We start from the raw sequence: 72,089 nt of genomic DNA on the forward strand, positions 1-72,089 counted from the left end.
TCAAACAACACTCTAGCCCAACAATTTGAAACAAGGAACGTACCCCCAACAAAGTTCGGATGCTCTGGTGCTGTCTGGTGAGTAAGAGCAAATGCTCGTCCCTGAGTCAAAGTCTACTGTTGCGGCTGCCTAGCCAGTGGTTGTCCCCTCCCTGATGGTGTAGATGTAGTAGGGGGTGCAGGGAGGGTCGGACGAGCTGGTGGTGCTGGTAAGTACTGATCCTGCTATCCTCCTCGCTCAAGCTGAGGACAATATGCCATCCGGTGGCCAACCCTATGACATCAAAAACACTCCACCCCCTGAACTGTACACTGTGCTCTCAAATGTCCAGGATGTCCACATCGATGATAAATCCTCTGCCCCTGATGTGTACCTCTGCCACCTCATGGCCTCTGATCTCTACCTTAACCTCCACTCTGTCCCTCCGTCTCTACCCATCGGTCCTCTATCTCTTCTGACCTCCTCTAGAAGAAGTACCTGCCACAGATGCTGTTCGGCCTCTATGCGTATCCCAGTACCTCCGAGACTCCCTGAAACTCATCTCATACTGTAAGGCCGTCTCCACCATATCAACATAAGTCTGCAACCTCAATCCCAATAAATGTGTAGCTATAGCAGGAAGCGATCCCTGTCTGAACTACTCTGCCTTGCTCGCCTCATCTGGTGCATACCTCCTACCAAATTTGTAGAGCTCCTCAAACTTCCTCTCATACTGACTCACAGTAATATCCGGAGTCTGTTGACATGTCAAGAACTCACGGGCTCTATCCATACGATAAGACTGCGGTACAAAATGCTGCATGAACAACTTATCAAAGGATAACCATGTCATAGTCTCTCTCCTCTGATCCAATGAATCCTACCACTCATAAGCTGCCTACCTCAGATAATATGAGGTCAGCAATGCTCGCCTCTCATCCGGAATCCCCAGAGTCTCAAACCGACGTGACATCTATCGAATCCACTCATGTGCACGTGCCACATCCGTATCACCTGTAAAAGTGGGTGGATCAGTCTTGCGCAGCTTATCCAACTCTGTCAACTACTGTCTAGGTCTCTGCACACCATGCTCATCTCCCCGTACCCCTGAAGTCTGTCCCTCACTGCGGACCTTTGGTGCTCGTGCAGTCTGAGTCTGCACTAGTCGAGTAACAACCCCTATCATCTCTGACATTCTCCTCATGGACTGTTCCTACGCTGCCAATAGTGGAGCAAGCTGCGCTGCTATTGCAGGCTGGGTAGGTGCCGGGATCTCCTCACCTATCTCATGCACGAGTGTCGGCTTATCTCCAAGCTCCTGGCTCTTTACCCATTTTTGGTTCGTAGACCATTTTTAGTGTCTAATTGCACTCATATCAATTGGTGGTGACTTTAAACATTTTTCATCCATTTTTACATAACCATCTCTTTTTTAAATAAGCCCAATACGAGTCCGTGTCGTGACCCCAGTTGCAACAAAAGCGAATCTAGAGAAGGTTGAGGCCATACTCTTAATGGAGCATCGAAAGTCCCCAAAGGAAGTACAAAGGCTGGTCGAAAAAGCACCAGTACTAGGGGGATTTCTTGCCAAGTCAGATGACAGGTGTAGACCTTTCTTTTGGGCCTTGAAAAAGGCAAAGGAGTTCCAGTGGACTAAAGAGTGTTAGAAGGCGTTTGAAGGCTTGAAAGAATACCTTGGACAACCTCCCTTGCTAACCTATCCAAAAGATGAAGAAATATTGTACTTATACCTTACTATGTCAGATCACGTAGTAAGTGCAGTCCTCATCTAGGAGGAAGATAAAATACAGAAGTCAGTATACTATGTCAGTAAGGTTATGATGGACGTTGAAATCCGCTATATTGAAGTGGAGAAATTTGCCCTAGCCTTAGTTATTACTATTCAAAAATTAAGACCCTACTTCCAAGCTCATACTATATTGGTTCTTATTGATCAATCATTGAGGAGCATACTTCAGATGCCGGATGCATCAGAAAGGTTGATAAAGTGGTCCATAGAGTTGATTGATTCGACATCCAATACAAACCAAGGTAAGCAATTAAGGCTTAAGCCTTAGTAGATTTTGTTGTTGAATGTCTTCGATCGACCCTAGTAACACGAACCGAAGAGGACTATCCCAAGCGGAACCTTTTCATTGATGGTTCTTCCAATCAGGAGGGAAGTGAGGTTGGAATACTCCTCTTCAGTCCGGGGGGCATATGTATAGAACACGCCTTGCATTTTCACTTCCAAGCGTCAAATAATGAAGTGGAATATGAAGCGATACTAGCTGGATTGAGACTGGTTGTAGAACTTGAAGTGAAAAATTTGCTAATCAATAGCGACTCTCTATTGGTAACCAAATCGATGAAGGGCGACTATGAGGCAAAAGGCCTAAACATGGTCAGGTACTTAGTTGTTGTAAAGAAATTGTTGGCTAAAATTCCCAAGGTAGAGATTAATCGCATACATAGGTAAGAAAATGCAAAGGCATATGTGCTTGCTCAATTAGCTTCAGCTTGTTCGGCCAAAAGGCCTACTTCAGTCAGATTTGAAATACTTCCTCAACCGAGTATTTCGGTTGAACTAGAGGTGGCTTAGGTGGATGCCGAACCAAGTTTGATGGACCCGATCAAAGAATTTCTACTGGAAAGAAAACTTCCTGAAGATAGGAATGAAGAGAAGAGTCTCCAAAAAAGGGCAACAAGATATACTTTGATCAATGGAGAATTATATAGAAGATCCTTCACACTCCCATACTTGCGATGTTTAACACCTCAAGAAGCTGATAACGCCAAAGGAAGTGCACAAAGAGATTTGTGGAAGTCACATAAGAGGAAAGACACTGAGCTATCAAGTACTATGTTATGTTGCGGATACTAGTGGCCTACGATAATGGCAGATGCCAAAAAACTTATGCAAAAATGTGATAAATGTCAAAGGCATTCCAATGAACCCTACATTCTTCCTAGTCAGTTGGTGCCCATTCAGAATCCTTGTCCATTTATTCAATGGGGTATGGACCTCCTTAGTCCATTACCTCCAATATCGGCTTACAGGACATATTTGATAGTAGTCGTGGATTACTTCCATTAGTGGATACAAGTGGAACCACTTGCAATTATCTCAGAAAACAAGGTAATAGACTTCATCTAGAGGACCATTGTCTGTATATATGTGATACCAAGAGCCCTAATTGTGGATATTGGAAGGCAATTCGTTAGAGGGAAGATAAGTAAGTTGTGTGAAGGCTTGGGGATTGACCTCAGAGTCACTTCTATCAACCACCCACAAGCAAATGGGCGGGCCGAAGTGACAAACCGAGTGATACTTGAAGGGTTGAAAACCAGGCTAGATATTGTCAAAGAAAGATGGGTAGAAGAACTATCGAGTGTGTTGTGGTCATACCGAACCACTGCTTGAACTTCCATGGGAGAAAAACCCTTCTCCATCGCATTTGGTTCAGAAGCTGTGATACCAGTAGAGATTGAAATTTCAACTACAAGAATCATTAATTTAAATTCCAACTACATAGAACGGCTTGGTATTACAACCGAAGAGTAAAGGAAATAAAGTTGTCACAAGGAGACATTGTTCTAATGAAGAAGGAAGTAGTAGGAAAACATCCTGAAAAACTTGGGGAGACCTAGGACGGATCTTACAAGGTTGTTGAGCATTCAAGGAAGGGACTTACCTGATTGAAGACCCAGAAAATCCTGGGAAGAAGATGCGTCCATGGAATGCTGATAATTTGCCTAGATATTTTGTCTAGTTGAACTATAATTTTTAAGAGTTGTTATTTCCTTTTTAGTTAGCTTAATTAAAGCAATAGTTCAGAGGTTGTCACACAAATCCTCCAAAGAATGATCAAAGATGTCCCACCTAGCCCGCTTCGGCCCAGGCCATTTCGGCCCAAATGACTTAGAGAATTTCTAAGTCTCAAAAAGGCCATTCAGCCCACTAGGCCGCTTCGGCCCAATTAGACCACTTCAGCCCAAATGGTTTAGAAAATTTCTAAGTGACACTTCAACCTTGAAGGACACTTCAGCCTTGAGACACGCTTCGGCTCTAAAGGACACATCTACCTAAAAAATTTCATGTATATGAAAGAAGAATCGAACCTCTGACAAAGATCCCACTTTGGTCAAACATCAATACTTAGAGATTAAAAATAGAAGATAAACAAGATATGAAAATATCATTACAAAATGGTGGAATTGTTTATACATAGTTCAAAAGAAAGAATAATTAAACTAAGCATCTTCAGTAAGAGGATTCAGTTCGGTCACTAGAAGCTCTGGTAAAGCGATTTCAATCGGAGCGGCTTCAAGAAGAACAGTCGAGGGAACCTCATTAGGAATAGCATGAAGGACTTCACCCTGATCGGTCGGACGAATTGGATACTTGCCTAGAGCTTCATCCAATGTAACAATGGTGAGGTCAAAAGTTGGAGGAGGTTCATCTTCATCCTCAGGGTATCCTTCGAACTCCTCTTTGGAGTCCTCTTTCTCCTCAGCCTCCTATATTTTTTCCTTTTCAGCTCGGGCAAGCTCAACATATATTTCTCCCTTTGACTCCTCCAGTCTGTCCTTCCCAATCAGGATTGAACAAAGCTTATTCAGGATGCTTAGATCAAGTCTGGCATCAAGAAGGTCCTTCCTGGACATCTTGAAGGCACCTTGGCCGTCGATGTAGCCTTCTTGATGTAGGGTCAACTTGAATTCCTCCAAAGCCTTGAAGGTTTCAACCCCAATGGCCTTGCCTTGTGCAAGAGCTTTAAACCTTTCAACCTCCGTAGCCTGAGAAAGCTGAGCGACCTCATCTTCCAGCCTTGACTTCTCTTTGTGATACTTCAGCTTTCTAGCATCCGTTGAAACAAGGGCTTCGGTATTCTCAAGAAGCTCAGCCCAAAGCACCTCCAATTAAGCTTTGGCTTTCGCCTTCGCTATGGCAATAGTATAAGCCCTTTCCAATGTCGCAATCGTATTATGGGCTAAGTTCGCAATACCACTAGGAAGCATGGCAATGACATAAATTACCTATATAAGAAGGGAACATATTATAAAAATTTTCAAAACAAAAATTCTTTGTCATGCACACTGACCGAAGTGATATGTTGACCGAAGCGGTCACACTAGACGGAGTGAACGTGCACATACCTTTATCACAACAACGTTAAGTTTGAAAACCTTGTCCGACAAGGATAGTGCTTTATACCGACTGAAGTCCGAAGGATTGGGAATCTTTGCCACTATTCGATTAGCTATGGTAGAGTTATTGGTCGAGTCATAACCAAAATCTCCTAGTTCGGTTGATGAATGGTGAGGTCTTCAACAACCATCCTTTGCGAAGGCTATGTCACCGAAAGTGGCACATTGGCATACTCTGAAGCTTGAGCCGAGCTTGAACTTAGTTGGGTCATGCGGACTGAACTTGTTACAATGGTAGGAGCGTTCAAAGCAGTCATCACAGCCATTGTTTTCCTTGAATTGTTCTTCTTGGTCCGCTTCGGGTTCTTCCTGTTCCCCTTCCCGATCCCATGCTTCTTACCTTGGGCAACACTAGCATTGAACATACTAACATAATCTTCCATGCTCGCTGATAGTAATTTTCGATCGCTTAAATAAGCAAACAAAAATCCTAAATTAAAATACTCGTAAGTGCACTAGACTGTAGTAGAATAGGTTATGTAAGAACGAGGTCGAACCAGAAGGATTGGATAAACAATACAATTAACTATTATGCTAAACCTAGCAAAGAAATAATGATTGGGAGATGATTGATTTTAGATAGCAAATAACGAAATTAAAGCAACGAATCAAAGAAAACACAAACTTGTTGATTTTGATTGTGAAAGCAAATTTATGAAAGCACTAGGACAATGAATCCACCTTAATCATCCTCTCTAGTTGTTGATTACCTCACCCTTAATCCACTCAATTGATGTTGTTGGCGAATCCACTAAGACGTAAATTACCTATGATATCTAGGCTAATTCGTTTATCTTAACATACAATTTGGTTATGATATCTAGCACAAATATGAACATGCAAGATGTCCTTAAGTTCAAGAATTCATTAACATGCCATGTAAACCCAAGGAATATGGTATCTACCCTAGGCGTTCCCAATTCCTAATCACAAGAAGCTGGTCCCAAACCCCGTTTGGTATCTACGTGAGCTTGCATCAAATTACTTAATTCAAAACTTAGTTGGTGGCCAATCATCCAAGCAATCAAACAAGTATATAGCAAAGTGATTAGAAATCCAACATCAAAAGAGCAATCAAAGATAAGAACAATAAACAAACTAGAGAATCATATTAAGATTTCATCGTGCCCTAGCAAAAGCGTTTAGTTACACATAGTCATGAATGAAAACCACAAGAAAAGTTGGAGAACACCCTAGAAAAATCGGCTGAATATCTGAGTGTCTGAACCCCCGAAAGTCCTATGAAGCCCCCCCTTTATAACCTCTTTCAAACCTTAAACTTCCTCTAAAACAAATACTAAAACTCCAAGGAAACCTCACGGCAATCCCTGGTTTCCAAAACAATAAACCCAACAAAAAGGAAAGAGGTTGACTTCTTCTTTGATTAGGAAACTGGACTGCTAGATGTCTCGGACGTTTTTCCCATGTTACGACCTTTAGAAAAATCTCCAAAAATATGTAAATTGAAGCTTGATGTCTTAGCTTTCCAGGGCTATCTCACACGTCTCTAGAAAAATTATGCGGAATCTTCTAGTCCCACTTCTTCACAGATAGCGCAGTTCTGCCGAGATCATATTTTAGCTCAACTTGTCTTCAAATTCTGGATCAATTGGCTTCACTGAAAATTCCCAAAATATTCTCCAACATTCTTCAAGGTGTTAGATTTATTCTCCAATTGACGGTTCTTCAAAATATTCAAAATAGACCGTTTTCCATCAAAAACCATTCAAGTGCTCGAGAAAACTGAAAATAAGGAAAACAAAGTAATAAATCCTTTTTAAAGCCAATCCTCTAACAAAAACCAAGTTTAGAGAGTACTAAAATGAGAGAATATATGAGTTTATCAAATACTCCCGAACCTAGTTTTTGCTAGTCCTCGAGTAAAGAAAATAAATCAAACAAATAAATAAAAAAAAACCTAACTCACTTTCGTAGGAATCACGGTTACATTCAACGTATGCAACAAGCCTTTAAACCCCTAGGTGTCCCTAGTGGACGAGTAATAGTCTCGTGAGGGATTACCAGAACGAACATTTATTTACACAAATCATCATAATGTCATCATCCAGGAGCAGCAACAAAAGAGAATTTAGAGTTGTATTCACACAAATTAGTTCAAGTATTCGAACTCCGCAATTCACATCTTCAGCCACTTCAACCAAGTTCTCATGCCATCTACTCCATTAGTATTTCATTATGTATTTTGTGCATGAATCACACATAAATGTTTGACTTTCAATTGATCATAACATAAATATTGTAGTATCACAAGAATCATTGGAACCATCAAGTGAAATATCAAGACATAAATTTTTTTTTCATTTTTTTTCATTTTTTTTCATTTTTTTCAGACTTTTTTTTCTCATTTTTTTCTCATTACTTGTGCAATGCTAAACCTCATTAAAATTTCTAATTGACCCATGTAACGAGCTTTTAACCAATGACTCCCAACCAGTTGGCTTAGGGCATTAGGTGTAAAGACACCCCTACGAGTTTAATGACTTGAGTCAAAAAAGCTACGAGGCTTCGCTGGTCATGCAATTATTCATCTTGATCTCTCTACCTTTTTACGCGAAACTCACTGCTTGCTAAGCAAGAGGCCCGGTTACTCAGTAGAGAAAACCAAAGACAAACACACCATTATTTTACATATACTTATTGATTTTCTTTTCTTTTCTTTTTTTTCTGTTTTTTTTTCTTTTTCTTTTTCTTTTTCATGCCAAGGTATCTAACTCAACAAATTCCAACTCCTCTTAAAACACCAGCAACATTCATGATTAATCTCAAATGGCATACTCCACAAACATGTGTAATGTGCAAGTGTAATTGTTAACTAAAAGGAGCAGATGAAACAAGACTCAGTTTAAAGAAACCTAGATAAGATTGCGTGTTCCCAACTTAAATTTATCTGTGTGATAACAAAACAAAATTACTTCATATGTACTTGCAAAAGAGATGACACATGACAATAAACTTTTTTTTTTCTTTTTTTGTGTTTTTTTTTTTTGAAAATTTTCTCATGCATAATGTATCCCACCCCCACACTTAAATTGTGCATTGTCCTCAATGCAATTGATCACAACAAAATCACAATCACACAATAAGAAGGGAAGGAAAAGATACAACCTTATATTGAGGGTCTTTGGACAAGCTTCCCATTCAAGTCATCTCCGTCAAAAATGTTTAGCTCGAGCTAAATTTGCAGCAGTCTCAACAAATCATCAGGTGAAAATTTCGTAACTCGAGCTAATTTTACCCTTGTCCAATAGATCCTACAAGAAATCAAAATCAAAATATCAAGATTTATATGTAAGCATCTAAGTAAAGAAATAAAAAAAATAGAATGAAAAGGAGAGCTTGGGTTGCCACCCAAGAAGCGCTTTATTTAACGTCTAGGCAAGACGTAGAGCAATGCATTCATTCAAGTGATGGACTTGGTAGCATCATAGCCAACTTCAAGATATGTTTTGAGGCGATGCACATAAACTTTAAACTCTTTGTCCTTCTCCAAGTTTTGACTATGAATAGCTCCATTGGGGTAGACTTGAGCAACTTGAAAAGGACCGTGTCTTCTTGAATGTAATTTCCATGGAAAGAGCTTGAGCGTAGAGTTGTTCAAAAGGACTTTTCGGCCCGGAGAGAACTTTTTCGGTCCAATTGGCATATCATGAGTGGGCAGCAATTTAAGTTTCACTTTAGGAGCTTCTTGTATGGAGGGCAAAACTCGTCTCTTAGGTGGCCCCAAAAGATAAGTAGCTTATCTCCATCTTAGTGGTTGAGTTGGGATAGAATTTAACATAGCTACCTTGTTTAAAACATCATTACCAGCAGCTTGTATTAACTCTGGATGCTCTAGGCTGGTTTTTAGCTCATCATTGTCGACTTGAGAAATAAAATTGGTGTGTGCAGGCTTCTCAATAATGTCCAGCCGATTACACTCCTCCATATCCGTCGGTCTGTTCATTGCCTTGAATACTCGAAACTTCGCCGACTCTCCTTCAACATTCATGGTTAACAAGCCCTTCTTCACATCAATAATAGTGCCAGCGGTTGCCAAGAATGGACGACCCATGATGATGGGAACTTCTCGGCATTCTTCCATATCAAGTATAATAAAATCCGCCAGAAGTATGAAACGGTCCACTTTAACCAACACGTCTTCAACAATTCCAAGTGGAAATTTGATGGACCGATCCGCGAGTTGTAAGCTTATTGACGTTCTAGTTGCTGAAAAATAGATAAAGGCATTAAGTTAACACTAGCACCCAAATCAATCAAAGCTTTATCAAATCGTAAATTGCCAATAACACAAGGGATTGTAAAACTCCCTAGATCTTTCAACTTTGGTAGCAATTTATTGAGTAGAACGGCACTGCACTCTTCGTTTAGCATCACCCTCTCATGCTCCGCAAACTTCCTTTTATTAGTGCAAACATCCTTGAGGAACTTGGCATATGATGGAATTTGTTTAATTGCATCCAATAGCGGAATGTTGATGTGAACTTTCTTGAACAATTCCATGATATCCAGCATGTTTCTGTCTTTCTTTTGCTTCTGAAACTGTTGAGGAAAAGATAGTGGAGGTATGTAAACTCTCTCCTTCAATGGGGCAACCGGTGGTGCATTAGGAGGAATTAATTGGTCACTTTCCTCTTGTGATGATGGAGGCACAACTGATGTATCTTTAACTCTCTCATCCCCCAAAATCACATCCTTATCTTCTCTGTCATATGACTTGCTGCTTCGTAGAGTTCTAATTGCCTTTGCAAGCTCCATACCTCTTGGATTAACTTTGGTTTGACTCCTCTCATTCACCACATTAGCTATCTGTCCCAATTGTGTACATAATTTCTGAATTGAAGCTTGCGTACCATGTATGAATTGGGCAAACATATCCTCAAGACAAGGCTTCTTCGGGTTGATTGGTTGCTCAAACTGTGGAACCATTGAGGACTGTCCTAGCTGATTTGTCCACGAAAAATTTGGGTGATCTCTCCAACCCAGATTATACATTTGGAGTAGGGATTGTTGATCGTACTATATTTTACATATTTTTAAACCTCACTTTACACTTGTTTTTGTCTCTTTTAATTGAACTAAACATGGATTCTACATAGGGATGACAAAAAAAACCGATCCGAGCACTATCCGTAGGGTATCCGATTCGTTTAAAATCCAAAAACTGATCCTATAGGTTTTGGAAACGGTTTTGGTTTTGGTTTTCAAACCCGTCATGGTTTAGGGTCGGGTTTGGTTTTTGATGCCGGGTTTAAGGTACCCGAACCGTTTAATAAAAAGATCCATTATAGTAAAAATATTATAAATCATCTATAAAGGTATACTACTAGAATACTAAATTATAACATGATAAAGCATATTAAAACATATATATTTATAGAAACATACTAATAAAACTATAAATTAGACTAATTTGAATTATAAAATCATAATTAATATAAATTAATTTATATTAACATAATCATCAAAGAAAAAACTAAAAATGTTAAAAGTTAAATGGTAAACGGGTACCCGATGGTAAACGGTTATGGAACGGTTCTGGGTTTGGAAATTTAAATGGTTTTTTAAATGGTTTTGGAACGGTTTTGGTATAGAATATCTTAAATGGAAACGGTTTTGGTATTTCCTAATTGGAAGGGTACCCGACCCATTGCCATCCCTAATTCTACATAACTTCTCATTATTTTGATTTTCAGAATATTTATGAGGAAAGTGACGAAAAATACTTGCTTTGGGATGAATCCAATACAAATAAGGAATGAAGAATACTTGCAGATCAAGAAAGAGAGAAGAAAGGAAATAAGTACAAGAACATAATAAAAAGTCAAGGCTTGCTAGTGTGCTACTCGTGTGAAATTGTCAAGGAAAGTGAATCTTGGAAGGTTTTGAAGAGTGAAAGAGGTGGGGCCAACTCTTGACAATAAGAAAAAAAGCAACGTAAAAGAAGGAAGGCAAAAGGAAGTTTTGGTGTGAAGGACTTTGAAGGAAATATTTTGGCAAGAAAAAAAGGAAACAAAGAGACCGAGTCATACAAAGAATTGGACTTGAATTTTGGCATTAATTGAAGGAAGCTTTTGGCACTATAAAAGGGAGTCCTCTAGCACAATAGAAAACACGAATTGGAGAGCCACATTCTCTAGCTTTTGTTCTTGTTCTTGTCTCTAGTTTTCTCTTTGTTCTTGTTCTTGATTCATGACGTTCTCATATTTAGTTTCCTTGTGTTCTTATAACATGAGTAGCTAAACTTCTTTGCTAGGGCTTGATGTAACCTAGTATGATTATTGCAAGTACTTCAATTAATTGAATGCATAATTTTGGTTCATGATTCTTGTCTTTAATTTCTATGCTTATAATCTATTGTTTGTTTGGTTGATTGGCCACCAATTGAATGCTCAATTAGATTCATCTAGTTAGGACTAAGGAACGAACCGAATTCACGTGTCTAAGTAGAATTGGAATTAAGGAAATCAATTGTCGACTGCCATGAACAAGGTTTAGGGGATTGATTGGTTGTTATAGTTCTTTAGATCGTAATGAGTTGTTAGCCTTGGGTTAAAAACTGCGAACCGAACAGGATTAATCCATTGTTAATAATATTTGTTGGCACCGCGAACGAACGAACCAACATATTTAAGAAAGAATCAACCCTTGAATCGGAACCATAATTGTGTGTTTGTTAATTGAGTGCTTGTGATAGGATTACTGTGTGAAATCATTGCCCTAGTGTTTTTCTCTTATTGGATACTAAATCTGAATTTTATTTCTTTTATTTTATTTACATCAATCATTCTTCCTTTTCCCCCAAATCTCGATCATTCATTAAGTTAGGTACATTAATTAGATTAACTAGTCTCTGTGGGATCGACCTCGTACTTGCATACACTGTACTATTCGTAGACTCTTGTACACTTGCGAGAAATATTACATCAAGTTTTTGGCACCGTTGCCGGGGATTAGTTTAGTTTAATTGTGTACTTAATTTTTTTTTTTCAGGTTTATGCAAGGTAGACGCTCTTTGAAAGGAGAGCTACAACCTTACATAGACAACATTGAAAGTTTGTAGAGGAACAAGAATCAAGGTAGTGAAAGTAACGAAGAATCCTCAACCGAAGAGAAGAAGATGGCGGCAATAGTTCCAGCTGAAACGATGAGTGATCTTGACATCCCCACTATTCTGGAATCTCCATCTTGCATCGTACTTCCGACGGCAGCTAGGAACTACGAGCTTAAGACCATACACTTTAACATGATGCCTTCTTTTCATGGTTTAAGTTCGGAAGATCCACTTAGTCACATTCGTGAAATTTTTAATATGGTTTCTAGCATGTCTTTGTCTACAGGGGTTACTGAGGAGCACTTGAGGCTGAAAATCTTCCCCTTACACTATGAAGGACAAAGCAAGGACATGGCTTAATGGTTTGAGGCCGGGTTCACTAGCGACATGGACTGAGGTACAAAATAAATTTTTAGAAAAATTTTTCTCAACTCAGAAAACTGATGCTCTCAGGGACAAAATCATGCAATTTGAACAACAACTTGATGAGTCGTTTTCTGAGGCGTGGGAGAGGTTTAATAACCTGTTAACTCAGTGTCCCCATCATGCTTTGCCTTTAGTAGTGTTGATGCGTATTTTCTACAAGGCACTGACAGTTTCTAACAAAACTGCAGTTAATAATTATGCAGGGGGGTCGATTAGGAATATGACTCCACACTACAAAAAAATCTGGAATTTATGACAAAAACAGTTGTTGCTAAACCTCTAAATATTGTCGCAAATTCTTTTTGCAACTAAAAAAAAGTTGTCACAATGTCGTTGCCAAAGGTCCTAACGTCGAAGGTTTTTGCAACAACTTTGTGTTTTATTACGAAATGTCTGTCTTTTAGTATCAAAACAATTCAATGTGAAAATGAAGAAAATTGATGCCAAAAGTGCAATCCAACAGCAAAATTTCGTTGTGATTGAGCCCTTTAGCGATGAATTCTTTCTCTTTTTGTCACAATAATGTTCGTCAAATTAAATGTTTGTTATTTGCAACAAATTTTTTAGACACTAATATCAAGGTTTGATATCAACATATTTTTTGATGCAAAAGAAGTAGTATAAATTTGAGTCGTTAAAGTTTGATACAAAAAGAAATATGGATAATTTCCCTAAAAAATATTTGTTAAAATATCTTTCGATATTAATATGCAATTATAAATTACTATATATTCCTTGTAGCAAAGTATGTAGTTTTTTTTAAGCAATTTAATAATCATTCAATATAATGCTCAAGTCTTGGCCATCTTATAATCAGACCACAAAGAAGTGGCAGTAAAATCTACATAACATTAGAGATAAAATCCAAGATAATATACGAAAGGCATAAAGTCTTGCCCATCTTTACATCCAAAATAAGATTCAGCTATGCATTGAAACATTCTAAAGCTTAAAAAAATAGAAACCAAAAGATAAAGGAACTCCACAAATCTGGTGAGAACAGGTTGATCATTTTTTTGGTAGTATAGAGACCTTGTGCTTGTAGTAGACTTTAAGATGCAGCTGAAAAAATATAAAAATTACAGATCTTAGAAGCAAATTGAGATCACATATAGAAATAGAAGTTGACAAAATTATGGAACAAAATCTAACCTTGATTAGGATGCAATTGACTCATAATAATCTGAAGCTGGGATTGCATCTCAGCTCTTTGCGCATCCATCTCAGCCTTTTGAGCATTCATTTCAGTCTTCATGCGTGATATCTCATCCTCTTGTCGCACACGCTGGTCCTCAAAACGCACCTCCAACTCCTTTAAGTCTTTTATAACCTCATCACGTTGTTGGGTAGCCTTTTCCAATTGTGCTTCAATTCGCACCCTAGTCTTGATAGGTTTTGGACCATAATTTGCACTAGACTTTTCACCAACCACTTCGATAAATGCTTCATCAGATGTTAATTGGTTAGAACTCTCTCCTTCTACGAAATGATTAACAAGATACGACACATCCTCCTATATTGATCATACCAACCATGCCATTGTACACTCAGCAGTTAATCAAAGCAAAAAAAAATCATAAAAACTAAAAATCAAAATATGAGTGAAACATACATCAACTTGTTTTGCCTTGTCATTCACCCAAGAACCATTACTCCTCATATGAGTTAGCTTCCACAACTCTTGCATATTGGGTTTTTTCCCTGTTTCCATGTCTCGCTGGAAAAAAAAATTAACCCAAAAACCAGAGTGTTGTAGCAAATATCTTACTATGAGTATGTGAAAGCTTACGTTGTCAAAGCTAACAGACTTGAATGATTTCCGACCAGCAACATGGGGAGTTTCATGGCTCTTACGATTTTCCAAGTTTCTTTGGCTGATTTTCTAAACAATAAAAAATTTTATAGCATTAGTTATTTTTCACAAGTAAATAACTATAACATAATTTATGTTTATAAAAATAATACTGTACATATACCAGAAATTTATCACTGCCAAAGTAATCCATCACTGTCTTCCATTGCTGAATAGAAACATTCTTGGGTGGATTTGCGAGTCGCTCCTCAATAGTCTTGTAAATCTTGTAGTGTTGATGCAAACGAGCACGCCAATTATGGTAGCTTGCATTGGCCATAGACTTGATAACTTTTCGTATAACTGGAGTGTCTTCTACCTCGAATCTTTTCTGAAATTAGAATATAAATGAGTAATAATGCTCTATATTAGCTAACCAAGCAACAAAAAAATACATATTTAATTACAAGATTCTTACCAGTGTAAGATCACATATCTTCTCCTTAATGGCTTCATCTATCTCCTTCCATTTGGCCTTTTCCAAAGGCATTCAACCTAGTAACCACACCTACTTCACTGATAAATTTCTCAGAATTAACACCCACTGCTGCTAAGTCATCCAAAGGAATAGTCACATTCAGTTTGTTTGTTCTATTGGCTTTTAATGTCTTGGTTGTTGCTAGACCACGAGATGGCCCTCTCCGATGAGGTACTAAAAATAACAAATTTTATGTCGTTAAAAAACATTGCAATTTAATAAGATAATCATTGAAAGTTTAAAAACCATAAAGTAAAAGGTTTCTATATGAGAACAAGAAGTTAAATTAGTCATAGAATGATCATAATTTTTTACCATTTGGAGCTGATTCAGTTGGTTCATTAGCTTCAATCCTCTGAGATGCCACCATGATTGCTCCCTAATAGATAGAAAATTAACACACGTGAGAGGAATAAAGAGGCCTAAAAGGGGCATCCACCATCCTTTTCACATTGATCACCATCAAAATATATAACAACAATCATTCCACCATCCCCGGCACGTGGCTTATGTGGGTGTCTCTTGATTTTGCAAGTCCGGGACGAGAGGGAAATCAACGAGGGAAACTTTTGGAGTTTCGCGGCCACTAAAATTTTCAACCCAATAAAGCATGATTTTGTACAGCATTATGTGGGTCAAATTTTCGCGGCAAGTGGATGGGAGTGAAATGACAAGGTTTTCGTACATAATTAATTTTATAAAAATAAATAAAGTTTTGATTATTTAAAAGGCCAACAAAGCATTTTAGACCATTCTAGAATGTCGGCCCAAAATGTCATTTTATTATTGATTAGGCCTAGTTTGGTAAAGCATTTGAAAAGTAGCAGATATGCTAGCATAAATAGTAGTAGTAGAAATACTGGACAATTTTAGTAGTGGAGATGCTGTAAAAAAAATGGTAGTGTTTGGTTAAACTTTTGCTGATGTTGTGTAGCATATTGTGACAAATTACGTGGAGGGGTATTATGCATTTTAGTTGTAACAGAGACATATAAATGTATTTATAAATAAAAATTAATTTATAAAATAAAGATTATTAATTAAAATAAAATAAAGATAAAAATAAAAGATAATTAATTTATTTATAAATAAAGATTATTAATTTATTAAAAATAAAGATGATTAATTTATTTATAAAATAAAGATTATTAATTTATTTAAAATAAAGGTAATTAATTAATTTATAAAATAAGATTATTAAATAAAGATAATTAATTAATTAATGGGGTGAGGGATAAAATGGGAATGACAATGAAATACTAAGGACATAAAATGAATAGAAATGGAAATGCTAGTAAAATTATTCAAATTGGTAGCATTTTAAAACTAGCATAATATGCTTTACCAAACGCAACCATATAGTCTAATTGCATTACTTGGCTAAGTTATACCATTATTATTGAGTTTTTTTTAGTACAAGTATAAGTACAATTTACGATAGACCCCCAGATCAAGTCAATGAAAGCAGAGGTGTTAACAAGCCCTATGCACATATGAAAAGTTATTGCTGCTCAACCGCTAGTTCATTTGCATTATCATTATTGAGTTTGTAAATGATACCAAGTCGAGTTTAATATATGTTTGATGAGAATGACGTTTACAGATACGTTTATGGACCAATTGGATCGTCAAATTTCCAAGAGAACCCACATGAGTTACGGGGACTATATTGGGTCGGAGTTTGTTTTGAGGCCTAAATATCATTGTTTAGGACTTTTTTGAGGTAGTTCTAGTTTTTACGAGTTTTTTAGGAGTTTAAGGCTCTAAACCTTTGAAACAATTAGTTCTCCTAAATATATTGTTGAGTGTTTTAGTAGATATATAGATTTAGGGTTATCTCTTGCTATAACATATTTAGGGTAGTTGAGGGAGACTTGATTCCTCTAACTTAGTGTTTAGGGTTCTCTAAGTTAGGGTTTTAATAGTTCATATTAAAACTAGTTTAATATCAAACTTGTGAGAAGACCCTAGAATGCTTGAGGATAGCTCGAGTAGATAGGGTTTAGGGAATAGAGGACTTTCTTGCTCTTCCCTTAAATCTTAACCCTAAATCTACCCCAACCTAGTTTAATATCACTCACTTAAAACTAATTTAAAATTTTATGGATATATATTAAAATATCATGCACCCATTTTTATGTGCAATTAATCAACTTTCAAGTATACTTATTAATAAGAAAAGACAAATGTGTATAATAAAAAAATTATCCTTTAAAGTTTTGATTTAGCGTACTTAGATCTTAACTTTATGTGCAATTATAAAGTTACACCCAAATATGTACAGAGTCAATTATATTAAAGAAAACTTTAAAGGATAATTTTTTATTATATTGATTTTTAAAAGTCAAACACCAAATACGTACAGATAGAGTAAAAAACCCTTTGGTGATAGCGCCCCCAATTCTTCAGATTGTTGCTGGCCAACATTATCACTGGATTTCTTCAAGTAGTTGTCGGCTGTCGGCGTCATCACCGGAGTTCTTCAAGAAGTCAACCTAAATCCATACCTACATCTCCAAATCTGAAGCAAGGAAGGGGATCATCTCTCTGCAATTTTGAACTTCAACACGGTATGTGGATATTTGGTTCTCTTGAATGGATGAGTTCTAACTACTCATGCTCTGTTTCACCTATATATTATGGTTCGAATTTTTCCCCCTTATATATTGTGGTTTCACTTACCTCAATGGAGTTCTTAATCTGTAGACTTCTTAATCTGTGGTCTTGTCACTGTGTTTCAATGTGTTGATATTTGGTTCACTTGAGCAGTAGATCTTTTTTTTTTTTTACAAAACATATTTTCTAGTAACTTATAGAGTATGAATGCCCTCCTTATTTGCAGAAACTAAATTCATGGATAAGAGTTGGGTTCATTTGAATAAAGGAACACCTGAATATGAGAAGGGTATGGATACATTTTTAGATATCGCCTTTTCTTGTGAAGGGGTTACTGATAAAATACGGTGTCCGTGTTGTAAGTGCAACAATGTCTATTTTAAGGATAAAAGTGATGTTAAGTTCGATTTATTTAGATGGGGGATGGAAAAAAGTTACACTAAATGGATTTACCATGGTGAAAGCTTAAACGACGTGCCTATTGATGATGGAGTTGAGGCAAATGATGATAATAATGCAGAAAATGATGATGCTGCCACATTTGAAATGTTGTATAACATGTCAAAAGGTGGAGGTTTGGGGGATATCCTCGCAGGTTTCGGGGAGCACTTCGATAATTGTGATCCTGAACAACCAAATGAGGAGGCCAAAAAATTTTACCAATTGTTGAAGGATGCAGAGCAGAAGCTATACCCTAACTTTGATAAGTTATCCAAACTATCTTTTGTTGTCAAAATCTTTCAGCTTAAATGTCTTTATGGTTTCACTGATAGGGGGCTGAATGGATTGTTAGATTTTATAAGATTTATTCTTCCACCAGACAATACATGTCCTGCATCTATGAGGGAGGCTCGAAAGATGGTTTCAGCTCTTGGGTTAATGTACAAAAAAATAGATGCATGTGTTAATGATTGCGTTTTATTTTGTAAGAAAAATTCAGTGATGGACCAATGCCCAGAATGTGGAGAATCTAGATGGCAAAAAGTTCCAGAAGTTGTAGGCAATGAGGTACCAATATTCAAGAAAAAAAAGAAGAGGGTACCGCGAAAGCTTTTACGTTACTTTCCACTAAAACCACGTCTTCAACAATTGTTTATGTCAAAAGAAACAACTTCAGCTATGAGATGGCATAGGGATGAACGAGAAAATGATGGAATTCTACGACACCCGGCAGATTCAAAAGAATGGAAAGATTTTGATGATAAACATCTATCCTTTGCTATAGAATCTCGCAACGTGAGACTTGGACTAGCGAGTGATGGTTTCAATCCATTTGGAACCATGAGCATTTCACGTAGCACTTGGCCTGTTGTCATGATCCCCTATAACTTGCCTCCTTGGCTTTGCATGAAACATTCATATTGGATGTTATGTTTACTTATTCCTGGACCAAAATCTCCAGGTAATGACCTAGACATATACTTGGCACCACTGATTGATGATTTGAAAGACCTATGGGAAGTTGGTATCCAAACATTTGATGCTTCTTTACAACAAAATTTTCAGCTTCGTGCAATGTTGTTGTGGACGATAAATGATTTCCCTGCTTATGCCATGATGTCTGGTTGGAGCCCAAAAGGTGAGTTGGCATGTCCTTGTTGTAATAAAAATACTTGTTCTTATAGATTAAAGCATGGTCGAAAGCATTGTTATATGGGTCACCGAAGGTCCTTGTCTCATGAACATCCTTGGCGAAAAAATTGGCGTTTATTTGATAATCATATGGAACATCGTGAAGCTCCGAAAAGACTTTCTGGGTACGATGTGTTAAAGCAATATGATATGTTTGACCAAGTAAAGTTTGGAAAGCTTACAAGGAAGAGAAAAAGAGATGATAAGACTGTTAATTGGAAGAAAAAGAGTATTTTCTTTGAGTTGCCTTATTGGAAGACATTATCTTTACGACATAATCTCGATGTAATGCATATTGAGAAAAACGTTTGTGACAGTATCTTGGGTACACTATTAGATCTTGATGGAAAAACGAAAGACAATTTAAATGCTCGTCTTGATCTTCAGTTGATGGGTATAAAGAAAGAACTTCATCCTGTTAAAGTGGGCAACAAGTATTGCTTACCTCCCGCAAAGTACAACTTACACTTAAGTGAAAAGAGAGCTTTGTGCCAATTCTTAAAAGATATCAAGATGCCTGATTCATATGCATCAAACATTGCTCGATGTGTGCATGTCAAAGAGTGTAAGATATATGGATTGAAGAGTCATGATTGTCATGTACTTCTAGAACGACTACTACCACTTGCAATACGTGATCTTCTTCCTAGAGAAGTATGTGGTCCACTAGTTGATGTAAGCCTATTTTTTGGAAAATTATGCTCAAAAGTACTAAACGTTGAGCACCTAAAGGATCTTGATGCTCAAATTGGAGTAACACTTTGTAGATTGGAAATGATTTTTCCACCTGCCTTTTTTGATATCATGGTTCACTTGCTGATTCATATAGCTAGTGAGGCTGAGATTGGTGGACCTGTGCAATATCGTTGGATGTATCCAATCGAAAGGTGTGATAGAAAATTTATAAACTTTTTTGATCTGATTTCATCTCTTAATGATTTGTTTTGTTGCTATAAATATTTAAAATATTAAGTGTTTATTATTTATTATTTTACAGGTATTTACATACTCTAAAAGGCTATGTCCGTAACAAAGCACGACCTGAAGGTTCAATAGCTGAAGGTTACATTTTAGAAGAATGTATGACGTTCTGCTCAAGATACTTAAAAGATTCAGAGAGAGAAGCTTTTCAGACTGAGAGAAACTTTGATGGCACGGGTGAGGAACAATATTAGGGTATATCGATCTTCAAAACAAGTGGTCGGTTTTTGATGCAAGGTGAATATAAGGAATTGAGTGTATTAGAGCATATGCAAGCTCACTTTTATGTGCTTAAAAATTGTGAAGATGTTAATCCGTGGGTTGAAGAACACATGGATGAGCTCCTGAGACAAAGTTCTAGGAATGTAGAGAAGAGACACCAAGAGCAATTCGCCACTTGGTTTGAAAAGCGTGTAAGTTTTGTTGGAATATATAGGCTTGATTATGTATTTTAATCTAACTTTCAAATGCAAGTACTTGGATATAAATTTATCAATTTAATTGACGACTATTTTTTGTTGTAGGTTACTCAATTACGCAAGGAAAATGATGAACGTGCACATGATCAATTGTTTTCATTGGCTCGAGGACCAGATAGACGTGTTACATTTTATAAAGGATATATCACGAAGGGGTTTAGATTCCATACAAAAGAACGTGAGTTGTCCTTAAAAACCCAAAACAGTGGTGTTATTGTCAAAGGTGATGAACTCACAGGTAGTGTTGATTACTATGGTGTCATAAAGGATATCATTGAACTTGAATATTTTGGAGAAAATAGAGTTGTGCTATACAGGTGTGATTGGTTTGATGTTCCACCACAAGGTAGGAATCAAACTAGGGGATACAATAAAGATGACTTTGGATTTATCACTCTTGATATGACTCGTATTTGCTATCAAAATGAGCCTTTTGTTCTAGCGAGTCAAGCTGATCAAGTATATTATGTGAAAGGAATAAAAAACTCGAGTTGGCATACTGTGGTTAAGGTAAAACCTCGAAATTTGTATGATGTGCCTGAATTAGAGAAGTGATGGCAAGACAACAACGTTGAGACACTCTATGAGCCATACCAACATAATGAATTGGCAAGCACAATGTATATTTCAAGTTGTTCTACTGCCTTTACTGAAGACGTGATTGATTTGCAAAGAAATGATATGGAGGGATCAAGCATCATGACAAATACTTTAAGTGGACAAGAAGATGGTGATGAAAGTGATTATGATACTGACTCTTCAAGTAATGATGTTGAGATTGCTACAATGGATGATGAGTAAGGTATATGAGTATAAAACTTTATGGTAACTTTGTTAAGTATTTTTGGTCTTTTCTTGGCACTTGATAGTATTTTTTTCAGCACTTTGTGTTTAAAGTAGCATAGTTTCAGGATGCTTGAGTCTCATTAACTTTGTGTATTTTTAATTTGCAGAGAAGAGTGGTGGGAAAATTATTTGGGTCTGATCATGTGTGTAAAAGAAGCTTTGGATCACCTTTGAAAACTTCTATTGTAAAAAGTCAGAAGAGTGCTAGGCTTTTAAATAAGAGAGAGTGCTGCAAATTTTTTGTTATAGACTTATGACATTTTTCTGTGAAGAAATATTGGTATTGTAAATTTGGCAATGTTTGTGATGGTCTTTGTTGAAATGTAACTTTTTTATTATAGAATTATGGTGCTACACTTCTTGTTCGGAACTTTGGCAATCTTTCAGTACCATTTGCTGCTCTAGAGGAAGACATGTTCCTCCTTATCTTCTCTGTGTCTATTGAACGACTTTCAAGAGAGTCAAATCCATCAAAGTGGAGTCGAGTGTTCATTTTCACACATGTACATATTGTACAGATAGCACAAAGTAGTAAAGCCCCAAGGTTTGTCAGTAAGCATAATCTGACAATTTTAGCACTGAGAAATTGAAATTTCGTTGCTGAAATAAATTTCTACTTTTACCTTACTATGAGGGCTGCATTTTTTTTCACAGGGCTGCACTTTTTTTTGTTCAAGTATCATCAAGTGGCTATTTTTGGACCAAATGAAAAAGTTGTCAATCCAAAAATGGTCAAAACTTGTACAGGTTCTAAGTATAAATGTATAAACATAGATACATAAGAATTACAATTATTGCATCATTAATTGAGATCAAAATATGGTATCAATGCGAAAACGTTTCGCATCACAAAATATTATTACCAATAAAAATTGTATTAAAATAATTTTTAATGCCAAAGGTTTTTATACTTTCCGCATCAAAATTTTTTTTCATTGCTGAACATTAATATGATTTTGCATCAATAAAATAAACCGTTGCCAAAGGCCTTAACTTTTAGCATTAATAAAATAACTTGTTGCCAAAGGCTTTAAAATTCGAATTAAAAAATTTATTGATGCTAAAACTCGTCCCTTTTCGCAACAATATAGGATATTGTTGCCAAAACATAACATTCAGCGTCAAGAATTTAATTTTGTTGCAAAAAGTTAAATATTTTGCATCAACAAGATTTTTGTTGCGAATTAGTGCGATTTAGTATCAACAAAAAAATTAATGCAATTTTTTGTCACCAATTTCTAGTTCTGTTGTAGCGCCAACCGAATGTCAAACTTTATTTGAGAGACTTGCTATTGAGACGCAACATTCAGAAGTAAGAGGTAAGCGAGCAGGTGTGTATGAAATTTCCAATTTTGATTCTTTTGCACCAAAATCGCAGGTTGATGCCATCTCTACCACGTTGGACATGCTTCTAGCAATGAATGGGCATACAACTCAAGGAGTGGATTTCCCAGAGTTTGTGCAAGAGCAAGCAAATATGATGAACTCCTATAATCGGAATCCACGGTTTGATCCCTACTCTAACTCCTATAATCCAGGTTTTTGGGCACATCCAAACTTTTCTTGGAAGAACACCCAGAATCAAGCCAATCCACCTACCACTACATTAGAGGATATGGTGCGATGGTTGGCAATTAACCATCAGAAACTGGAGGCACAAGTTGGTCAAATCGCTGAAGCATTGAGTCAAAGGGAGGCTGGAAAGTTTCCAAGCCAAACTGAGATCAATCCGAACCATACGGAGCATGCCATGGCTATCACACTATGTGATGAGCAACAAAGCCAAGTTGCTACAAAGTTGGAAGAGCAGAAAGTTCAAGAACAAAAGCAGCCGTTTCAATAGTCACGTCGTGCAATCATGTATGGGTTGCCTGACCCCGATAAACCTGCTCCACCTGCTCCACCTGCTCCACCTTATGTTCCTCCAATCCCGTTTCCAGGGCGTCTTAGGAGAAATAAAGAAGAAGTGTCATCAGTGCAAAAGACAACCCCAAAGACGGATGTGGAACCTTTTGTTGTGCAAGAAGAAAAGAAAGTAGATGAGAATAAGGTGGTTCAACTAACTAAGAGTGTAGTGTCATATCACAAAAGAAGTTGCCGCCAAAGCTTAAGGATCCAGGAAGTTTCACTATACCTTGTTGCATAGCTAATCAAAATTTTGAACATGCTTTATTGGATTTGGGTGCATCAGTTAATCTAATGTCTCTCTCTGTCTTCGAGTCTTTGAATGTAGGAGCGCTCAAAGAGACCTCTGTGGGCATCCAATTGGCTGATCGATTTATTCGATATCCTAAGGGAGTACTAGAAGATGTTTTGGTTAAAGTACATGGACTAATCTTTCCAACTGACTTTCTGGTACTTGATATGCAGGATTGCCAAGGTCATGGAGAAGAGTTTCCACTGATTTTGGGGCGACCATTCATGAAGACTGCAAGGATGACAATTGATGTGTATGAAGGCACATTGACAATGACAAATAATGAGGAAACAATGACTGTCAAGCCCAAGGCAGCACAAGGTGAGAAATCAATGGAGAAAGTGCTCACTATTAAAGATTATATTGTGGAGAAAGAAGGACATCCAACTCAGGTTGAGTAAATAAATCTACCTAGAGTCATGCTATACGAGAGAGGTAAGCATACTCCCGCCTTTGAGTCTTTTCCTTTATCCACTAACAAGTTGTTCCCCTCAATTGTGAAAGTACCTCAAGATAAAATCCTCCAACAAGCGGTTTTTGGAAAAAGGGAAAAAGGATATTCAGATCCTTTTGAGGAATCGACTACTCTTACAATTCTGAGTAACGAAAGGCATACTTTGGATGTTGAACTGGGTCTTGCTAGAGGAAGACGATTGCTACAACCCAATGAACTGAAAGTGGGCTTCCAAGTTCACTAATTTAACTATTTGAAGAGTTACGTCTCGCCTAGACGTTAAATAAAGCGCTTAGTGGGAGGCAACCCACCCGGTAAATTCGTTCCTTTTATTGTATATTATTTTAGTTCATTATAGAAGAACACTCATCCCACATTGAATTGAATTGCTATTTGTGCATCAAATGCAGAAAGAAAAGTTGTGCCAAAGCGCTGGATTGAAACAATTTTCTGGGACAACTCAGGAAGAACCAGAATGCAAGCCATATATGTACAGAAAGATACGGATGTCTAGTTTCTGCGGAATTTTACGGTTCGTGAATCCGAGCTCAGATGAAGGAGAAATTGATGATTTTACGACAGCTGTGCAGTGCAGAATTCTACGCGGGAATTACTTCCCGAATGTTTTCGCAATCAGGTTGTATCGTTCTAACTCAGTACTTTTTCTTCGTGTTATTTTTCACATTATTCCATGCACTAAGGACATTGCATAATTCAAGTGTGGGGGTGAGAATAGCTTGTATTGAAAAAAAATTTAAAAAAAAAAAAATTTTTGCTCCTTCCAAAGCGATGATGAGACATAAATTGTTTAAGTCTAAAATTAGTTTGTTAGTAAAAAATTTTTTCACTAGAATTAAGCTTGAATTACAATTTTTATATATGGGCCAATGTTAACATGATATGTTGATTGAGAAAGAAGTATGTTTAGACTTGATGTAGACTTGCATAATTACCCTTGTGAGTTTTGAGCCTATATGATTGATACATTATGCATATCAATCCAATTTCTTTCTTGTGTACTCTCATGATTATATGTTTCTCTAGAACTTGCTTTAAACCTTTTTGAGACTATATTGATACATGTGATGACATGAATATGATTGAGGCATTAGGATGATACCACCATAGCCAAATTGCCTATATCCTAATGTATTTATCCACTAGAAAGCCCCTTTGAGCCTAAATAAGCCTTTTTATTCATGAAACTTATCTACTTGACCCCTTAACCCGAAAAACAATTACTTACCTAATTCTAAGGAATTAGTAGAGCATACCATGAGATTTTTCAAGTGTTGATGGTGTTTAGTATGTTGACTTTGATGATGAAAAGAATTAAGTGTGGGGGAGTTCTTATTTGTTTTGGGATGTTATTTGGTGGAGAATAAGTGTGATAGCGAACACATGTGCATTAATGTGTCGAAAAAGAAAAAGAAAAAAATATGTAGTATGATTCGACATTGTTTTGAAAAAAAAAAAAAAAGAGAGAAAAAAAAAAGAAGAGAGAAAAAAAAAGGAAAAGAAAAAAAGAAGTTTATGTGCATAGTGAAAGAGATCTTGAAGTTGTGAAGAACTGGTGTAGTAATAAATATTGAGAATGAAGATATGGGCCAACAAGATGATATATGCCCTAATTTTTGTGTGCTCTACTAGTTCTTTAGAAATTTTATGATTTCCTATACCATTTTTTTTTCCTCTTTACCTTCACCCTTGGCCCCATTACAACCTTGAATAAAGACCTTTTGATTCATGAAGTTACATGTTTTTAATAGTGTAGAATGGGTGGACAAGCAAGCATATGGTAGGACTGTTTTCATGAGATTAATTGAGTGCAAACACTTTACTACCACTAAATTGAGTGAATCTTGAGAGAATTCCTTGTGAGAAGTTGAAATTGAGTTTGAATGTGCACTATTTCGATTGAGATATGTTGTGTTGATGTTGGCCTAATTCTAGACATATATATTCGAGTATGATTCTTTGTGAAATTCTTTAGCTAATGACTAGTTTATAAGACATCTTTGGTGCTTGAGCGAGATTGGAAGGACTAGTTTAAATGTTTGTGGGTATCGTTCTAGAAAACCCTCACGAGACTATAACTCGTCCACTAGGGACACCTAGGGGTTTAAAGGCTTGTGTCACATGCTGAGTGCCACCTCGATTCCTGCGAAAGTGAGTTAGGTTTTTCATTTTCATTTTTATTTTTATTTATTTTTTTATTTTACTCGAGGACGAGCAAAAGCTAAGTGTGGGGGTATTTGATCGTACTATATTTTACATATTTTTAAACCTCACTTTACACTTGTTTTTGTCTCTTTTAATTGAACTAAACATGGATTCTACATAACTTCTCATTATTTTGATTTTCAGAATATTTATGAGGAAAGTGATGAAAAATATTTGCTTTGGGATGAATCCAATACAAATAAGGAATGAAGAATACTTGCAGATCAAGAAAGAGAGAAGAAAGGAAATAAGTACAAGAACATAATAAAAAGTCAAGGCTTGCTAGTGTGCTGCTTGTGTGAAATTGTCAAGGAAAGTGAATCTTGGAAGGTTTTGAAGAATGAAAGAGGTGGGGCCAACTCTTGATAATAAGAAAAAAAGCAACGTAAAAGAAGGAAGGTGTAGTAACCGGTTTTCGTCTGGCCAAAAATACAAAAAAAAAATAAATAAATAAAAAATATATATATAAGAAAAGGGTTTGGAGGATTTCGGTGGAAAAGAGAAAAAAAGAAAAAAAGGGGAGACTTTTGGGGGAAAAGTAGGGGCCATGACATAATTAAAAAAATAAATAAAGAAAAAGCCAAGAAATAAGGAAATGGGGGTCATGAGAGAAAAAAGCCAAAAAAAGAGAGGAAGAAAAAGAAAGGAGAAAAAGAAGAGAGGAAGAAGAGGTGTTCAACAATAAGAAGGAGAGGTAATGATTCTGTTTCCTGTTTATTCATTTATCTTCGTATTGATACCTGGAATTTGTCTGTTCACTGTGTTAAAATCTGAATTTGTTTGTGCAATGTTGAAATCTGAATTTGTGCTATGTTGATGCCTCTGTTCATGCTCAGTTTATATCTAATTCATACCCGATTATTCTCCGTTTATATCCGATTTAGATCTCCCTGCTTATTCTTTGTTTACTTGGCCATTGTTGTCCCGGTTATTCTTTGGACCTGATATCAGCTTGTGTTGATTCATATCAGACTCTAAATCTGACTCTGTTCGTATAGCTTTTGTTAATTATTTGATATCATTGTGTATGTATATATATATATGTGGTGTGCGTATATATATCAGCGTGTGAGTATATATATATGTCTGTATGTGCGTGTCTGTATGTGTATATATATATATATATGTAGTGTAAGTGTATATATATCAACGTGTGTATATATATATGTTTGTATGTGCTGTCTATATATATATGGTGTGTATATGTTGCATATATAGGTGGTGTGCGTATATATATATATACTCTGTGTGTGTTTATATATATTGTATATGTGTTTGCATATGAATATATAACAGTTTGTATATTTGTATGTGTGTGTTTATATGTTTATGATGTATATGTACTTAATTTGATATTGAATTTTTATGGCATTTGAGTACACTTTACCCCCTTATCTTGTTTGTTTTGGATGTTGGACCGGGTTGGATGTTATTCGGGCCGGAACATATATTTGGAGATTGGATTGGGCTTAAGTAATGGACCGGGCTTAGTGGCCATATTTGTATTTGTATTATTTATCATTTGTTATTTGTATATATTTTTATCTTATTTTTGTTTGACATATATATCCTTGTAAATGTAAGTTATGTAATAGGATAGTGGAAAAATAATGAAAATAATGTAGAGTAGTGTAATTTATATTTATGCATATTTAAATTGATTAGTACGCATGATAGGGGTTGTTAGTTTAGAATGCATGTTTAGGATGTATATTAGAATTTTATGCATAGATCGTTTTCCACAAATCCGCAAATTCAACAACCACGTCTTTACCAAATTTCCACATAAACAATTAATAGATACTACATTAAAGTCAAATAGGAGGAGGACTTGATGACATTCAGCTCCTGCCTAGACTTTAATTGTGTTATCTTTATTTAAACGAAAAATAAATGATAAATAAATTTATTAGATACCTAAATTAAAGTTAATTAGGAGGAGGACTTGATGACATTCAGCTCCTGCCTAGACTTTAATTATGTTATCTCTTTAAATTAAAGTATCACTTGTATTCATAAAAATCATGGTAATTCAATACATAAATTAAAGTTAATTAGGAGGAGGACTTGATGACATTCAGCTCCTGCCTAGACTTTAATTATGTTATCTCTTTAAATTAAAGTATCACTTATATTCATTGAAATCATGGAAATTTAATACATAAATTAAAGTTAATTAGGAGGAGGACTTGATGACATTCAGCTCCTGCCTATGCTTTAATTATGTTCAAATTTAAGTATCATTTGTACTCGTAAAAATAATGGTAACTGAATTGAAGTTAATTAGGAGGAGTACTTGATGACATTCAGCTCCTGCCTAGGCTTTAATTATGTTATCTCTACAAACTAAGATATCATTTGTACTCGAAAAATAATGGTAACTAAATTAAAGTTCATTAGGAGGAGGACTTGATGACATTCAGCTCCTGCCTATGCTTTAATTATGTTATCTTTTCAAATCAAAATATCATTTATATTGGCAAATAACTTTTCAAGAAAAGGCACATAGATCAATCTAGGTAACCTTTTAGGGAGTTGTGGGGTGCCTAACACCTTCCCCACACTCAATAGACCCCCTTACCTATTCTCTGGTTTGTAGACCATTTTTAGTGTCCAATTGCACTTAAATCAATTGGTGGCGACTCTAAACATTTTTCTTCCTTCCATCGCCGGTCCGCGTCGTGACCCTGGTTGCGACAACTGGCGACTCTGCTGGGGACATTGGTTTTTATACCAAAGGGGTCGAGCCTGTATGATTGATTTTTGTGCTTTTCTTATATAGTTTTTGTTAGTTCCAATTTGTGTTTGTATATTTGAGGAATTTGATAAATTTGTTCAATGTTGTAGATATCTTCATCAGATCTGGGCCTTGTGAGATTTAAATGTTAGGAATATTGGTTTGTATGCCCTCGCACACACATTCACTTATCACTGCACACACAACCCTATACCCGGGTTGCTTAGTGATTAGTGAAGGTTGACCTACCACTTTCATGGGATTCACTTCCCTGTATGGGTGGAGGAAGACACCTTCCTGGATTGACGTCCTCTTATGACATTAAGGGATGGGCTTTTGTGATCCAATGGAGCAAAAGCCACCTGATCCAGAGAACTCGTAATTAGTTAGTTAAACCACCTGTATGCACTATAGATAAACCGTAGTCACGGTTCTAAACCTCCAGACATTTTTTAGGTGGTATTACCCATCTTAGGAACAAAGGGGGCGTCTCTATCCCTAACTATTTATTTCGCATGTCCATACTATGTTATATTCCTTGTTATATGCCTTAATCATCTTCATTATTTTTGGTGTAACTTATTCCCTCTTGTATATATTGTTTTGCTTGTATCCTAACCTAACCTAACCTGTGCAGGTTAATATCCATGATTGTTTTTCTCTTTCTTTCTTTATCATTGATCATGCATACACGTTAGAGCACATCTTTGCAATCTAACTAGATAATATTGGCAGAATGACCAAGCCCATAGGAACAAGCACGGTGGAGTTGGGTGATCCAGTAGAAATCAGAGACCAGTTAGATAAGCTACAAGAAGAGTTGGGAGATAGTTTGAAAGAAGATCAGTTGTTGAGACCAGTGAAGAAGGTTTCATTCCAGACTCGAGCACCGGAAGCTTTGTCTGAGTTTTGGCAGAAGCAAGATATGAATACAAAGAAAGCGTTTAGGAGTATGTTTGGGAGAATTGATCATCTGTTGACTATCCAGACACCAGTAACTCTTCTGAAGGCGGCTATGCAACATTGGGATCCAGCATACCGTTGCTTCACTATTGGGTCAATAGATTTATCACCATTGATGGAAGAGTATGCCGAATTATTGGGGTACACCTTGCACGCTAACAAAATCTACAACCCAGGAGAAAAAACTTTTGCAGAAGCAGTTATCTCTAAGCTTTTGGGTTTACCAGTGAAGAAGATTAAAGAAATGGGAAGTACAAAGGGTGCAAGGTGGACTTTTCCAGAAGAAATATTGATGAATTTTGCTAAAGAGAATTTTCACAAGGAAGAAGGACGATTTGCTTTTGCAATGGTCATATATGGTACTGTGATTTTTCCATGCGCTGGAGGAAACATTGATAGAGGTGTGATCAAGATGGTTAATCATGTTAAACATCAAGCAACTCCAGTGCCTGCCATATTATGCGAGACTTTTCGGTCCCTTAATCACTGTCGTGTTTCCACAGAAGGGAGGTTCATTGGGTGCGCTCAGTTGCTCGGAATCTGGCTTATTAGTCACTTGAGGTATGACAAGACGGTTGGGGCTCCTTTTGTGCAGTTCCAAAAAGATGATTGTCAGTTGAGGGATCCTATTGGGGATTTTGAAAAGACAGGATTGCAACCATTTAAGCCTTCAGTGGAGAGATGGAGTTCTTTTCTATCTAGTTTGGATGAAAAGAAGATATACATGAGAGCCCCGTGGCATAAAACAGACGGATTGATTTACGGGTGTGGTGATTTCAATTGGGTTCCACTCATAGGCCCTTGGGGAATTACTAGTCAAGCACCGGCCATGTTTCTCCAACAGATAGGTGGGAATCCGTGTAGACCAGTCACTTGTCATTTGAAGGAGTTTGAATTCTCCCTTGAAGAAGAAAAAGCAAAGGCGTTAGTACGGAAGATAGTGGAGGCGTGGAGTATCCCTCAAGGAGTAAGAAAAGGTCCGCGAAATATTTATGGGACTGCTCAGTACAAGGTATGGCATGCAAAAAGAGGGAAATCTTATACAGATTATGGTATGCCCGATGAAGGGAGAAGGAAAGCAAAAGGACAATGCTCCCAAGAAAATGAAGCTGTATTTCAAGAGGTCATTGAGATAGAAGGTAAAGAGGAAAATAAAAGGGTTTCGTATCCAGATTTTACCCCAGGTAGAAGTATAGAGGTAACAGTGGAAGAAGAAATTCAAGAAATGGAAGGAGATTTACAGATGGAAGATACATCAAGTGATGATGAAATGGTTAGAGAACCACCTGGATTTCCTAACAAAGAAACGAAGATAATGTGGGAAATGTTACAAACTATGACTGAGAAATATAAAAAGTATAAAGGAAAGTTTAGAAGGATGAAAGCTGAGTTTGTCAAGAGTAAGAAAATGAAGCTGCAAGAAGATTTGCAAATGGAAAAAGTAAGGAGCAATCTTCAGGAAGAGCATACCAGGATGAAAGAGCAAGAGAGAAGTATGAAAGGAGAACTTCAAGAGGCACGAAAGGAAATTACTCAAATGAAGGGAACAATTATGACATTGGAGGGGTTAAGCTACAATGCTAAGAAGGAAATGATTGACAAAGTTGCTCAGCTAAAAAGGAATAAGGTGGAGATCAGCTCTTTGAAAGAACAAATGGAGTATGCCTTTTCAGAAAGTCAAAAATTCCAGAAACTGTATGAGGAGGACAAAGACTTCATTCAGCAAAAGGAGGCAGAAGTAGAAGAATTGAATCAACAGAATGATTTCTTACACGATGAATTGAGTGAGTTTCAACAGAAGCAACAAAACACGGAAGACAAGATCAAGTTAATCATGAGTCGAGCATTGCAGTTATCAGAATGGGCTCACAGCTATGAAAAGCGGGTACAAGATTTGAAAGTAAATCGGGCATTTAAGGCGCCAGAGTTGACTGGAGTTTCTCTGTTTTTGGCAGACTTACACAAAGACTTGTATGTGCTTAGGGAAAAGATATTTCAAACGCAATCAGCGAATTCTGATGTCATAGAGATTGATGATGAGTAAAAGATGTAAACAATTTGAGCTACAATATTTTGAATGGAATGATATTTTGCTATTATTATCTTTTTGGATTGCAAAGATTTCTTAGGACTTGCACAAATAATAATCACATGCATGCATGTTCTTAAAATAAAATAAACGAGAACTAAATGTCGTTGTTTTCATAATGCACAGAAAAATCATAAATAATCATAGCGTCCAAGAAGCAATATCGTCACCCCTATCAGACTCGCCTACAATCAAGAATTACTGAGAATATGGATCATGAAGCAGGAGAGCAAAGTCAAAGTCAGGACATAGCAGAAATAAAAGAACAGATGGCCTTATTAATGAAGAATATGGCGTTGCTGATGAAAGGAAAGGGAGTAGTTGAAAATTTTGAAACACTGGAGATTCCTGAGAATCATCTGCACCAAGAAATACCAACTTACCCACCCGGGTTTACTCCTATTCGTAATCAGCCTTTGCCTGGCTTACATCAGCATCAGTATGTTTCCCAACAGGCAACCACTCAGAATCCGACGTATATTCATCCAGTTGAGACCCATGTGCATGATAATCCCTTCCCAGTCGATGCTAATGTTGCAGAAGCTGTAACCGCCAGAGTGGCGAATGAGGGAGTTCAGAATGAAGAAAATAACTCAATAGATGCCATTAAAAAGTTGGAAAAGAGATTAAGAGCCATGGAGGGTTTTAATGTTTCAGGGATGCTGAATCCGACCAATTTGTGCCTTGTAAAGAATCTGAATATTCCGCATGATTTTGTACTACCAAAATTCAGTTTGTTTGATGGCACTGGAGCCCCTTTGGATCATTTAACGATGTATTGTCGGCGTATGCAGCCATATGCAAGTGATGAGAAGGTGTTGGTGCATTATTTTCAAGATAGTCTGACTGGGGCAGCTCAAAGGTGGTTCAATACCCTTAGTCCTTCATCAGTAGCTTCATGGGAGGATTTGGCTGAAATGTTTATGAAGCAGTATAAGCATAATGAAGAGAAGATCCCTACTATTTACGATCTGCAAGACATAACAATGAAGAATGGGGAAAGCTTTAGGGAATTTGCCCATCGATGGAGGGATTTGGCAGCCCAGATAACTCCACCCCTTTCAGAAAAGGATCTGTTGAATGCTTTTATTGATGCCCTTCAAGAGCCTTATACTTCCAACTTGGCGGGTGGTGGCCATAATAATCTAGCGGAAATGATACAGGCAGGAGAACGGGTTGAACGATGTATGAAGAGAGGGACCCTGCATTATCCTACTTTTGATAAGCCAGACCCAATTAGAAGTAAAGGCAAGAAAACTGAAGTGCATTCAGTGAATTTTGATTCAAATCCAGCTGTTTATGGGGTGCCTACTTCAGATTATCGCCCTAGAAGCAATGCCCCAAGGATGTCAAGCCCAGGAGCCTACTATAATCATACCCACACCCAAAATCCTTATCCACCCCGATTCAATACACCATCACCCAATCAATACTCGCAAAACCCAAACACTTACCAAAACTTCCAAAACCCAAACACTTACCAAAACTTCCAAAACCCAAACACTTACCAAAATTTTCAAAATCCAAACACTTACCAAAACCCTCGTCCAAATTTCCAAAACCAAAGACTCGGAAGGCCTGTTGAGCATTTCGATCCTTTGCCCATAACTTATGCTGAATGCTTCACGAAACTTCAAGCGCAAGGAGCACTGGCTCCTGTTCCGGGACGGGTCCACCAACCTCCATATCCCCATTGGTATGATCCTAATGCTACATGCTTATATCATGGAGGTACACCCGGGCACTCAACTGAAGGTTGTCTACAATTCAAAAGGATAGTCCAGGGGATGATTGAAGCGAAATGGCTGGATCTTAGTGCAATCAATAAACCAAATGTCAACAACAATCCATTGCCTAATCATGAGAAAGAGGGGGTGAATGCCATTGAAGAATTTTGTACTACAAAAAGATGGGTATCAGAGATTGCAATGTCGTTGGGCCAGTTGTTTATGGTGTTGAGGAAAGAAGGATTAGTTGAGGAAGTGGCAGTGGATATGCCCGTTCAATGTGGACTTTTTGATGACATGAAGACTTGTGAGTTCCATAGAGGACAAAGGGGACATGCTATTGAGAATTGCTGTGGCTTTCAGGAGAAGGTACAAGAGTTGATGGATTTGAAGATAATAAAGTTTGAGGTGAAAGGCCAATCAAATGAAATCAGTGTTATAGGAGGATATTATCAAGGGCCTAGGCCGAACCGTGCTCCGCAATTTGTCTTGCAGTATTATGTGGAAGATGCGCCACCAGTTGGGCCACTCAAATCAAAGATAGATCCTTTGTACAAGAATGACAAGGCTGTGCCATGGAATTATGAGGCTGAAGTTAGAGGAAAGCAAGGAGAAATGGTAGATAATATTTCTGGTGTTAGTGGAGTTACCCGGAGTGGGAGATGTTACACGAGAAATGAACCAGAAGGGAATCCGATAGTGGATCTTGAAGCTGAACGTAACAGAAAAGGGAAAGTAATACCTGAAGTTGAAGGATCTGGTTCTATTCCGGAAGAAGGTCTTTTTGTACGCCCAGAAGAGAAAAAGAAAGTTGTAACTGATGTGGAAGTCCAGGAGTTCCTGAAAATTATCCGGCAGAGTGAGTACATGATAGTGGATCAATTGAAGAAAACTCCTGCAAAAATTTCGATCTTGGAGTTGATAATGAGTTCTGAACCGCATCGACAAGTCTTGATGAGAATGTTAAATCAGGCGTACGTATCAGACAAGATTCCTACAGATTCTTTTAATGGCATTGTGGGAAATGTGTTGGCGTCTCATTTGTTGCCTTTTACTGAGGATGATGTTCCGCCTGAAGGGATGGGGCACAACAAAGCTTTGCATATTTCAGCCATGTGTCGTGGAAAGGAATTAGCAAGTATTTTGGTGGATAATGGGTCATCGCTCAATATTTTACCAAAGGAGACTTTTGAAAAGCTGCCGATTGACAGATCTTATTTAAGACCAGTGCCGATGGTGGTAAGGGCATTCGACGGAACACGTAGAGAGATTATGGGAGAAATTGAAATACCTTTACAGGTTGCAAGCGTAACTTTCAATGTACAATTTGTGGTAATGGATATCTCACCAACCTACAGTTGCCTGTTGGGACGACCTTGGATTCACACTGCAGGAGCCGTTCCCTCATCATTGCGTCAGATGCTCAAGTTTGTTCATGATGGAAGGGTTTATATAGTAAAGGGCCAGTCAGAATGGATGGTTGCTAGTTTGTCTAATAATTCTTCTATTGATGCTCCGACAGAAGGGATTGAGAGTTCATTCCAATCTTTTGAAATTGCTAGTGCTAGCTATGTGAAGGAAGGACTTTCTCCCTTAAAGCCACAAGTATCCAAGGTTACGAAGAATGTAGCAAAATTTATGTTGAAAAAGGGGTTTCACCCGGGAGAAGGACTTGGTAAGAATCGACAAGGAATTAAGAAGCCAGTAGAAATGGTGAAACATCCAGAACGTTGGGGCTTGGGTTATAAGCCAACCAGGATTGACAGGAACCGTGTGCAAGCAGACAAACAGGCGAAGAGGTTTGCTCGTTTGGGAGGAAAGGAATTGGAAGTTGAAAAGAAACCGATTCCCTGGCTTTATGACAGTTTTGTGTATGGAGGGATGCAGAACAAGATAAATTTGGCTGATATTGGGGCAGTTTTTGGAAAACTGTCATTTGGAAACTCGACAGATAAAACTGGGGCAATTTTGGCAAATATATGTGTTCAGTTTGAAGAGTTCCAAGTAGCTGTGGTGGAAGAGGAACAGAGTGCGACTGCTAGACCTTGCTTTGTCATCTCGCGTCCTTCAAATTTCAAATTAGGCAACTGGACCTGTCTGGAGCTCCCAGTATCTCTCAAGAACCTGCAAGAGTAATCCCGAGTGCACTACCATCGTGGGCCCAGCTCACGGCCTTCGTTTGGGTCTTTTGTAATGAGCACGCTTTACTTTGCTTTCAATAAATCTTATAGTATGACGATTGCATGTTCAATCTTTGTACATATTCCCTTTTCCATGAAATGAAAGTCTTTTGACAGTCATCCATATTCATGTTTCTTCATTCCCATTTGAGTTTTTGTTCTCCATTCTCAAAACCATTTTTATTCATTTCTTTCACAGGATTGAAAATGATGATAACGAAGATGACGAACTTAATGAACCAGATTTTGATGCACCCATTAGCAATGTTGAATCTGACTATGAAATAGAGGAAGAAATTGAGATTTTACCCGAAATGTTAAGACAAGTCAATCAAGAAGAGAAACTAATAAAGCCGCACCAAGAGATAACTGAAGTTGTTAATTTGGGAAATGAAACGGAGAAAAAAGAGGTTAAGGTAGGAGCTGCCTTCGAAGGAGAAAGCAAGAAGAAGTTGATAGATTTATTGCATAATTACCAGGATGTCTTTGCATGGTCTTATCAGGACATGCCCGGTCTTGATACAAGTATTGTTGTTCACAAGTTGCCATTGATTCCAGAATGTACCCCAGTGAAACAAAAGCTAAGGAGATTAAAAGCAGATATGCTTTTGAAGATAAGAGATGAAGTGAAGAAGCAGTTCGATGCTGGTTTTTTAGCAGTGGCTAGATACCCTGAATGGGTGGCAAATATTGTACCTGTTCCCAAGAAGGATGGAAAAGTGCGGATGTGTGTCGATTATAGAGATCTCAATTGTGCAAGCCCGAAGGATAATTTTCCACTTCCCCATATTGATGTTTTAGTGGATAATACAGCTAGACATTCAACTTTCTCTTTTATGGATGGATTTTCGGGTTACAATCAGATCAAGATGGCACCAGAGGATCGTGAGAAAACGACTTTTATTACCTTATGGGGAACTTTTTGTTATAAAGTCATGCCATTTGGTCTAAAGAATGCTGGTGGTACTTATCAACGAGCCATGGTCACTTTGTTTCATGACATGATGCATAAAGAAGTTGAAGTATATGTCGATGATATGATAGTAAAATCCAAAGAAGGTGAAGATCATATTGTGAATCTCCAGAAGTTGTTTGATCGATTAAGGAAGCATCAATTGAAGTTGAATCCAGCTAAGTGCACATTTGGGGCAACCTCGGGGAAGTTGTTAGGTTTCATAGTAAACAGGAAAGGAATTGAGGTAGATCCTGATAAAGTGAAGGCGATCTTGGACATGCCACCCCCTCGGACAGAAAAGGAAGTTAGGGGTTTCTTGGGAAGGCTGAATTACATTGCCAGATTCATTTCACAGTTGACGGCTACTTGTGAACCTATCTTTAAATTATTGCGTAAGAGTAACTCTACTGAGTGGAACGAAGATTGTCAGATAGCATTCGAAAAGATCAAACAATACCTGAAAAGTCCTCCAGTGTTGATGCCTCCTGTGGCTGGCAGACCGCTTATCCTCTATTTGACTGTCTCAGATAGTTCGATGGGATGTGTGCTTGGACAACATGATTCATCGGGAAGAATAGAGCATGCCATTTATTACTTAAGCAAGAAGTTTACTAGTTGTGAAGCAAATTATTCGATGTTGGAGAAGACTTGTTGCTCTTAGGTTTGGGCTGCACATCGACTTAGACAGTACATGCTTTATCATACGACGTGGTTGATTTCCAGGATGGATCCTATCAAATACATTTTTGAGAAACCTTCTCTTTCAGGGAGGATAGCTAAATGGCAGATGTTATTATCAGAATATGATATTTTGTATGTCACACAGAAGGCAATCAAAGGGAGCGCAATAGCATATTATTTGGCAGATGGAGCAATTGATGATACTCAGTCTATGGATTTGAAGTTTCCAGATATTGATGTCATGACTGTGTCGATAGAAGAGGGGAATCAGAAGGATTTGGCAACATGGACTATGTTGTTCGATGGGGCTTCTAATATCATGGGATGTGGAATTGGTGCAGTGTTAATATCACCTGATGAGAATATTATCCCGTTTACAGCTAAGTTGTATTTCGAATGTACTAACAATGTGGCTGAGTATGAAGCATGTACGATGGGAATTCAAGCTGCTATTGATATGGGGATTAGGAGGCTACAGGTCTATGGTGACTCACAGTTGGTGATTAGGTAATTGAATGATGAGTGGGAAACTAAAAATGACAAGCTCATTCCATATTACCAACATATCAAAAAGTTAGTCAAGTTTTTTGATCGGGTTGAGTTTGATCATATCCCCAGGGAAGAAAATCAAATAGCAGATGCTTTGGCAACTTTGGCGGCAATGTTTGATGTAGACCCAAAAGGGGAAGTGCAGCTAATTAAAATTGAGAAACAAGAAGTTCGAGGTTACTGTTCAAATTTGGAGGGAGAGCCCGATGGTAAACCGTGGTATCATGATATCCAACAGTACATTGAAAAGAAAGAATATCCATCAGGGGCATCAGAGAATGATAAGCGCACCATCAGGAGATTGGCGGGATCTTTCTTCTTGAGTGGAAATGTTCTTTATAAAAGGAATGACGGGATAGTTTTCCTGCGTTGTGTTGATATGGCGGAGGCTGAACTAATTATGGAAGAAATTCATGAAGGAATATGTGGGACTCATTCCAGTGGATATGCAATGGCACAGAAGATTATACGTGCAGGGTATTATTGGTTAACCATGGAGAGGGATTGCATAAGTTATGCAAACAGATGCCACAAATGCCAGATTTATGCAGACAGGACACATGTTCCCGTTAATCCATTACATGTGTTGACATCACCATGGCCTTTCTCGATGTGAGGATTAGATGTCATCGGTCCGATTGAGCCGAAGGCTTCTAATGGGCATCGTTTCATTTTTGTTGCTATTGATTATTTTACTAAATGGGTGGAGGCTGCTTCGTATTCTAATGTGACGAGTAGTGTGGTCATTCGGTTCTTGAGAAAAGAGATTGTTTGTCGATATGGAGTCCCAGAAAGAATTATCACTGATAATGGCACGAATTTCAATAGCAAAATGGTGAAGGATTTTTGTGACCAGTTCAAAATTAGTCACCATAATTCAACTCCATACCGTCCAAAGATGAATGGGACTGTCGAAGCGGCGAATAAGAATATCAAGAAGATCATCGGGAAGATGACAGAGAATTACAAAGATTGGCATGAAAAGCTCTCTTTTGCTTTATATGGTTATCGAACATCAATACGCACATCTACCGGGGAGACTCCTTTCTCCTTGGTGTATGGTATGGAAGCAGTTTTGCCTATTGAAGTGGAGATTCCATCCCTTCGAGTAGTTCTGGAGGCAGGATTGGAAGAATCAGAATGGACTCGAATGCGATATGAACAGTTGAATTTGATTGAAGAACGAAGATTACGAGCAATTTGTAAAGGGAAATTGTATCAAAGAAGATTGATGAAAGCACATAATAAGAAAGTTCGGCCTCGCAGCTTCAAGGGGGGAGAGTTAGTGTTGAAGATGATTTTGCCACCTCAAAAGGATCACCGAGGGAAGTGGACACCGAATTATGAGGGACCATATGTGGTGAAAAAAGCTTTTGAAGGAGGAGCATTAATTTTGACAAGAATGGATGGAGAAGAATTGCCTAATCCGGTGAATGCAGACGCCATAAAAAAGTATTACCCATAGCAAAAAAAAAAAAAAAAAGAAAAAAAAAAGCTCGCTAGATTGAAAACCCGAAAGGCCGATCTAGGCAAAAATTAGAGTAAAAAGCTCGCTAGATTGAAAACCCGAAAGGGCGGTCTAGGCAAAAATTAGAGCAATAAAAATCCCGCTGGAGTGAAAATCCCTCGTGGGCGCTTCAGGCAAAATTAGGGAAAAAAGAAACGTCTCTACTATAGTGAAAACCCTTCCTGGGAGGTTCAAGTAACGTTGATATCAGAAAGGTGTGGTGAAAGCAACTGAGGGGAATGAGGCAGAGGCCTTTTGAGGATTTGAGATGAATATAAGGAAATACAATGAATGACAGATAGCGAGGCTGTACGAAGGTGAATTGGTTATGATCAAAGATATACGTGATGAATTTGTGGGGAAGAAGCTTCATATGGAAATAGTCAGATTCAATAATTGCAAAGTGGGTGCACACAAAACTGGGGCAGTTTTGTGCGGAATCGGAATTATTTCATTTATATCTTGCAAAGATTTCTGCTATTTCCTTTGTTTCTAACCTTCTGGAATCATATACGTACCTCGTCAGTTTCTCTTGTTATCTATCCATTTTAATAAAATGCTCTGAGGTCATTCATTTCTGAGTTCCTAATTCATTGATTGTTTTCATCAAAATTTTGATTGCTTGCGCAAAATTCTCATATAGTACAAGCATCGCCATGCTATTGAATTTATTTGAAATTGAGTAAAGTAATAAGAGAATTATGACAAGTGCATTAGGATATTGTTCTTCACAGGGACTTGAAAGATTTTGGTGTTCTTGGCTATGAAGGAGCTAAAGGAAATTAAATGACGCTAAAAGGCATGGGGGAGTCGGAGAGATTTTGGTGTTCTTGGCTGTAAAGGAGCTGAAAGAAATTAAATGGCGCTAAAAGGCATGATGGAGCCAAAGAGATTGTGTTGTTCTTAACTCTAGGAGGGCTAAAAGAAATTAAATGGCGTTAAAAGGCATTAGTGGAGGCCAGGGAGATTTTGTTTAGCATTAAAGGTATGTCGGATTTGATGGAAATCAGATGTAAACAGTAAATCGATGGGAAGATCAGACAAAAAGAGAATGAAAGATACAAGAATAAGGGTAACATGGCAGATTGAAGATAGGATGGAATCAAAAGATGCAGTCTTCTCATGAGGGATAATGGCAGGATGATAGGGGTGATGGTGCTGACGACAATTAACCGAAGTCGAATTTTCAAAATGAAAAAAATAAAATACAATTTTCTTCATGCATTCATACACTCATGGATACTTTCTTGCATAAATTCAAACAAACAGTTTTGGCCAAGCCGGGAATGGCCTTGTGATCCCGTGCCCTTTATTTTTCTTGCACAGACATTGGCCAAGCCGGGAATGGCCTTGTGATCCCGTGCCCCTTTATTTTCTCGCACCAACATTTGGCCAAGCCGGGAATGGCCTTGTGATCCCGTGCCCTTTATTTTTCTTGCACAGACATTGGCCAAGCCGGGAATGGCCTTGTGATCCCGTGCCCCTTTATTTTCTCGCACAAACATTGGCCAAGCCGGGAATGGCCTTGTGATCCCGTGCCCTTTATTTTCTTGCACAAACATTGGCCAAGCCGAGAATGGCCTTGTGATCCCGTGCCCCTTTATTTTCCTGCACAAACATTGGCCAAGCCGGGAATGGCCTTGTGATCCCGTGCCCTTTATTTTCTTGCACAAAACATTGGCCAAGCCGGAATGGCCTTGTGATCCCGTGCCCTTTATTTTCCTGCACAGACATTGGCCAAGCCGGGAATGGCCTCGTGATCCCGTGCCCTTTATTTTCCTGCACAGACATTGGCCAAGCCGGGAATGGCCTCGTGATCCCGTGCCCTTTATTTTTCTGCACCAACATTTGGCCAAGCCGGGAATGGCCTTGTGATCCCGTGCCCTTTATTTTTCTTGCACAGACATTGGCCAAGCCGGGAATGGCCTTGTGATCCCGTGCCCCTTTATTTTCTTGCACAAACATTGGCCAAGCCGGGAATGGCCATAGTGATCCCGTGCATTTTAATTCCCATACGAAATTCGGTTGACTACGCCTTTGTTTGCCTTTTATTTCGTAAAAGACATACAAAGGGGGGCAGCTGTAGTAACCGGTTTTCGTCTGGCCAAAAATACAAAAAATAAATAAATAAATAAAAAATATATATATAAGAAAAGGGTTTGGAGGATTTCGGTGGAAAAGAGAAAAAAAGAAAAAAGGGGAGACTTTTGGGGGAAAAGTAGGGCCATGACATAATTAAAAAAATAAATAAAGAAAAAGCCAAGAAATAAGGAAATGGGGGTCATGAGAGAAAAAAGCCAAAAAAAGAGAGGAAGAAAAAGAAAGGAGAAAAAGAAGAGAGGAAGAAGAGGTGTTCAACAATAAGAAGGAGAGGTAATGATTCTGTTTCCTGTTTATTCATTTATCTTCGTATTGATACCTGGAATTTGTCTAGTCACTGTGTTAAAATCTGAATTTGTTTGTGCTATGTTGAAATCTGAATTTGTGCTATGTTGATGCCTCTGTTCATGCTCAGTTTATATCTAATTCATACCCGATTATTCTCCGTTTATATCCGATTTAGATCTCCCTGCTTATTCTTTGTTTACTTGGCCATTGTTGTCCCGGTTATTCTTTGGATCTGATATCAGCTTGTGTTGATTCATATCAGACTCTAAATCTGACTCTGTTCGTATAGCTTTTGTTAATTATTTGATATCATTGTGTATGTATATATATATATGTGGTGTGCGTATATATATCAGCGTGTGAGTATATATATATGTCTGTATGTGCGTGTCTGTATGTGTATATATATATATATATGTAGTGTAAGTGTATATATATCAGCGTGTGTATATATATATGTTTGTATGTGCTGTCTATATATATATGGTGTGTATATGCTGCATATATAGGTGGTGTGCGTGTATATATATATACTCTGTGTGTGTTTATATATATTGTATATGTGTTTGCATATGAATATATACCAGTTTGTATATTTGTATGTGTGTGTTTATATGTTTATGATGTATATGTACTTAATTTGATATTGAATTTTTATGGCATTTGAGTACACTTTACCCCCTTATCTTGTTTGTTTTGGATGTTGGACCGGGTTGGATGTTATTCGGGCCGGAACATATATTTGGAGATTGGATTGGGCTTAAGTAATAGACCGGGCTTAGTGGCCATATTTGTATTTGTATTATTTATCATTTGTTATTTGTATATATTTTTATCTTATTTTTGTTTGACATATATATCCTTGTAAATGTAAGTTATGTAATAGGATAGTGGAAAAATAATGAAAATAGTGTAGAGTAGTGTAATTTATATTTATGCATATTTAAATTGATTAGTACGCATGATAGGGGTTGTTAGTTTAGAATGCATGTTTAGGATGTATATTAGAATTTTATGCATAGATCGTTTTCCACAAATCCGCCAATTCAACAACCACGTCTTTACCAAATTTCCACATAAACAATTAATAGATACTACATTAATGTCAAATAGGAGGAGGACTTGATGACATTCAGCTCCTGCCTAGACTTTAATTGTGTTATCTTTATTTAAACGAAAAATAAATGATAAATAAATTTATTAGATACCTAAATTAAAGTTAATTAGGAGGAGGACTTGATGACATTCAGCTCCTGCCTAGACTTTAATTATGTTATCTCTTTAAATTAAAGTATCACTTGTATTCATAAAAATCATGATAATTCAATACATAAATTAAAGTTAATTAGGAGGAGGACTTGATGACATTCAGCTCCTGCCTAGACTTTAATTATGTTATCTCTTTAAATTAAAGTATCACTTATATTCATTGAAATCATGGAAATTTAATACATAAATTAAAGTTAATTAGGAGGAGGACTTGATGACATTCAGCTCCTGCCTATGCTTTAATTATGTTCAAATTTAAGTATCATTTGTACTCGTAAAAATAATGGTAACTGAATTGAAGTTAATTAGGAGGAGGACTTGATGACATTCAGCTCATGCCTAGGCTTTAATTATGTTATCTCTACAAACTAAGATATCATTTGTACTCGAAAAATAATGGTAACTAAATTAAAGTTCATTAGGAGGAGGACATGATGACATTCAGCTCCTGCCTATGCTTTAATTATGTTATCTTTTCAAATCAAAATATCATTTATATTGGCAAATAACTTTTCAAGAAAAAGCACATAGATCAATCTAGGTAACCTTTTAGGGAGTTGTGGGGTGCCTAACACCTTCCCCACACTCAATAGACCCCCCTTACCTATTCTCTCGTTTGTAGACCATTTTTAGTGTCCAATTGCACTTAAATCAATTGGTGGCGACTCTAAACATTTTTCATCCTTCCATCGCCGGTCCGCGTCGTGACCCTGGTTGCGACAGAAGGCAAAAGGAAGTTTTGGTGTGAAGGACTTTGAAGGAAATATTTTGGCAAGAAAAAAAGGAAACAAAGAGACCGAGTCATACAAGGAATTGGACTTGAATTTTGACATTAATTGAAGGAAGCTTTTGGCACTATAAAAGGGAGTCCTCTAGCACAATAGAAAACACGAATTGGAGAGCCACATTCTCTAGCTTTTGTTCTTGTTCTTGTCTCTAGTTTTCTCTTTGTTCTTGTTCTTGATTCATGACGTTCTCATATTTAGTGTCCTTGTGTTCTTATAACATGAGTAGCTAAACTTCTTTGCTAGGGCTTGATGTAGCCTAGTATGATTATTGCAAGTACTTCAATTAATTGAATGCATAATTTTGGTTCATGATTCTTGTCTTTAATTTCTATGCTTATAATCTATTGTTCGTTTGGTTGATTGGCCACCAATTCAATGCTCAATTAGATTCATCTAGCTAGGACTAAGGAACGAACCGAATTCACGTGTCTTAGTGGAATTGGAATTAAGGAAATCAATTGTCGACTGCCATGAACAAGGTTTAGGGGATTGATTGGTTGTTATAGTTCTTTAGATCGTAATGAGTTGTTAGCCTTGGGTTAAAAACTGCGAACCGAACAGGATTAATCCATTGTTAATAATATTTGTTGGCACCGCGAACGAACGAACCAACATATTTAAGAAAGAATCAACCCTTGAATCGGAACCATAATTGTTTGTTTGTTAATTGAGTGCTTGTGATAGGATTACTAGGTGAAATCATTGCCCTAGTATTTTTCTCTTATTGGATACTAAATCTGAATTTTATTTCTTTTATTTTATTTACATCAATCATTCTTCCTTTTCCCCCAAATCTCGATCATTCATCAAGTTAGGTACATTAATTAGATTAACTAGTCTTCTTGGGATCGACCTCGTACTTGCATACACTGTACTATTCGTAGACTCTTGTGCACTTGCGAGAAATATTACATCAATTGTAGCCAACTCTATTTTGTGAATATATTCGGGATGCAGTCACCTCTTGCCATACGGGATTGTGTGGACAGGTTTTAATAGTTTGCATAGTGCTAGAACACATACCACATACCTCTTTCTTTCCAACTAGTAGCTTCAACTCATGTCTCAATTTTGCCACTTCTACTTCAAGAAAGGAGTTGGAATTATTCTCATAGAAACAAGTCATTGTACCTTTTCCAAAAGTTTCTTCTCTTTCTTCCCTTAGCTTTTTTCTTTCTTATGCCACCAACTTAAACTCAATCATAAGTTCAAATTTGATTAGCTCGTCTCCAAAAAAAAATTTGTTTGTCGGCTATTTTAGCTCGAACTACAGAATGTTGACTCGAGCTAACACGCACTGATTCTACAACCTGAAGGAAAAAAATTGAACAAAATTAAATCTAAGTAAAGCACAAATAATTAATCGAATTGAATAACACAATCCCCGCACTACAACAGGATCTACTTTTTGTGGCGACAAAAGTCGCCGCAATATCATTTTGCGACGACATAAATCAGTCGCCGTAAAGTGCCGCAAAAGTTTCTATCACAAAAGGTATTTGCGGCGACAATATATGTCACCGTAAAATAGTGAACCTTTTTGTGGCGACATTTTAATGCCGTAACTATTATGGCGACAAAAGTGTCACCGCTAAATATCTTTAATTTTTTGCGGTGACGTAAAGTTTGCCGTATAATGTATGTATTTTACGGCGATAGGATTGTCACTGGAAAATAGTTTAGCGGCAACAAGAAGTCGCCACACAATGTTACTTTTAGTGGCTTACCATATTATCGCCATGGAAAATGAATTGAGTATGAAACTCATTTTGTGGCGATAGGATGTCGCCACATAAGGTCATTTTAAAAGAATTTTTTGTTATTTATTTATTTGCTAGAAATCTATTCAAGAGTTGAAGCATTTCATACATAAAAGCACCCAATAATTGCAAACTTATGGACAAAAAGTATACTAATATTAATTGCATAATTGCAAATTTATATTACATAATTCCATGTAGATCTGTTCAATACTCTACTTAATTAAGCTACGTACATCAAAGCTCAAGCAACAGTTCTTCAAAACTTTGGACATCCAATTGCTTACTAGTTACTATTGGAGGAGAGACAAGCATCAGTTCTTCAAAACTGTAGTGAGCTCCTGGTTTAATTGACCTTTACCTGGACACTGTAAAATCACCAACACTCAAATCAGAAATATATTGAACCTCATGCAGTAATTGACAAACACCTTGAGTTCCATATAAATTTGATCCCTATTCAGTGCTAAAAAGAACTAGATTGTTGCTAACAAAAAAATTGCATTGATCCAAAGTATAACAAAAAAATTCACCCAAGTAAAGGCAACTGATAAAACCAAACATACTCATACCCCCAATAGGATTCTAACCAAACTTCAAGCACATGATATAATGATCACCAACCATCAACAATTGATCTACAACCTCTTCATTTATGCCTACAGTATCAATATCATAGAGATTCCCATCGTTTATAGAATATCCTCAAAGTGGCTTAACTTAAGCGAGCATCAAAAGGTAACACTGTGACAAATTAAAGCATTTAAACATTACTCAGGGAAAAACTTTAAAGCATTCAAACACATATAATAACGTGTTTAAAATCAGGAAAAAAATTACTAACCTTTACTCTCTTTCATTTTTCAAAAATACTCAGGGTCTTATGTTAGTCGGAACTATCCTGAAACAAAAGGGAAGAAAATATAAAAAACTTATTGGTTCTATTATATTTGATGAACATAAATATATGTTACTTACTTCATAAGTACACCCTTGAAATTGTTGTTGACCCACCTTAAATTTTGCTAAAGCGGCTTGAATTGCGGCCTTAACTGTCGCGTTAACACGAGATTTAACCATCTCCACTGCAGCTTGAACGCGGGCATCAAAAGTCTCTTCCAAGTGTGTGATCCTTTGTGCAAATTCATTACGTTCTTTCAACATTTGTTCTATCTGCTCTTGCGAATGGTTTTTGCTAGTTGTAGCACCCCTAGGACCACATCCAAGTCCCCTTGCATGTCCTGATCTCTCACCAATGACACGTACAAAAGCTTCTTTTAAAGTTAGATCTACCAAACCTTCACCTGATTGTGAGGGTTGTGGCTGGCTTAGAAGATTCATCATCTCCTCCTATATTTTTAGCACATAAAGATGACTGCAACAATTAGAATAAATAAATAATGTAACAACGACATTTGAATAATTCTGTAAAATGTCGTACATGGGCATTCTTGGATTTTTCATCAGCCCATGTTCCATTTGACCGTTGGTGAGTCATCCTCCATAGCTCAGTTTGACTAGGCCTATCACCTGTCTCAGGATCCATCCGTCAAACACATATATTATAGTCAAATGAATTTTATAATTCAATGAATTTTGAAAGGCTTACATACCATCGGCTGTTGGTTGTGTCGTAATCTCTAACTGATCATGTTCCATGTCTTTCAAAGTTTCCTGCATGGAGTAGTTATTATGTAAGATACAAAATAGTAATCTTTAAACAATGTATAATGAATAAGAAGTTTATAAATTTTCATACCTGAGAATAGATGGATAAAAAATCATGATTAAATAGTACAATAACATCAAAGGAATACAACATAGTAACACTATAACCAGTCATCGTCATCATCATTGTTGACGAGATTGTCCAAGTCATCATTGTTACTACTATCCTCATCATCAAGCTCTAACTCTTCATCATCAAGCTCTTGAACTGAGTTGTGGTCAAACAAATCACCACCGACAACATTTTACCCTTGTATATCTGCTCTACTCAAGTTTTGCACATCAAAATCCTCAGATTCATATTGAATAATATTCTCTCCTAACTCATTTAATTGATATGGTTCCTCACACTCGGCGACATCTCCTTCAGAATCATCACCAACATTTTTATCAGGTATATTGTCCATGTTTCTTGGTTTTGCTGTCACGACAATACGCCAATTTTTATTCCAATTGTCTTCAACATAATATACTTGTTGCACTTGAGATGCTAAAACAAAATGCTCATTAGAATAGTGTAAGCGTGTGAAATTGAGACTTATAAAACCAAATTCATCCTTCTTATACCCCCTAGTTTGATTCCTTCCAAGACTAGGAACTTCAAACCAGTTGCATTTAAAGACTACAACTGATTTGCTTCCAATGTACTCTAACTGAATGATGTCAGTTATAATCCCATGGTAGTCCACATTCCCAGTGAGCTCATCACCTCTTACCACCACTCCACTATTTTGTGTCTTCATAGACTTTTCAGAATCTATTGTCCAAAATCTATAGCCATTAATACAGTAACATCTATGAGAAAGTACTCTAATGTCAGGACGTTGTGACAAAGAATAAAGTTCTTCAGTAGCCTTTTCATCCATTTCAGCATAGAGCTTTGATATCTATATATACACGCATTAAATATATTAGTACCATATAAATGAAAAACCACTTCTCTAATTGAAGTATAATACACACACACATATATTAACTTACACGTGCTTTAAACCAATCGATAAATTGTTCTATGTGCCTTTTCTCAATGTTATTAGGACATTCTCTTGTCAGCTCATTCATATGCTCACTATAAATACAAAGAGAAGTATCAATTATACTTTATACTATATAACACACAACTAAAGGATTTATCCAACTTAGATAATCAATAGTTCAATACCTTATCCATGGGAGAACCTCTTGACAATTTTGTAAGACATAAAAATGAGCTTGATCTAACTCATTCCTTGAAATTTGTTCATATCTCCCAACTCCTAGGGGCTTTCCAAGTTGTGAGAAAACATATAAAGTATTTGATGAATTGCCTTGTTCGCCATCAAAATTTCTTTCTGGTCGCTGCATTCTTGTTCCAATATGATGTAGATACCTCGAGCAAAATGTCATGCATTCTTCAGCAAGGTATCCCTCGGCGATGGATCCTTCGGGACGAGCCTTATTACGGACATATCCTTTAAGTGTACGCAAGTATCTTAAAAAAGTGAAAAGAAGTTCAAATTAATGACAGAACTCAACATCAAAACATAATTTAAACATAAATACATACCTTTCAATTGGATACATCCATCTATATTGAAGTGGTCCAGCAAGTTTTGCCTCATTCGCTAAATGAACGGGTAAGTGAACCATGACATCAAAAAATGCTGGAGGAAATACTTTCTCTAACTTACACAAGGTTTTCACAACTTCTTCATGTAGACGGTCCAATTTATTTGAGTCAAGGACTTTCGAGCACAGTTCCCCAAAAGCAGCACTTAACTCAATCAATGGAGTGCAAACATCCTTAGGTAAAAGTCCTCGTATAGCAAGTGGTAAAAGTCATTGGAAAAGAACATGACAATCATGGCTCTTCAATCCAGTTATCTTCCCTTCTTTCACATTTACACATTGAGAGACATTTGAAGCATAACCATCAGGGAATTTGACATCTTTCAAAAAATTACATAGAACTCTCTTTTCTTCCATCGACAATGTGTAACGTGTAGGTGGTAAAGTATATTTATCACCTGATCGGATTGGATGGAGTTCCTGCATTATGCCTAATTCTTCAAGATCTAGACGAGTTTTTATCGTATCCTTTGACTTACCCTCAAGGCCCATAAGTGTACCCAATATACTATCACATATATTTTTTTCAATGTGCATCACATCAAGGTTATGTCGTACCAATTGGGTTTTCCAGTACGGAAGTTCAAAGAAAATGCTCTTCTTTTTCCAATTATCCTCATTTCTATCACCGCGCTTTCTTTTTCCATTAGCTTTTCCGAATATAATTTGCTCAAAATTGGCATACTGATCAAGTACATAATCACCTGAGGGAGGCTTAGGAGGAAGTCTAACTTCATGATTGCTACCAATGACCGACTTACGATGTCTCCATGGATGCCCAACTGGCAAGAATCGACGATGGTCCATATAACATTGCTTTTGGCCATATTTAAATCTAAAAGAACTTGTTTCAATGTTACATGAAGGACAAGCTAATCTCCCTTTGGTACTCCACCCAGATATCGACCCATATGCTGAAAAGTCATTAATGGTCCACATTAAAGCTGCCTGCATTTGAAAGTTTGATTCTAACGATGCATCATAAGTTTGAACACCGCATTCCCATAATTCTTTCAACTCGTCAATCAATGGTTGAAGGAATGCATCAATATCATTACCTGGACTTTTGGGTCCTGGGACAACTGATGATATCATAAAGTAAGATTGCTTCATACACAACCACGGAGGCAAATTATATGGAATTAGTACAACCGGCCAAGTGCTATATGATGTACTCATGTTACCAAAGGGATTAAACCCATCTGTTGCTAGTCCAAGCCTTACATTACGAGGCTCCATGGCAAAACTCGGATGTTTCTCATTAAAGGATTTCCATGCTATAGAGTCAACTGGATGTCTTAGGACCCCATCCTCAACACGGTCTTCTTTATGCCAACGCATAGCAGCAGCTGTTTGTGATGACATAAATAGTCTTTGTAGTCTTGGTGTTAAAGGGAAATAACGTAAAACCTTTCTTGCAATTTTGTTTCTCTGGCTTCTCATCTCTCCGCCCTGATTCTACCTTGACTCTCCGCAAATTGGACAACTATCCAAGTCAGTATACTCTTTGCGATACAAGATGCAATCATGGACACATGCATGAATCTTTTCGTAGTTAAGGCCAAGGTCTTTAATAATTTTATGAGCCTCATACATAGATTCAGGTGATTTGTTGTTTGGAGGCAAAGCTTTTTTCAAAATCTTGAACAACGTGTCAAATGCTGCATTACTCAACCCATGCAAACACTTCATTTGGAACAACTCAACTATGAATGACAACTTTGAGTATTTTTCACAACCTGGGTAAAGCTCTTCCTCGGCATCTTTGAGTAATCCATAGAATTTTTTGGCATTTTCATTCGAACTTTCTGGAACTTGTTCACCCAATACTTCATCGACACCCATTACACATGTCTCTGCTCGATGGTAATCATATATCATCTGGTACGTATCAACATCAACATGCCTTTCATGCATAACTTCCCCTTCTGATTCATCTTCTTCATCATCTGAAGATTCCTCTCCATGATATACCCAACGTCTATAAGTAGTTTCAAAACCCCATTTGAATAAATGAAATTCTATAGTCGCCCTTAAATGACGATATCCATTGTTGTAATTTCGGCAAGGACAAAGAGCCTTATTATCTTCTACCCGACTAAAAGCTTGATCTAAGAACTTTTTCATGCCCTCTTCATACTCAGGCGATCCTCTATTTAAGGAAATCCAACTCTTGTCCATTCTACACATGCAAGAAAAATTGAGCAATACTATTCAATGATAGATATACAGCTTATTAACACATATAAAACTTCATGCTCCAATATACGAACAATACTTGATGATTCTTCAAGAATATCAAACATTCATACCAGCATGGTAAATATAAGCAGCAAAAATTGCTAATTATGAACAATAAAATGTATGCAGCTTCTGAATTTGAAGAACAAAGGAATAATACTAAATGAAAAAGTGACTTACAGTGAGGATCTTTGCAGTAAATTTCACGTCAAATTTGCAACACAAAAGTAGTTGGGCTTTTGAGTTTTTCGGATCGTTTAGGGTCCTATAAGAAAAGCAAAAATATGAAATAATTGCAATCATCTAAGTGCTGTAAGAAAGCCAAAAATATGGAATACTTGCTAATTCAGGAAGTTAAACAAGTTGCCTAAATTAGTGTTACTCCTTGTTCAGAACATTGGGAACTTTGATATATGGCTCTTCATAGCTTGGAACATCATTTATCATGGCATTCCTATTTAGATATGTAGCACTTAACCAGAATCAGTAAAGAAACCATGAGAAATGTGGGAATATGCAATTGGATATGGTGTACTATACATCAAAGAAGTCCAATAACTGGCAAAAATAAACTGCAATCTCATGTCTTAATAATTGATTAGGCCAGTGCTGAACATGATAAGGAGTAACACAAGAGTGCAAGGAGTGAGTGAAACAATATTCTAGTAAAACTTAAATAGGAATGAAGACAAGAAGAAAATATTATATGAATATTAGACCATATTTCATAAAAATGCCCAAAGAATTAAGAAGAACAGAAGCATATGCTAAGTTATTTTAGAAAAAGTTACAGAGAGAACAGGGCAAAGATTTTCAACAATATAGCAATTTATGAAAAGATAAAACAATTTCTATATGCGCTAAATCAAAGCAAAATTCCTTCAATCAAACAAAAACATTTACTCTTTCTATCAGCCAAACAAAATTCACTCACGAAACATATTCTATTTTGTGAGAATATGAAAAACGATCACATCCAACATATTCTATTTTGTAAGATACTACGAAGTCTAATTCCACCCAACATAAACGCTAATTAAACGATTTAATAAATAAGAGAGGTTGGGTTTCACAAATCACAATCACATAAAATCCTTGGACACAGATGCATGTTCATTGAATAAGGAAAGCACAAAACAAAAGGAGTCTGATAAGAACAAGGAGAAATCAACAGATACATAGACAAAATCATAGAGTGAAACCGCATACCATTAGTCTCTACTTTGTTGCTCCTGATTGCCTCTGTGCATATCAAACCAGAATCCTTCTCCGACTTATCTCCGATCTGTTGCAGCTCTTCACGGCAATGGGAGTTGGGGAAAGAAATCGATTCGATAAACTGCCTCAATCCCGTTGGCTAGGGTTCTTTCTTCACTGCAATGGGAGTGACGAAGTGACCAGACCACGATTTTAGACCAAATATTTAATTTCCTTTATTTTTTCACGGGCCAATTTTTTTCGCGCGGTATTTTTTGTGGGGCTAATTGCGGCGACCAGTATATTTCGCCACCAAATATATATCATATGTGGCAACATATATTGTCGCCGCATATAATTAACAATTATGTGGCAACAATATATGTTGCCGCTATTTAAAATTATTTTATGGCAACAAAATATGTCACCGTAAATATCGCCACATAATGTCATTCCTGTTGTAGTGCCGGCAACGGCACCAAAAACTTGATAGCAATTTTCGATCGCTTAAATAAGCAAACAAAAATCCCAAATTAAAATACTCACAAGTGCACAAGACCGTAGTAGAATAGATTATGCAAGAACGAGGTCGAACCACAAGGATTGGATAAACAATACAATTAACTATTATACTAAACCTAGCAAAGAAATAATGATTGGGAGATGATTGATTTTAGATAGCAAATAACGAAATTAAAGCAACGAATCAAAGAAAACACAAACTTGTTGATTTTGATTGTGAAAGTAAATTTATGAAAGCACTAGGACAATGAATCCACCTTAATAATCCTCTCTAGTTGTTGATTACCTCACCCTTAATCCACTCAATTGATGTTGTTGGTGAATCCACTAAGGCGTAAATTACTTATGGTATCTAGGCTAATTCGTTTATCTTAACATGCAATTTGGTTATGATATCTAACTCAAATATGAACATGCAAGATGTCCTTAAGTTCAAGAATTCATTAACATGCCATGTAAACCCTAGGAGTATGGTATCTACCCTAGGCGTTCCCAATTCCTAATCACAAGAAACTGGTCTCAAACCCCGTATGGTATCTACGTGAGCTTGCATCAAATTACTTAATTGAAAACTTAGTTGGTGGCCAATCATCCAAGCAATCAAACAAGTTTATAGCACAATGATTAGAAATCCAACATCAAAAGAGCAATCAAAGATAAGAACAATAAACAAACTAGAGAATCATATTAAGATTTCATCATGCCCTAACAAAAGTGTTTAGTTACACATAGTCATAAATGAAAACCATAAGAAAAGTTGGAGAACACCCTAGAAAAGTCGACTGAATATCTGAGTGTCTGAACCCCCGAAAGTCCTATGAAGTCCTCCTTTTATAACCACTTTCAAACCTTAAAATTCCTCTAAAACAAATACTAAAACTCCAAGGAAACCTCACGGCAACCCCTGGTTTCCAAAACAATAAACCCAACAAAAAGGAAAGAGGTTGACTTCTTCTTTGATTAGGAAACTGGACTGCTAGATGTCTCGGACGTTTTTCCCATGTTACAACCTTTAGAAAAATCTCCAAAAATATGTAAATTGAAGCTTGATGTCTTAGCTTTCCAGGGCTATCTCACACGTCTCCAGCAAAATTATGCGGAATCTTCTAGTCCCACTTCTTCACAGATAGCGCAGTTCTGCCGAGATCATATTTTAGCTCAACTTGTCTTCAAATTCTGGATTAATTGGCTTCACCAAAAATTCGTAAAATATTTTCCAACATTCTTCAAGGTCTTAGCTTTATTCTCCAGTTGACGGTTCTTCAAAATATTCAAAATAGACCGTTTTCCATCAAAAACCATCCAAGTGCTCGAGAAAACTGAAAATGAGGAAAACAAAGTAGTAAGTCATTTTTAAAACCAATCCTCTAACAAAAACCAAGTTTAGAGAGTACTAAAATGAGAGAATATATGAGTTTATCACTCGCCATGTCTGCAAAGGAAGATACCAAACTTATTAGTAAGGAAATAACAAACAGAAAAGTGAAAAAAAAAATTTAAGTCTGAAAATTTGACCGAAGCACACCTTTATGGAGAATAACTGAAGAGTATGCGTAGGTTCAATCTCTCTTACTGAAAGCTAAAGAAACAGAAGGGTTAGGGGAAGGAAAGTCTTTAACCAATCTAGAAGGGCTTTATCTGCCTCAAGCCTAAGTTCGAGAGGATTATTAAAGAAAGAAACATATGGAACTCTGAAGTTGGTCTAGAAAGGAAGATGTTCCCTAGGCCGAAAAGGAGCCTTCGCGAAGAAGTTGCCCTTCTTCTAGTCTTTAATGGAAGTTTGATAACGAAGAGCTTCGATCGGAGGCCGAAATTGAAAGTAGTATAGTCTGGCCTCCTTCCCATGTCGACTTAGTCTAAGAACGTGTTGAATAACAAAAGAATTTAAAGGTACTTTGTACCAAGCACAAAGATTAATGACAGTGTTAAGGAATAACCAGGAGTTTGAGGTAAGAAGTGTCAGACAGACGCCGAAGATACGAAAGAAGTTAGTTAGTGTAGGCAGGTAAGGAATCCTAGCACCATACTTCAAGGAATGTAAAGAGAAAGCAAATTCCCCATCCTTAGGACGAAAGGGGTGTTCGTATGGAAGGATACTACGGCATGACCAAAGGATACCATACTCCCTCTTGAAATTTGCCACCCTATGTTCATCCAAACCCAAACCAGACAAGTAGGTTGGATCAAAATCATCCTCGTCTCCCCCTACTTGCTCACTAGGAGGAGCTCTATTCAGATCATTAACTTTGGGCTGAGCCAACCGAAGTACATCAGCCACACTGAGGCCTCTCTAAGGTGAATCAATGATGTCCTATTTACATGATGGAAGGGGTATAATCAAACTGCCCAAGGTAAGTGACCTTTCGCATCCTTCCATCTAGACCATAGAAACGAACTGACGAAGCCATTTATTACCCTCCTATCCATCTCACCAAAAGGCGCCTTGATATAAGTATGGGGCATATGATATTATCAAAATATCCCCACTAATAGGAATAGGCCACGTGGTGTGTAAATGTCAGCTAAGCCCGAAGTATTGAAGTACCGAAGTGCCTACTACCTAAGTACTTATTTTAATGTGTACCGAAGTCATCAGTTTTTTAACCACACTTCGGGCATGCCGAAATCTGACTTGTGTGGTACGTTCCATTGACCGAAGTAGGGTGGACGTGCCCGACCTTGGTAAAGATCATATCTGACAAGAAAAAGTCCTAACGGGATGTCAAGTTTAGTACTGTACTGACTTGAGCATTGGAGAGGTCCTCTTAGCACACCCTCGGGGCCCTACCGAAGCTTACATTCGTTTTTTATGCAGGAAGGAAGAAAGTGATCACATACCAATTGTCGCAACCGGGGTCACGACGCGGACCGGCGTTGGAGGATGAAAAATGTTTAGAGTCGCCACCAATTGATTTAAGGTGCAATTGGACACCGAAAAGACCTGCGAACCAGAGAAAAGGGTACGGGGATCGATTGAGTGTGGGGAAGGTGTTAGGCACCCCACAACTCCCGTTTGAAAACGGTTACCCGGATTAATCTAATGGCTATCTTATGGAAACTTGCTCTTTGCAAGGTGTAATTGTTAAAGTTTGAATTATTACTTTCAACACACTTATCAACTTATGATAGTGTTTGAAAAAAAAAGCTTGGAATATTACTATCAATTTATGATAGTTTTTATTTGAAAATAGGTTTAAAATAACACTATCCACTTATGATAGTTTTGGGAAAAGATTTGTAAGAATACTATCAACTTATGATAGCATTAAAAAAAATTGTAATATTACTATCAACTTATGATAGTTTTTTTATTTGGAGACACACTACCAACTTTTGATAGATTTAATTTTAAAACACCAACTTATGGTGTTAACGATAAAATGTCCTACCAACTTTTGGTAGGTTTAATTTTGAACACCAACTTATGGTGTTAATGATAAAATGTCCTACCAACTTTTGGTAGGTTTAATTTTAGATACCAACTTATGGTTTATTTAATAAAATGCCCTACCAACTTTAGTAGGTTTAATTTTAAATACCAACTTATGGCATAAATGATAAAATGACCTACCAACTTTTGGTAGGTTTAATTTTAAATACCAACTTATGGCATAAATGATAAAATGACATACCAACTTTTGGTAGGTTTAATTTTAAATACCAACTTATGGTATAAATGATTATTTGGAAAAGTGTCATCTATCAATTTAACCTATTATTGCCAACTTATGGCAAATTCATAAATGAAATCAAATAAGGTTCGTAATTCAAATAAATGAAATCAACTTATGATTTCTTTAATTGAAATGACCTATATTCAATTTTAAGCCTATATATTCATAATCCACACTTGTACAAATAATCCAAATAATAAATGTCGAAATTATACAAATCGACATGAATAAGATAAATTACACAATATGGGGGGCCAAATATACACAAATTGTAATAAACCAAACAAAATCTTGAAATTGCTCAAGCCTCCATCAACTCGTCCAAATAATATCCAAGCCCGAGCCTCGTCCAACAAAACAAACATAAAGAGAGGGAAAAATAGAATACTCAAATGTAAATCAAGATTTAAATCGAATCAAGACCACATTATGAGATTCACACGTATCCAAACCAAGAAAATCAAATCCAAATATGGTCTCTCCCGCTTTTTCCAACAAGAAATAGAAGAAAAAAAAAATGCAAAGAGAAAGGGCTCAACATATTAGTATCGAAAACACTCCCAAGCATCACATATGTCCAAGGTGAATGCAAGAAACACCATGTTTATTCTTAGTCAACATCCGAGGATGCTAAAAATGAATCAAACATTGAAATCAAGTGTAAATAGAGCAATACTTGAGTGAAAGATATGAGGGGTATGAAGCTTCTACCAAAAAAATCCAAAGAATCGGTTTTCCCCCTCTCTCCTTCTCTTCTTCTCTTCTTCCTCTCCCCTCTCTTCCTCTCTTCCTCTCTTCTTTTTTTGTTTTTCTTCACCAAAAGCCAAAGCCTCTCCTTTTTTTCTTCCTCTCTCTCACGCCTCCTCTCTTCCTCTCCTTTTTTTTTTTTGTTTTGTTTCCTCCCCCAAAGTCTCTTCTCCCCTCTTCTTATTCTTTTTCTTTCCCCAATTTGTGCCACATTTCTCTCTTTGTCTCCTTCTTTTTATTCTTTTTCTTTCCCCAATTTGTGCCACATTTCTCTCTTTGTCTCTTTCTTTTTATTCTTTTTCTTTCCCTAATTTGTGCCACATTTCTCTCTTTGTCTCTTTCTTTTTATTCTTTCCCCAATTTGTGCCACATTTCTCTCTTTGTCTCCTTCTTTTTATTCTTGGCTTTTTCTTTCTTATTTTTTACTTTTCCATTCTTCTAGCAAAAACAATAAAAAGATTAAAACAATTCTCTTATTTTTAGATATTTTCTAAGATTTGATCTTATTGGGTCAAGATTTGAGTATTTAAGGATCCAAGAAAGGGATTATGAATATCTATGTGTTTATAGGTCAAAGAAATGAGCTTTTGCATTTTTTGTGTTCTTTTCCTATTTTTTTCTTTTTCGGATCGGACGAAATCCGGTTACTACAGCTGCCCCCCTTTGTATGTCCTTTATGAAATAAAAGGCAAACAAAGGCGTAGTCAACCGAGTTTCGTACGAGAATTGAAATACACGGGATCACTATGGCCATTCCTGGTTTGGCCAAATGTTTGTTCAAGAAAATAAAGGGGCACGGGATCACAAGGCCATTCCCGGCTTGGCCAACTGTTTGTGCAAGAAAATAAAGGGCACGGGATCACAAGGCCATTCCCGGCTTGGCCAACTGTTTGTGCAAGAAAATAAAGGGGCACGGGATCACAAGGCCATTCCCGGCTTGGCCAACAGGTTGTGCAAGAAAATAAAGGACACGGGATCACAAGGCCATTCCCGGCTTGGCCAACTGTTTGTGCAAGAAAATAAAGGTGCACGGGATCACAAGGCCATTCCCGGCTTGGCCAACTGGTGTGCAAGAAAATAAAGGGGCACGGGATCACAAGGCCATTCCCGGCTTGGCCAATGTTTGTGCAAGAAAATAAAGGGCACGGGATCACAAGGCCATTCCCGGCTTGGCCAACTATTCGTGCAAGAAAATAAAGGGGCACGGGATCACAAGGCCATTCCCGGCTTGGCCAATGTTTGTGCAAGAAAATAAAGGGGCACGGGATCACAAGGCCATTCCCGGCTTGGCCAATGTTTGTGCAAGAAAATAAAGGGCACGGGATCACAAGGCCATTCCCGGCTTGGCCAACTGTTTGTGCAAGAAAATAAAGGGGCACGGGATCACAAGGCCATTCCCGGCTTGGCCAAATGTTGGTGCAGAAAAATGAAGGGCACGGGATCACGAGGCCATTCCCGGATTGGCCAAATGCTTGTGCAGAAAAATAAAGGGCACGGGATCACGAGGCCATTCCCGGCTTGGCCAAATGTTTGTGCAGAAAAATAAAGGGCACGGGATCACGAGGCCATTCCCGGCTTGGCCAAATGTTGGTGCAGAAAAATAAAGGGCACGGGATCACGAGGCCATTCCCGGCTTGGCCAAATGTTTGTGCAGAAAAATAAAGGGCACGGGATCACGAGGCCATTCCCGGCTTGGCCAAATGTTGGTGCAGAAAAATAAAGGGCACGGGATCACGAGGCCATTCCCGGCTTGGCCAAATGTTGGTAGTAGAAAAATAAAGGGCACGGGATCACGAGGCCATTCCCGGCTTGGCCAAATGTTGGTGCAGAAAAATAAAGGGCACGGGATCACGAGGCCATTCCCGGCTTGGCCAAATGTTTGTGTGAACTTTATGCAAGAAAATATCCATGAGTGTATGAATGTATGAAGAGAAATTGTATTTTATTTTTTTCATTTTGAAAATTCGACTTCGGTTAATTGTCGTCAGCACCATCACCCCTATCATCCTGCCATTATCCCTCATGAGAAGACTGCATCTTTTGATTCCATCCTATCTTCAATCTGCCATGTTACCCTTATTCTTGTATCTTTCATTCTCTTTTTGTCTGATCTTCCCATCGATTTACTGTTTACATCTGATTTCCATCAAATCCGACGTATCTTTAATGCTAAACAAAATCTCCATGGCCTCCACTAATGCCTTTTAACGCCATTTAATTTCTTTTAGCCCTCCTAGAGTTAAGAACACCACAATCTCTCCGACTCCCCCATGCCTTTTAGCGTCATTTAATTTCCTTTAGCTCCGTCATAGCCAAGAACACCAAAATCTTTCAAGTCCCTGTGAAGAACAATATCCTAATGCACTTGTCATAATTCTCTTATTACTTTACTCAATTTCAAATAAATTCAATAGCATGGCGATGCTTGTACTATATGAGAATTTTGCGCAAGCAATCAAAATTTTGATGAAAACAATCAATGAATTAGGAACTCAGAAATGAATGACCTCAGAGCATTTTATTAAAATGGATAGATAACAAGAGAAACTGACGAGGTACGTATATGATTCCAGAAGGTTAGAAACAAAGGAAATAGCAGAAATCTTTGCAAGATATGAATGAAATAATTCCGATTCCGCACAAAACTGCCCCAGTTTTGTGTGCCCCCATTTTGCAATTATTGAATCTGACTACTTCCATATCACTCGTCTCCTTCGCAGCCTCATCATGCATACCCCTGAACATAGCCAATTCACCTGTGTACAGCCTCGCCATCTGTCATTCATTGTATTTCCTTATATTCATCTCAAATCCTCGAAAGGCCTCTGCCTCATTCCCCTTAGTTGCTTTCACCACACCCTTCTGATCTCAATATTATTTGAAGCTCCCATGAAAGGTTTTCACTATAGTAGAGACTTTTCTTTTTTCCCTAATTTTTGCCTGAAGCGCCCACGGGGGGTTTTCACTCCAGCGGGATTTTTATGGCTCTAATTTTTGCCTAAACCGCCCTTTCAGGTTTTCAATCTAGCGAGCTTTTTTACTCTAATTTTTGCCTAGATCGCCCTTTCGGGTTTTCAATCTAGCGAGTTTTTTTTTTTTTTTTTTTTTTTGTTTTGCTATGGGTAATACCTTTTGATGGCGTCTGCATTCACCGGATTAGGCAATTCTTCTCCATCCATTCTTGTCAAAATTAATGCTCCTCCTTCAAAAGCTTTTTTTTTTTTTTTTTTTTTTTTTTTTCACATATGGTCCCTCATAATTCGGTGTCCGCTTCCCTCGGTGATCCTTTTAAGGTGGCAAAATCATTTTCAACACTAACTCTCCCTCCCTGAAACTACGAGGTCGAACTTTCTTATTATGTGCTTTCATCAATCTTCTTTGATACAATTGCCCTTGACAAATTGCTCGTAATCTTCATTCTTCAATCAAATTCAACTGTTGAATGTCTAGCTGTATTATCCGCTAAAACATCAATATGGGGAAGTGGAAAATTATCCTTCGGGCTTGCACGATTGAGATCTCTATAATCGACACACATCCGCACTTTTCTATCCTTCCTGGGATCAGATACGATATTTGCCACCCATTCAGGGTATCTAGCCACTGCTAAAAAACCAGCATCAAACTGTTTCTTCACTTCATCTCTTATTTTCAAAAGCATATCTGGTTTCAATCTCCTTAGCTTTTGTTTCACTGGGGCACATTCTGAAATCAATGACAACTTGTGCACAACAATACTTGTATGAAGACCGGGCATGTCCTGATAAGACCATGCAAAGACATCCCGGTAACTATGCAACAAATCTATCAATTTCTTCTTATTCTCTCATTCGAAGGCAGCTCCTACCTTAACCTCCTTCTTCTCTGTTTCAGTTCCCAAGTTAACAACTTCTGCTACCTCTTGATATGGCTTTATTATTTTCTCCTCTTGATTGACTTGTCTTAACATTTCAGGTAAAATCTCAATTTCTTCCTCTATTTCATAGTCAGATTCAACATTGCTAATGGGTGCATCAAAATCTGGTTCATTAAGTTCGTCATCTTCGTTATCATCATTTTCAATCCTGTGAAAGAAATGAATAAAAATGGTTTTGAGAATGGAGAACAAAACTTAAATGGAAATGGAGAAACATGAATATGGATGACTGTCAAAAGACTTTCATTTTATGGAAAAAGGAATATGTACAAATATTGAACATGCAATCGCCATACTATAAGATTTATTGAAAACAAAGTAAAGCATGCTCATTACAAAAGACCCAAACGAAGGCCGTGAGCTAGGCCCACGATGGTAGTGCACTCGGGATTACTCTTGCAGGTTCTTGAGAGATACTGGGAGCTCCAAACTGGTCCAGTTGCCTAATTTGAAATTTGAAGGACGCGAGATGACAAAGCAAGGTCTAACAGCCGAACTCTGTTCCTCTTCCACCACAGCAACTTGGAACTCCTCAAACTGATCACATATATTTGCCAAAATTGCCCCAGTTTCATCTGTTGAGTTTCCAAATGACAGTTTTCCAAAAACTGCCCCAGTATCAACCAAACTTATCTTATTCTGCATCCCTCCATACACAAAACTATCATAAAGCCAAGGAATGAGTTTCTTTTTAACTTCCAGCTCCTTTCCTTCCAGACGAGCAAACCTCTTCGCTTGTTTTTCTGCTTGCACACGGTTCTTGTCAATCCTGGTCGGCTTATAACCCAAGCCCCAACGTTCTGGATGTTTCACCATTTTTACTGGCTTCTTAATTCCTTGTCGATTCTTACCAAGTCCTTCTCCCGGGCGAAACCCTTTTTTCAACATAAATTTTGCTACATTCTTCGTAACCTTGGATACTTGTGGCTTTAAGGGAGAAAGTCCTTCCTTCACATAGCTAGCACTAGCAATTTCAAAAGATTGGAATGAACTCTCAATCCCCTCTGTCGGAGCATCAATAGGAGAACTATTAAACAAGCTGGCAACCATCCATTCTGATTGACCCTTTACTATGTAAACCCTTCCATCATAAACAAATTTGAGCATTTGGTGCAACGATGATGGAACAGCTCCCGCAGTGTGAATCCAAGGGCGTCCCAACAGGCAACTATAGGTTGGTGAGATATCCATTACCACAAACGGCATATTGAACGTTACACTTGCAACCTGTAAAGGTATTTCAATTTCTCTCATAATCTCTCTACGTGTTCCATCGAATGCTCTCACTACCATTGGTACTTGTCTTAAATAAGATCTGTCAATTGGCAGCTTCTCAAAAGTCTCCTTTGGTAAAATATTGAGGGATGACCCATTGTCCACCAGGATACTTGCTAATTTCTTTCCGCGGCACATGGCTGAAATATGCAAAGCTTTGTTGTGCCCCATCCCTTCAGGCGGAATATCATCTTCAGTAAAGGACAACAAATGGGAGGCCAACACATTTCCTACAATGCCATTGAAAGAGTCTGTAGGAATCTTGTCTGATACATATGCATGGTTTAACATTCTCATCAAGACTTGTCGATGTGGTTCAGAACTCATTATCAACTCCAAGATCGAAATCTTTGCAGGGGTTTTCTTCAATTGATCCACCACCATGTACTCACTCTGCCGAATAATTTTCAGGAACTCCTGAACTTCCACATCAGTTACAACTTTCTTTTTCTCTTCTGGGCGTACAAAAAGACCTTCTTCTGGAATAAAACCTGACTTTCCACTTCAGGTATTGCTTTCCCTTTCCTTTTACGCTCTGCTTCAAGGTCCACCATTAGATTCCCTTCTGTCTCATTTCTCGTGTAACATCTCCCACTTCGGGTAACTCCACCAACGCCAGAAATATTATCTACCACTTCTTCTTGCTTTCCACTAGCTCCTGCTTCATAATTCCATGGCACAACCTTATCATTCTTGTACAAAGGATCTATCCTCGGAATCACACTCACTGGCTTGTCCTCTATAGAGTATTGCAAAACAAAAGGTTTCACGCAATTCGGCCTTGGTCCTTGATAGTAACCTCCTAGGACATTGACTTCATTTGATTGACCTTTCACCTCAAACTTTATTATCTTCAAATCCATCAACTGTTGTACCTTCTCCTGAAAGCCACAACAATTCTCAATAGCATGTCCCCTTTGTCCTCTATGGAACTCACAAATATTCATGTCATCAAAAAGTCCACGTTGAACGGGTGTATCCACTGCCACTTCCTCAACTAACCCTTCTTTCCTCAACACCAGAAACAACTGGCCCAACGGCATTGCAATCTCTGATACCCATCTTTTTGTAGCACAAAATTCTTCAATGGCATTCACCCCCTCCTTCTCATGATTAGGCAATGGATTGTTGTTGACATTTGGTTTATTGATTGCACTAAGATCCAGCCATTTCGCTTCAATCATCCCCTGGACTATCCTTTGGAATTGTAAACAACCTTCAGTTGAGTGCCCGGGTGTTCCTCCATGATATAAGCATGTGGCATTAGGATCATACCAATGAGGATATGGAGGTTGGTGGACCCGTCCCGGAACAGGAGCCACTGCTCCTTGCGCTTGAAGTTTCGTGAAACATTCAACATAGGTTATGGGCAAAGGATCGAAATGCTCAACGGATCTTCTGGGTCTTTGGTTTTGGAAATTTGGACGAGGGTTTTGGTAAGTGTTTGGGCTTTGAAAATTTTGGTAAGTGTTTGGGCTTTGAAAGTTTTGGTAAGTGTTTGGGTTTTGGAAGTTTTGGTAAGTGTTTGGGTTTTGCGAGTATTGATTGGGTGATGGTGCATTGAATCGGGGTGGATAAGGATTTTGGGTGTGATTATGATTATAGTAGGCTCCTGGGCTTGACATCCTTGGGGCATTGCTTCTAGGGCGATAATCTGAAGTAGGCACACCATAAACAGCTGGATTTGAATCAAAATTCACAGAATGCACTTCAGTCCTTTTGCCTTTACTTGCCTTAGCTGGATCTGGTTTATCAAGGGTGGGATAATGCAGAGTACCTCTCTTCATGCATCGTTCAACTCGCTCCCCCGCTTGTATCATATCAGCTAAGTCGCTATGACCCCCTCCCGCCAGATTAGAAGTATAAGGCTCTTGGAGAGCATCAATGAAAGCGTTCAACAAATCCTTTTCTGAAAGGGGTGGAATTATTTGAGCTGCCAAATCCCTCCATCGATGGGCAAATTCCCTAAAGCTTTCCCCATTCTTCATTGTTGTGTTTTGCAAATCGTAAATGGTAGGGATCTTCTCTTCATTATGCTTATACTGCTTCATAAACATTTCAGCCAAATCCTCCCACGAGGCTACAGACGAAGGATTAAGGGTATTGAACCACCTTTGAGCTGCCCCAGTCAGACTATCTTGGAAATAATGCATCAACACTTTCTCATCACTTGCATATGGCTGCATACGTCGACAATACATTGTTAAATGATCCAATGGGACTCCAGTGCCATCAAACAAACTGAATTTTGGTAGTACAAAGTCATGTGGAACATTCAAATTCTTCACCAAGCACAAATTGGTTGGGTTTAACATTCCCGAAGCATTGAAACCCTCCATGGCTCTTAATCTCTTCTCCAACTTCTTGATAGCATCCATCGAGTTACTATCTTCATTCCGAACTCCCTCAGTTACTACCCCGCCAATAAAAGTTCCCGCGGTATCAGCACCGACTGGGAAGTGATTCTCATGCCCATGAGGATCAACTTGATGAATGTAAGTTGGGTTCTGAGTCGTTGCCTGTTGAGAAACATATTGATGCTGGTGCAAACCAAGCAAAGATTGGTTACGCATAGGAGTGAACCCGGGTGGGTAAACTGGTACTTCTTGGTGCAAATGATTCTCAGGAACCTCTGGTGTTTCAGAATTTTCGGCTACCCCATTTCCTTTCATTAGCAACGCCATATTCTTCATCAATAAGGTCATCTGTTCTTTGATTTCAGCTATATCCTGATTCTGACTATGCTCACCCATTTCCTGCTCCATATTCTCAATAATTCTTGATTGTAGGCGAGTCTGATAGGGGTGACGATGTTGCTTCTTGAAAGCTATGATTAATGATGCACTAAAATCCCCTGATTTGAAAAAATGTAACAAGGTTAGTTTCCTTGTTTTGTTATTTTTCTTCTGCATGCTTGTGTGTGAATCCTATATAGTCATTGCAATTTAAAAAGACAATAAAAGCAAAACATCATTTCATTAAAGCGACTTTTATTTTTACATGATAGCCTTGAAAATAAAATTAATCCCTAGTTTGGAAACCCTCCACGCTGGAGCACTCCAATTATCTCTAGGTCCTTGCGAAGATTGGCCAAGAATTGTAGGACTTTCCCGAATTCTGGCCCCTGAAGCACTTCATCTTGGCTCAATTTTGCAGCTTCTTCCTCAAAGGCAATAGCCCATGCAGACAACTTTGTCACTTGGCACATTGCTATCTCAATCTGACGGGTAAGCGTAGACCGTGCCTCACGATTCTCTACAAGTCCATCAAGTAATGCCTTGTTCTCATCTGCTAGCCTGACCATCTCAATCCGGTTATGGTTTAGCAACTCTTGATGTAACGCTCTTAGCCGCTTAATTTCTTCATTCGTTCTTCTCATGGCTGCTTCCATTGTGACATTTGCTTGCTCAATTCTTTGGTGTTGGGACTTCCAAGCTTTAAGTTCCTCTAATGCATGTGACATCCCCACTTTTGCCCTTTGGAGTTCAAATTGCATTTGTAGGTTATTTTGTTCCAACTGCTTCCTCTTCTTACTCACCATTTCTAGTTCTTTCATTTCCTCCATCTCTTGTATCTTTGCTTGAGAGAGCTCTTCTTGTGTTAACTCATACTTCCTTTTATAGCTTTCGGCTTCTTGAGTCATCCTCAGTAACGCTTCTTCTAAATTCGGAATCTTCTTCACAGTTAAGTCCTCGACTTCTTCAGTGTCAGGCCCTTTCCTTCTGTGACCCGTATGCTCATTTCCTTGAAACCTCAATTCATTTTCCCCTACTATATTCTGAGGTATCCTTGTTCTTTCCTTATGGGTATTTCCTCCTTGGATATGATCTTCAGAAATAGTTTTGCTCCTCTTCTCATGCCATTTAAAGTAAATTAGTGTACCATCTGATGTGTGCTTGCCTCGATTCGTAATCTTGAGATTTTTCCATGCTTGAAGTATCTTTCGTACCCTAGGTACAATCAACTCCAAATCTTCTCCATCATCATAAGAAAAATCAAGATCTAACAACCCATGTGTTGCTGGAATACAAGGATTAGACCCTATTTGCCTAAATACTAATGATGGTGCTTGACTGATAGCTCCCCACGGGCCTAAAAGAGGGACCCAAGGAAAATCTCCACACCTATATAGAAATGTGTCAGGCAAAAACCAAGGTGCTTTTCCTTCTACACTGCGAACATCCAGGGATTGCAAGATCTTTTCCCATTCTCCAATATTCGGGTGGCCAGGTTTCCACTTTGCCTCTGTGAACTCCAATATCGGTCTCCTTTCTGGCCGCGTATGATCCTTAAAGCCGATCTTTGGAAAATCAAGCTCCCTACAGTATTTAATGTGACTTACTAACCAGATTCCGAGAAAAGCTGAACATCCATTGAACCTTGCTTTTATATTGCGGCGACAAAAGTTGAGAGAACGAATCGTTTCACATATTATTGCAGGAACTGGGTTCACACCGCGATCTACCTGATTGAAAAGCTTGATCACTCTCCCTTCCACATATCCTTGAGTGCAAGGAAATAATATAGCTCCATATATTGCAAGTGCCAATGCTGACTGTCTCAATGTTGTCTTCGGCTTTCCCTCCACATATTTCATCAATTCCTCAATTGGAAAACACCACTTGCTCCCTTTGAATGAACCCATCCTCTTGACATTCTCACTCTCACATCCTAACATCTTGGCAATAATTTTTTCAGCTGACATGTTTTCCTGGAAGTAATACATTTTTGTATTATGAGGCTCCAATTGTAGTAACTGAGCATATTCCTCAATTGTGGGTGAGAAATCTATTTGCCCAAATGTGAAGCACCTATATGCCGGATCCCAATGTGAAATGGCTGCTTGAAGCAATGTCACTGGTGTATCGACCCTTAGCAGACTCCCTATGAGACCATATTTTTTTGAGAACTCCAGGCTTAACTGCGGGCTTTCCTTTGCCCATAAACTTTATCAGACGTGGCAATGTGTGACTCTGAAATTCTGTCTTCATTACCCTTGGTAATAAGACATCCTCTTTCAAACTATCTCCATGCTCGGATTGCATTCTGCTCAACTCATCTCTTACGTCATAGATGTCCACCTTTTCATATATGGACACCCTTGACGTCATCCTGTTTCAATTGAAAGATGTTTTGACAATATTATCAAACCAAATTGCAATGACTGTGCCTATGTGAATTCCATGGGAAAGGAAACCAGTAATGGAAATTACAATTAAGAATGTGTACAACAAAACATCAGCTGCAAATGAATAAATCACACAAAAATAAAACATGCCATTACATGGGGTAACCTAAATTTCTGGACGTTTCGGCCATGGATCTAGGGCTTTATAAAGTGCAGGGGTAAGTTTATCTAACTACTCCGCGAGGTCCCAGATCATGTTGCTTTTAAAATCCCAACTATTGGGACAAAAGCTCCTCTCTTAACTTTTAAGGGAAGTCGATCCGGTGAGGATATCTTCCACTATCCATGCGGAGACGGAATCTCACGAGAATAGTGGTCAACCCTCTCTAATACTAAAGGTAGAGCCCGGGTGGTAGGCTACAATGAGTGTAAATGTATGAGATGACAAATACTTTACCACAACAAAATAAATCAACATCTCTAACATATAAAGGAAACAAACAATTAATCATACAAAAAGAAGTAACCGTAGCCAATCAATTTAATCATATGGGCTTGACCCTCTTAGGTTTAAAAAAAACCTGGTTTCCCCAGCAGAGTCGCCAGTTGTCGCAACCGGGGTCACGACGCGGACCGGCGTTGGAGGATGAAAAATGTTTAGAGTCGCCACCAATTGATTTAAGGTGCAATTGGACACCGAAAAGACCTGCGAACCAGAGAAAAGGGTACGGGGATCGATTGAGTGTGGGGAAGGTGTTAGGCACCCCACAACTCCCGTTTGAAAACGGTTACCCGGATTAATCTAATGGCTATCTTATGGAAACTTGCTCTTTGCAAGGTGTAATTGTTAAAGTTTGAATTATTACTTTCAACACACTTATCAACTTATGATAGTGTTTGAAAAAAAAAGCTTGGAATATTACTATCAATTTATGATAGTTTTTATTTGAAAATAGGTTTAAAATAACACTATCCACTTATGATAGTTTTGGGAAAAGATTTGTAAGAATACTATCAACTTATGATAGCATTAAAAAAAATTGTAATATTACTATCAACTTATGATAGTTTTTTTATTTGGAGACACACTACCAACTTTTGATAGATTTAATTTTAAAACACCAACTTATGGTGTTAACGATAAAATGTCCTACCAACTTTTGGTAGGTTTAATTTTGAACACCAACTTATGGTGTTAATGATAAAATGTCCTACCAACTTTTGGTAGGTTTAATTTTAGATACCAACTTATGGTTTATTTAATAAAATGCCCTACCAACTTTAGTAGGTTTAATTTTAAATACCAACTTATGGCATAAATGATAAAATGACCTACCAACTTTTGGTAGGTTTAATTTTAAATACCAACTTATGGCATAAATGATAAAATGACATACCAACTTTTGGTAGGTTTAATTTTAAATACCAACTTATGGTATAAATGATTATTTGGAAAAGTGTCATCTATCAATTTAACCTATTATTGCCAACTTATGGCAAATTCATAAATGAAATCAAATAAGGTTCGTAATTCAAATAAATGAAATCAACTTATGATTTCTTTAATTGAAATGACCTATATTCAATTTTAAGCCTATATATTCATAATCCACACTTGTACAAATAATCCAAATAATAAATGTCGAAATTATACAAATCGACATGAATAAGATAAATTACACAATATGGGGGGCCAAATATACACAAATTGTAATAAACCAAACAAAATCTTGAAATTGCTCAAGCCTCCATCAACTCGTCCAAATAATATCCAAGCCCGAGCCTCGTCCAACAAAACAAACATAAAGAGAGGGAAAAATAGAATACTCAAATGTAAATCAAGATTTAAATCGAATCAAGACCACATTATGAGATTCACACGTATCCAAACCAAGAAAATCAAATCCAAATATGGTCTCTCCCGCTTTTTCCAACAAGAAATAGAAGAAAAAAAAAATGCAAAGAGAAAGGGCTCAACATATTAGTATCGAAAACACTCCCAAGCATCACATATGTCCAAGGTGAATGCAAGAAACACCATGTTTATTCTTAGTCAACATCCGAGGATGCTAAAAATGAATCAAACATTGAAATCAAGTGTAAATAGAGCAATACTTGAGTGAAAGATATGAGGGGTATGAAGCTTCTACCAAAAAAATCCAAAGAATCGGTTTTCCCCCTCTCTCCTTCTCTTCTTCTCTTCTTCCTCTCCCCTCTCTTCCTCTCTTCCTCTCTTCTTTTTTTGTTTTTCTTCACCAAAAGCCAAAGCCTCTCCTTTTTTTCTTCCTCTCTCTCACGCCTCCTCTCTTCCTCTCCTTTTTTTTTTTTGTTTTGTTTCCTCCCCCAAAGTCTCTTCTCCCCTCTTCTTATTATTTTTCTTTCCCCAATTTGTGCCACATTTCTCTCTTTGTCTCCTTCTTTTTATTCTTTTTCTTTCCCCAATTTGTGCCACATTTCTCTCTTTGTCTCTTTCTTTTTATTCTTTTTCTTTCCCTAATTTGTGCCACATTTCTCTCTTTGTCTCTTTCTTTTTATTCTTTCCCCAATTTGTGCCACATTTCTCTCTTTGTCTCCTTCTTTTTATTCTTGGCTTTTTCTTTCTTATTTTTTACTTTTCCATTCTTCTAGCAAAAACAATAAAAAGATTAAAACAATTCTCTTATTTTTAGATATTTTCTAAGATTTGATCTTATTGGGTCAAGATTTGAGTATTTAAGGATCCAAGAAAGGGATTATGAATATCTATGTGCTTATAGGTCAAAGAAATGAGCTTTTGCATTTTTTGTGTTCTTTTCCTATTTTTTTCTTTTTCGGATCGGACGAAATCCGGTTACTACACCAATAAGGAAGAGATATGCTATTCCAACTCAGTCTGACCTGGTTGATTCGTCTGATAGGGCAGACCTGTTTTAGACATCATCAACAACATTGTATACAAATGAAAATGTTTAATTAGTATCAAGCAAATAAAAATATATATGCAGAGAATATTCGATTAATGTTGGCGGCAATCCACTTGAAATGGATATCACACAGCCCTTTCAATCACTCATTCTCAAACAAACCACTCAAGTCAATCACCCTCGTCCATGCTACTTCAAAATCAGTTGGGGTCTCAGAGTCCCATATGCAATTATGAAAGTTAATGTAGTATTTTTTCAATTTGATTGCATCTATTTTTTCTAAAAACTTGCTCAAGATATGCCACATACACAACCTATGCAAAGTGTTGGGAAATATCTCAGCAATAGCTTTACTCATAGCAGGATTCTGATCAGTAATAATCATTTTTGGTGCACCTGTTGGCTTAGCTTCTAATAGTTGATGCAGAAGCCATAAAAAAGATTATGTTGTTTCATCAGTTAAAAAAGCACATGCTAAGAGTGATGTTCCGTCCATGATGATTCACTCCTACTAATGGTGCAAAAATCATGCCATAATGGTTAGTGTTGTACGTAGTGTCACAAACTACTACATCTCCAAATGCATGATATGCTCTTCTACATCCTGGATCAATCCAAAAATAATGAGTGACTTTGCTTTCATCATCCATTTTGATAGAGAAAAAATATTCAGAATTTTTTCCCTTTTTCAAGCTGAAAATACTCAAACAACATCTGAGCATCATGACCCGCATACAACTTGACTTCATCTCTTCGAGCATTGTAAAAATCTTTCATAATACACCCAATATTTTCTATACCTCCAACTTGTATCTCCAAAATGCTAATATGCTTATGTATGGGCACATTAGTTGCATCAAATTGTTGTGTTAATGCCTTTTTCACATTTGACATTGAAAAAGAGACATTAACTTATGTACGTTCCTTGGTGTTGTAAATATGTAATCGTGGATCTCAAAAAATTGCAAAACAACAAAAACTGGCTTATGTTTTGACTTCACAATACTAATCTTTGCCTTGCAACCTTCCCTAATTAAACCACGTTTTCTGACACAATTAGAAATTGATCTCCCTTCATCTTGAATCCCTTCTTTTAAGCAAACAAATTCCT

The 72,089-nt window shown here is 37.6% G+C and overlaps 5 protein-coding genes and 1 non-coding gene across 6 annotated transcripts; 2 read left to right on the forward strand and 4 right to left on the reverse strand.

The window, feature by feature from the left end:
- Nucleotides 1-9,399: 9,399 nt before the first annotated feature.
- LOC119995812 lies at nucleotides 9,400-10,203 on the reverse strand. Its single transcript, XM_038842263.1, has one exon. It carries the CDS (start codon nucleotides 10,201-10,203, stop codon nucleotides 9,400-9,402), a length of 804 nt encoding a protein of 267 aa, XP_038698191.1.
- Nucleotides 10,204-12,707: 2,504 nt separating this feature from the next.
- On the reverse strand, nucleotides 12,708-12,814 carry LOC120004271. The gene has a single exon (XR_005469482.1). It is a non-coding gene; the product is annotated as a small nucleolar RNA R71 (small nucleolar RNA).
- A 925-nt stretch (nucleotides 12,815-13,739) lies between these two features.
- LOC119995819 lies at nucleotides 13,740-15,030 on the reverse strand. The gene is made up of 6 exons (XM_038842274.1): nucleotides 14,959-15,030; nucleotides 14,665-14,871; nucleotides 14,478-14,570; nucleotides 14,301-14,405; nucleotides 13,841-14,201; nucleotides 13,740-13,750 (listed from the first exon to the last, which is right to left on the reverse strand). Exons 1-6 carry the CDS (start codon nucleotides 15,028-15,030, stop codon nucleotides 13,740-13,742), a joined length of 849 nt encoding a protein of 282 aa, XP_038698202.1.
- A 4,195-nt stretch (nucleotides 15,031-19,225) lies between these two features.
- On the forward strand, nucleotides 19,226-21,868 carry LOC120001123. The gene is made up of 2 exons (XM_038849391.1): nucleotides 19,226-19,905; nucleotides 21,713-21,868. Exons 1-2 carry the CDS (start codon nucleotides 19,288-19,290, stop codon nucleotides 21,827-21,829), a joined length of 735 nt encoding a protein of 244 aa, XP_038705319.1. The 5' UTR covers nucleotides 19,226-19,287; the 3' UTR covers nucleotides 21,830-21,868.
- Nucleotides 20,414-21,868, forward strand: LOC120001133. Its single transcript, XM_038849402.1, has 3 exons — nucleotides 20,414-20,660; nucleotides 20,772-21,528; nucleotides 21,680-21,868. Exons 1-2 carry the CDS (start codon nucleotides 20,478-20,480, stop codon nucleotides 21,279-21,281), a joined length of 693 nt encoding a protein of 230 aa, XP_038705330.1. The 5' UTR covers nucleotides 20,414-20,477; the 3' UTR covers nucleotides 21,282-21,528; nucleotides 21,680-21,868.
- A 25,057-nt stretch (nucleotides 21,869-46,925) lies between these two features.
- Nucleotides 46,926-47,585, reverse strand: LOC119995827. The gene is made up of 3 exons (XM_038842286.1): nucleotides 47,481-47,585; nucleotides 47,054-47,389; nucleotides 46,926-46,940 (listed from the first exon to the last, which is right to left on the reverse strand). The coding sequence occupies exons 1-3, from the start codon at nucleotides 47,583-47,585 to the stop codon at nucleotides 46,926-46,928; spliced, it is 456 nt and encodes a 151-aa protein (XP_038698214.1).
- Nucleotides 47,586-72,089: the final 24,504 nt, after the last annotated feature.

This window comes from Tripterygium wilfordii, chromosome 1, assembly GCF_013401445.1.
Source record: "Tripterygium wilfordii isolate XIE 37 chromosome 1, ASM1340144v1, whole genome shotgun sequence".
NCBI classification, from domain to species: Eukaryota; Viridiplantae; Streptophyta; class Magnoliopsida; order Celastrales; family Celastraceae; genus Tripterygium; species Tripterygium wilfordii.

What these genes read in the sequence shown, in the direction of transcription:
- LOC119995812 (XM_038842263.1), bottom strand. Translation starts at nt 10,203, where the DNA reads ATGTATAATCTGGGTTGGAGAGATCACCCAAATTTTTCGTGGACAAAT.
- LOC119995819 (XM_038842274.1), bottom strand. Translation starts at nt 15,030, where the DNA reads ATGCCTTTGGAAAAGGCCAAATGGAAGGAGATAGATGAAGCCATTAAG. An exon ending in TTGGCAGTGATAAATTTCTG is followed by an intron (nt 14,571 to 14,664) that starts GTATATGTACAG and finishes TTTATTGTTTAG; the next exon opens with AAAATCAGCCAAAGAAACTT. An exon ending in AGTCTGTTAGCTTTGACAAC is followed by an intron (nt 14,406 to 14,477) that starts GTAAGCTTTCAC and finishes TTTTTTTTCCAG; the next exon opens with CGAGACATGGAAACAGGGAA.
- LOC120001123 (XM_038849391.1), top strand. Translation starts at nt 19,288, where the DNA reads ATGGGTCACCGAAGGTCCTTGTCTCATGAACATCCTTGGCGAAAAAAT. An exon ending in TACCACTTGCAATACGTGAT is followed by an intron (nt 19,906 to 21,712) that starts CTTCTTCCTAGA and finishes TTTGGGTCTGAT; the next exon opens with CATGTGTGTAAAAGAAGCTT.
- LOC120001133 (XM_038849402.1), top strand. Translation starts at nt 20,478, where the DNA reads ATGCAAGGTGAATATAAGGAATTGAGTGTATTAGAGCATATGCAAGCT. An exon ending in CCACTTGGTTTGAAAAGCGT is followed by an intron (nt 20,661 to 20,771) that starts GTAAGTTTTGTT and finishes TTTTTGTTGTAG; the next exon opens with GTTACTCAATTACGCAAGGA.
- LOC119995827 (XM_038842286.1), bottom strand. Translation starts at nt 47,585, where the DNA reads ATGGATCCTGAGACAGGTGATAGGCCTAGTCAAACTGAGCTATGGAGG. An exon ending in AAAAATCCAAGAATGCCCAT is followed by an intron (nt 47,390 to 47,480) that starts GTACGACATTTT and finishes CTAAAAATATAG; the next exon opens with GAGGAGATGATGAATCTTCT.